Source organism: Mya arenaria, chromosome 7 (genome assembly GCF_026914265.1).
Source record: "Mya arenaria isolate MELC-2E11 chromosome 7, ASM2691426v1".
NCBI lineage: Eukaryota > Metazoa > Mollusca > Bivalvia > Myida > Myidae > Mya > Mya arenaria.
This window is the reverse complement of record NC_069128.1, coordinates 29,237,023-29,308,959: the sequence shown is the minus strand read 5'-3', so window position 1 is coordinate 29,308,959 and position 71,937 is coordinate 29,237,023. Positions and strand designations below refer to the sequence as shown.

General features: G+C 33.3%; 3 protein-coding genes and 1 pseudogene across 4 annotated transcripts in view; 3 read left to right on the top strand and 1 right to left on the bottom strand.

The window, feature by feature from the left end:
* The window catches only part of LOC128240261 (uncharacterized), a 21,655-nt gene extending 17,316 nt beyond the window's left edge, over window positions 1–4,339 (top strand). The window contains exons 19-24 of one of the 2 annotated variants that reach the window (XM_052956815.1): window positions 221–407; window positions 743–862; window positions 1,515–1,669; window positions 2,234–2,341; window positions 3,332–3,445; window positions 4,251–4,339. In XM_052956815.1, coding sequence (XP_052812775.1) covers window positions 221–407; window positions 743–862; window positions 1,515–1,669; window positions 2,234–2,341; window positions 3,332–3,370 — 609 coding nt within the window. In that variant the 3' untranslated portion in view covers window positions 3,371–3,445; window positions 4,251–4,339. Of the gene's footprint in view, window positions 1–220; window positions 408–742; window positions 863–1,514; window positions 1,670–2,233; window positions 2,364–3,331; window positions 3,446–4,250 lie in introns of those variants that run through there. The other variant, XM_052956816.1, reaches the window with a different exon arrangement.
* Window positions 1–7,364, top strand: part of LOC128240260 (uncharacterized) — a 66,691-nt gene extending 59,327 nt beyond the window's left edge. Inside the window, exon 25 of the mRNA XM_052956814.1 lies at window positions 6,402–7,364. Coding sequence (XP_052812774.1) covers window positions 6,402–6,534 — 133 coding nt within the window. The 3' untranslated portion in view covers window positions 6,535–7,364. The remainder of the gene's footprint in view (window positions 1–6,401) is intronic.
* A 9,228-nt stretch (window positions 7,365–16,592) lies between these two features.
* LOC128240263 (uncharacterized) lies at window positions 16,593–34,776 on the bottom strand. The gene is made up of 11 exons (XM_052956817.1): window positions 34,686–34,776; window positions 26,620–26,816; window positions 25,702–25,828; window positions 25,197–25,419; window positions 23,608–24,173; window positions 23,098–23,206; window positions 22,473–22,696; window positions 20,577–20,694; window positions 20,186–20,371; window positions 19,808–19,841; window positions 16,593–19,166 (listed from the first exon to the last, which is right to left on the bottom strand). Exons 1-11 carry the CDS (start codon window positions 34,760–34,762, stop codon window positions 18,877–18,879), a joined length of 2,151 nt encoding a protein of 716 aa, XP_052812777.1. The 5' UTR covers window positions 34,763–34,776; the 3' UTR covers window positions 16,593–18,876.
* Window positions 34,777–66,761: 31,985 nt separating this feature from the next.
* Window positions 66,762–71,937, top strand: part of LOC128240262 (uncharacterized) — a 16,395-nt pseudogene continuing 11,219 nt past the window's right edge.

Below are 71,937 nucleotides of genomic sequence, written 5' to 3'. Positions count from 1 at the left end.
CTATTGTTTAAACGAATTTTTGAAAAAGTACTACGTGTTTAGTTTTTTTAATAGCATTTGCAAAAAAAAAACATGTGGGCCAATTATCACGTTTACACTAGTAGACACTTTCTTGGCTTTTGCGATATAAATTCGACCTTACACGAAAACGGCTTATTGTTGTTGTTGTTGTTGTTGCTGTCGATGGTCATGATTCTAATTTTGAAATATCTTATTTCAGAGCGCTCGGCCTTGTACAAACCCTATGTACATCTACGGTGACATGGACTTCTCGGACCTTGATTCTTGGCAACTAGCTCGAATTGACGTCAGCTTGCAAAGCATAATGAAGTCAGGGTCGTTTGCTGACATTTACACGGCTACCATCGCAAACAACGGCAACACAGCGGTGGCGAAGGTTCTTAAAAGTAAGTAAACGTTGTTCATGCTTGCAAGATCATGTATGAGACGTTAAGCTATGATTCAAACATACCTGGTAACTCCCCTATTACCTTTATAAAACAGTTAAATTTTACAGAATTGTAAAACTATTGTCATAGTAATATTAACAGTCTGTATACCAATACACAACTTAAGGCAAACCCTGATAATTGTTTGTAACAATGCCATCTTTAGGAGCTTTGTTATAGGGTATTTGTCAATAATATGTATAATAATAAATCTTGCTTATTCTTCCTTATTACTACCTGCAATAAAATGTATTTATTAAAGTTCCATGGTTCACAAAAATATTGCCTTTTAGAGGGATTTACAAAACAAGACGAACATCTAATGAAAGCCAAAATCAATTTCTATTCTACCGTTGTTGGAAAGCATGAAAATGTAATCAGTCTTATCGGAGCTGTTGTCGACGACACAGTCAGTAAGTATCTTTGAATAGCGCTAAATTCATATTTATAAGGCATGTACTCCATTTCTACAAACCTAAAGTGTTTGTTCATGAACGGAATGCATGTATCAGAAAAAAACTAACGGATGATTTCTGTACTACAATTCTATGTTAAATATTTTTCTTACAAACAACATTTGCAAAATTGCACAAATCATTAAGGTCAATAACAAATCTCAATTCAGCCGAGCTGTAAATGAGTATTCGCAATTTAGCCGAGCTGTCAATGAGCAATCTCATTTCAGCCGAGCTGTCAATGAGCATTATCAATTCAGCCGAGCTGTCAATGAGCAATCTAATTTCAGCCGAGCTGTCAATAAGCATTTTTAATTCAGCCGAGCTGTCAATGAGCATTTTCAGTTAATCCAAGCTGTCAATGAACATTCGTTATAAAGCCAAGCTGTCAATAAGCCTATTGGAGGTACGTTCATTGTTGGCTCCGTACGTGTGACAGTGCTTTACATTGGTCCACGTAAAAGAACCAGGGCAACTCTAACACGGTTAAAATCTGTTTGTGCATTATTCTCCAGAATCCTAATAGGACTAACAATGCCTTGTTTCAGCATGTATTTTCTTTGCTCCCAATGGAGCTTGAAAAGTTATCCAAACAACATTTCCTTTTTAGTGGGACCGTTCATCATATTTGAATATTGCACCAATGGACAACCAAGTGACTATCTTCAGACAATGAAATCCAACATGACCCCGGAGAAACACGAACATCTATACAGGTTTGGCCTGGGTGTAGCCCGTGGCATGGAATACTTGGCCAGAAAAGAGGTATATTGAATGTAAATAAAATGTTGATATACAGGGGGAATATATGACAGAGTTTACTGAAAGATATAGGTGGCATGGAATACTTTGCTGGAAAAGAGGTATATTGAACTGTAATTTAAATGTTTAAATGAAATTGAATACATTAGCTCATTTCGACATGACCGTTAAAGCCATTATTGCAATTCGTCGAATGTTTGTTTTGGTGAGTCAATTGGATAATGATGTGCGTATATATGTTAACAAGGTATAATCTCATACAGAAGGAATTAAGTTTGGCAAGTTTTTTACCGTTATGTATATTTATATCATAATATACCTGCAAATATTGCATTAGTCAGCACAACCCAGAGAATAGGTTTTGAAGTTTCATGGTAAATAAAATGATAATATACAATGGAATGTATTTGCATACCTTGATATGACCGGCCGTTTCATGGCCTCTTCAATGGACACTAGTACTGGTTTCCAACCAGGACTCAGATTCAAAGGGAATTATATTAGCTATATGTATTAGATGTCGTCACAGGGAAAACATCATGTCAAGATTCATTGGTAAATTTGTAGATTGTCCATCGGCGACTAGCAGCACGAAACATTCTACTGGACAACGCTCGAGAAGTTAAGATTGCTGGTTTCGGACCCTTGCAAGTGGACGAAGACAATGGAAAACGTGTAACTACAAATAGTTTGAACCGTAACATGCAAACATTTGTTTTATAGTTCATTGTTTTAGTTTTTGAAATCATATCAACTATGTTTTACACATACACAAAGTACAAGTAAATTTAAAAGTACACCTGATCTTAAATACACCTCTCACAATTGCGGTTTCTATTTTTACAATAATCTATATCCTCGTATCGGTTGCTTATGCTGTGTTTTCTCTTTGTTCAGAGTTTATTAAAACGTAAAATATATTGATTTGAAACACTTCGTTGGCACTCAATGTGACTGGTGTATAGATCTGTCTTTAAGCTCACACTATTCTGCGAGATTCATGTCTGAATAATGGATGTTCATGCTTACGATTTTTTGTGTACAATATTGATCGACTTTTATGTCATACTATTAAATACTTCTGTTTCGGTCAATATCAGTTGACGGGTCAGCAAAACTATATATTTACAGAAGCAGCAGTCTCTATAATTGATATATATATATATAACACCAATTAATTTGCAAAAAAGATAATTGATGCAGTTATATACTGTCTGACATTTAAACATCGGTTAATGTGAACATTGATAGAAGAAAGTACATGACAAAGCAAATGAGGCGACATTGTCACTTCTCAAAGAATATTTCACTTTTTGACACCTCTAAACCAATCAAATTTGCGTTTACATTGGAGGTTTGTTAATATGCTGACTTTGATTTTGTTATGTACATACTATAATCTAGGCTTCACTGATTTCTTTAATGTTTTCTATTTTGGCTGGTATTTATTAGTGGCCTCAATCTAAGAATGCCGAAGCAAATCGTTTTACCTTGTATGAAAAACGGAGCTGTCACTGAATGTAAATGATGCATGAAAATACGATTACATACGTTCCATATTAAATACATCCATGACCTTTTATTATTCATTCTTATTATGTAGTTGTATTCAACTTCTTCCCTTCCATTTTTTCGGAATAAAACGACATCATAGCATAATTCCAGGAGCATAACCAATCAAGTGGATGGCTCCCGAGTGTTTGAAGACAACAAAGGGTGCGACAGAAAAGAGTGATGCTTGGTCGTACGGCGTCGTGTTATGGGAAATATTTTCTCTCGGTGGGTATATTAATGATGATGTATCATACGAATGGGAATTCGAAATCAGTTACTTTCTTTGGCAATCGTAGTATATTGAGCATTTGCAAATCAATCCAGGCATGAAGTTGTTTATATTCATAGTAAACACCTTTGAACAAGTGATACACTCTAGTCATCATATCTGCGCAGAAATGGACTACTGTCACTTCATGACTCCACATGTTTAAATCGTTTTTATATCGTTAATGACATAAACTAAAGCAGAGACAGAAGTCGGTTTCTCATGTGACATTGAACTTTGGAAGGGAGAGTGTCAAGATCAGACTGATTTCCTAAACTAGTATTAGGTGAAATATTTCTTAATTACTCCAAACAGTCCGCTTAACAATAGTAATGGTAATAATTTAATTTTTTGTTATTTGGTCTTCGTCTATGTGTTTTGAACATAACTGACGCCATGAAAATAATCGCCTTAAGATATATAATTCACATTTAAATATATACCTAATGTCATAACTCCCACGTGACATCATTTATAGATAGTGTTTTAAATGGTGCGTGATAAAAGCAAAGTTTGTGGTATGTTGCGTTATAACTTATAAAATATACTTAAATGATAGAAATAAGTATTACATTTATGGTCATTCAAAACGCAGTTGATTTAACTTGATAATTCAAACATGTATTAAATAATCATTCATTTGGTATCCTCTGCGTTATTCAAATAATGTTGATGGTCATTTAAGCAAGTGTTTTAGATTTTGAAAGGTTTACAATTAAATACGGTGATTGTTCGATAATCTTTGAATGTGGTATTTGACAGGTGATGCTCCCTATGAAAATATGGCAGGAAAAGAAATCCCAGCAAGACTGAAATCTGGTTACAGACTTCCTAAGCCAGAACAGTGTGATGATAAGTGAGTTTAGCTTAGCATTTTAGATGACACTGTATGAGAACAGTGCGATAACAAGTGAGTTTAGCTTAGCATTTTATATGCCCCTGTATGAGAACAGTGCGATGACAAGTGAGTTTAGCTTAGCAATTATATGCCCCTGTATGAGAACAGTGCGATAACAAGTGAGTTTAGCTTAGCATTTTATATGCCCCTGTATGAGAACAGTGCGATAACAAGTGAGTTTAGCTTAGCAATTATATGCCCCTGTATGAGAACAGTGCGATAACAAGTGAGTTTAGCTTAGCATTTATATGCCCCTGTATGAGAACAGTGCGATAACAAGTGAGTTTAGCTTAGCAATTATATGCCCCTGTATAAGAACAGTGCGATAACAAGTGAGTTTAGCTTAGCATTTTATATGCCCCTGTATGAGAACAGTGCGATAACAAGTGAGTTTAGCTTAGCATTTTATATGCCCCTGTATGAGAACAGTGTGATGACAAGTGAGTTTAACTTAGCAATTATATGCCCCTGTATGAGAACAGTGTGATGACAAGTGAGTTTAGCTTAGCAATTTATATGCCCCTGTATGAGAACAGTGTGATGACAAGTGAGTTTAACTTAGCAATTATATGCCCCTGTATGAGAACAGTGCGATAACAAGTGAGTTTAGCTTAGCATTTTATATGCCCCTGTATGAGAACAGTGTGATGACAAGTGAGTTTAGCTTGGCATTTTATATGCCCCTGTATACGAACAGTGTAATGACAAGTGAGTTTAGCTTAGCATTTTATATGCCCCTGTATGAGAACAGTGTGATGACAAGTGAGTTTAGCTTAGCATTTTATATGCCACTGTATGAGAACATTGCGATAACAAGTGAGTTTAGCTTAGCATTTTATATGCCACTGTATGAGAACAGTGCGATAACAAGTGAGCCTGGATTAACATTAAACATGCACCAGGCCCCAAATTCTCGAAATTTCTTCAGCTGAAAAGGCTGAAGTAGCTTATTTTAATCAGTACAAATACATACTTAAATTAGATTTTGATAAATTAAAAAAGGTTAATTGTGATTATCATAAAGATAATTCTTATCTAAAATAGAAAAAAAACTTTTAAAGAAGTAAATATTAAGCAAATTATTGAAAAGCAAAAATAGTGAACTTAGCTTAATACTGTTATAAGGTACTTAAGATCAGTGCGATAATAAGTCAGTTTGGCTTAACATTATACATGTAACTGTATAAAAACAGTGCGATTACAAGTTAGTCTGGCCTGGCATTATACATGTAACGGTAAAAGAGCATTGCGATTCCAATGAGTCTGGTTTAACATTAAAACCTGCACCAGTATAAAAACAGTGCGATTACAAGTTAGTCTGGCCTGGCAATATACATGTAACGGTAAAAGAGCATTGCGATTACAAGTGAGTCTGGTTTAACATTAAAACCTGCACCAGTATAATAATATTGGGATTTCAAGTCTGACTTAACATTAAACCTGCACTGGTATAAGAGCATTTAAATAACAAGTGAGTCTTGCTTTACATTACACTTACAGCGGTATAAGAACATTAGGATTATAAGTAAATCTGGCTAAACATTAAACTTGCACCGATATAACAATAGATTATGAATTACTTTTAAGTATCACAAACGGGTAAGTAACTTTCCTTTTTTCTAAACATGATGTCTTTCATACGAGTATGTTCATAATTTTGATTGTTTATAAACGACCTTGAATGTGTTTAACCAACTCGTCAATTAAAGTTTTATTCCGATCAAAGATCACGAAGGAAACTTATATATAAATAACAACATAGCAATGTGTTTGTAGGCTAGCATAACGGTATGACGCAATTTTGTTAATCAGTTATTAATACAGTACTGAAATATTGCTGATACATTTTGGGTGTTATAAGTATTAAACTTGAAGGTGGTATGATATAGTGATGCAATGTTGTTTCTCAGATAGTATTTCTATTCCAAATTCCAGCTACTTACAGGTGGTACGACGTTATGACGCGATGTTGTTTCCCAGGTATTATTTCTTCACTAAATTCCAAATACTTGTAGGTGGTATGACGTAATGACGCGATGCTGGCAAGCCAACCCAGATCAACGCCCGACATTCAAAGCCATAAGAGGAGAACTGGACGAGATGTTTGTGGCCGCGCCTCAAGACGACTATTACTACTATAGGAAATAGTTTTTGACGATTGAACGAGCGACAGATTGTATATATCTAACACCAATGTATCAGTTGTGAGCTTGTTGACACTTATATTATAGTATAACTTCAATATTTTCTATTGTATCATATGACCGAAAATGAGTCGTGTGTATGTATTCACGTTAACAAAGAAATCTAAAAAAAAATACAGAACAGTTGAAGTGAATAAGCCTTTTTTAACATAAAAATGGCTGTGATGGCCATCTTCCTAGGCATGATACCCTACCAAAAGTAAATGTGTAACTTTTTTCTTCAAAGGACTCATTTTCCAAGTCATATAATTTTTGATACTCCATTTCTGATGTTGACATGCAATCCTATTAAATTATAATAATTTACAATTGGGACGTTGAGTTGATTGTAAATATCTGACAGTATTTTTGGAAAACATTGAAATTATAGTAACCATATATATCATGTATTATCATGGTTTCATATTTAAGTAAAATCGCTTATGAAATTGTCAAACAATTCTAGAAATTACTGTTTGACCAAACAATTTTTGAAAAATTGTATATATGTCGGTACTTTCATAGATATTGTGTTATAGACATTGCAATTATTAAAGCAAGTACTATTTTGTATATCATATTTCATAATGGTTTCATATTTAATTAATAGTATATATGAAGTTGTCAAACTATTGTAATATTATTGATATTTGTCCATACAAATATTGAAACATATACATGTAAATAAATGATAATTTCAATCACTTCATATACATAGTGAACCTTAAAACTGAATTTAGCTACAATTTAATTGTATAGACAACAAGAAATTGAAAGTAAATTTTAATGTTTTAAAAATTTTAGCATGGCAAACATATATTGTTAATGTCTTTATATTTGTAACAGCATTTTATTGTTCAACATCTTAAAATTAATTTACAGGGCTGAAAGGTTCATCATCAAAAGTTTTTTCTTGTTTATATTGTTCTGCGTCTTCATCGTCCTACTCTGTGTTTGGAAAAGTATCAATGGCGTCCGTGTTGACCTAATCTGTGGCTGTGTACAGCATGAAATGAGATTTTTTATGAAACAACCTTATCATTTAAACACGATCGAAATTTGTATGGGCATCATTCGAACAGGAATTCCTTGCTTGTGGATTTAGTACACAACATAAAAAAGGAATCATAAGATTGACCTTCACAAATGTGAAGTTTGATTTCATAAATATGTCGGTCTTAAACTATTAAAATTTATCTCAAGGATCAGTCTTAGTAGGCTGGGTCAATAAGGAGCATGTAAAAGTTTCTGTTGACCAAACATTGTAAACGAAATAGACTTACTGTCTTCTATAATGCAGAACGGATTCTGAATAAATGATTTTAGAAAGCCTATTAATGCTTTCTAAGGAGTCTTTTGTGTTGAAATGTTAAGTATCTAATAGGTTGTCTCCTGCAACGGTCTGTGCAGGAGTCTTCGACAATAACAAAGTTCAAGGAAGTTCTTGTTTAGCGTTTCTCAACATTTATTCACTAACATTCTTTAAGTACACAAAATGGATAGTCAACAAATATTAAGTAAAATTGTTCTCTTATGAGGTCCTAACAATACGACTGCCAATTCGAGACTGATGAAAACAAGTAAAAAGTAAAACAACAACGATACAGAACAAAGATGGAATTTTCACCGTGCAAATTACTGCAACATCATATCTTAGGACATTTTAAAGAGGTATGCATATAGAACAACAGGTGTCAATTGATACACAATCCATCTCTGAATTTTGAAAAGGATTACAGAACGATGGCTTTGATATTACAAAAACAGGTAGTGGGGATCAAATGAAGCAAAATATTAACCCGCAAGATAAGTACAAACTGTAATAAGTTATTAAACAAACATCTGAATGAAAACAGTCTAGTCACAAAAAGATATTTGTTTAATCAAAAATAAAATTGGTATGTTGCATTTTCTTCAAATGTCCAAAATTAAACAATATCTTGTAAAACGGTTTCTGTCAGAAAGGAGCATCATAAAAAATATAATAATCGGGGTTATTTAACGATTTGCGCATGCGTATTAGATAGTTTAAATGCAAATTGCGCCAACACTAAGAACGTTTTTGCTTCTTTTGGTTTTCTGAACTATTAAATCGGCCCGCGCTACGATCGGCATGCAGACTGATTGCTTTCGAAGACAAAAAAAAATATTCAATTACTATTGCATTTGTTCTGGACGAAAGACCCCTCGAATGCGCAAAATGCTTGGAAATTAAATCATAATACCATATATGAAATGTTTGTAATTTTCTTTGAATGACATGCATTATAGGTAAATAGCAAACCTTAGTATAGGCAGTAGATGTACCAAAGTTCTACCTTTCGTCTCATTGGTCAAAACTAAAACTGAATATCGGAATACTTGTCAGTCCAAGTGGAGGATATTTACTTTATAAACATAAATCAATTTAATAAATGCTTGTCGTTAAACATCTTAAACCTTATATCTATATATGAGGTTTCCATCTGCTTAGTCGATGATTATGAACTTCCTAGATGTTTATTTTATCTATTTATGATACATTGTCCTTTCTTGCGTGATGAAATAAATAAAACACATCTAGGTCCGTAAACACTTTCATTTGGAACCATGCTGTTTATGTTCTACACACAATTCAATCTATACCGGTTAAAATTACGGAAAACAAAAGAAGCATAATAAGTATCCACGTATTGTACAGAATTTATTGTTTTCCGCCTTCAAGCCTTCGCAGTAATATTCGGTAATCCAGTAATAGTATATTTTTCTGCATCGGACCCATCCCCTATTAAACACAAACACGGTGGAATTCGATGTTAAATATAATGTTTACTATCCTATGTAACATTGTTTTAGGTCTTCTTGGCAACGCTGCGGTTACCTGTGGTGAAATCAATAATACATAAGCTTCATTAAAGTCACCGGCAAGTGTCAATTGGACATACTGATAAAATCTGGAACAGTCAATCGCTTTAGCATCTGTTTAGGATGCCCCGAAAACTTGAATAATAAAAAGTGAGGATACAGCACTGTCGTTAAGCTTACAACGCACTTGATGCTATGGAAGATCAACACATTTCGATCCAGGTCAATAGCCAATGGCTAAATGAAATATTGTCTTGAAAAGAGTTTAATTACCTTGTTTACAACTATTCAGTTTAAGGGGATTGCCAAACTAAATATAACATTACTGAAACTCTTGACTGACAAGCCCAAAAATCATTTCATTGTTGTCATCTGAGGTTGAAACTACCACATGATGTCATCAAACTATAAGTGGGAACGCTTTCTACATAGGCAACTGCAATGACAAGTCAATTTTGAAGCATGAAACAATAAAGAGGTTGATCATGAGTTTACTTCTGGTTTGTATTCTAGGAAATTCTGCAAAGTGGTTAAAAGCTAATAAGTTATTAAATGGGTTTAAATTTATGGGTTAGCGAACCCAGTTCTATGTCCGAAAATACAAGTTTAATTGTAAGTAAATATTTATTTATTAGAAGACGAAAACACTTGACAAATAATGAATTAATATAAACAAAAAAAATATATGTAGGCGTTTTTTTATGCGGATTTTTTATTTGAGTTTCTTTAGTTAACATAAGCCATTTTTTCTAGTGAAGAAACCGTTTAATTGAGGAAATTCAAATCAAACATCAGGCATTTAATGTGAACAATTTATTGATGATTGCGAAGCCACAAACATAAAGTCATAGCAAACACTGCTGTCAATACAATTAAATGCTATTTAACGGGAAATACAAACAGTTATCGACTTAAACGAAGGGAAACAATATGTTAGAGTAGTTATCAGTTCCGGCGCCAGTACATCATATATCAGTTGGAGATTTTATCAAACTGTATATAAAGAAGCCGAAACTACAAAATATATCACATCCTCTGGAGTCCGTCAGTGGTGATTTATTTAATTCAAAAGGGAAAGTCGAAATTACATTTCAGATGAAAATATTACAACTCACACAAAGCTTTTTGTGATAAAAGAAATAAACAGAAACAGTATTCTAGGAGATGATTGGTTAAATATAAATAATGTAGGAATGTATTTCTATTAAGGATGTATCCATGTTCCGCAGATATCAAATTAAAGATAAACATTAAATTCAATTTATGAGTACTCTCTTAAAAGTATGAGTTGAGTTCATTTGTTTCGAGTAATTGACAAACCAGTATGGAAATTGAAAAAACTGTCATTTATTCACATTAAATGACGTATATCGTTACAAACGAACAATATACATGGCCGAAACAAAGTTGGAGGTAAATAAAACGCCCTCCAATAGAACATATCAAATAATACAAAATGCATTATGTAACTCAGACAAATGGTAGGATAACAGTATAGCAAATGTATGATAACATTATAGCAAAAAGTAAAAAGATAATAAAAATATAATATTAACACAAACAGGCATGGCGTTTAAGCGAAAATGGAAAGGACCTTATTAGGTATATTAAGTAAAACGCACTGGCCTATATATTGGGTGAGGTAGGGTGGGATAAAAAGCTTATGAAAATACTGCGTGATTCAGGTTCGCATAAGTTATCTGTGAAATTATTGCGTTGTGTTATCCGCAAGATGAGACAGTTAAATTATACTATCAATATTGTAAACTCTGTACTAATAATTTACTTACAAACGAACAATATACATGGCCGAAACAAAGATGGAGGTTAATAAAACGCCATAAGAAACCCCAACCAAACATTAAATTCAATTTGCCGATTCACTCATTAAACAACGCCAGCTCCTAAGACTTCACTTCACTCACTGCTAGTTATTACCTAGATAAGGAAAGAAGCGATAACCGCTAGAGGATAATTATAACCATTAAATGACCATCATATCTCTTATTTACCAAGTCTAGAGGTAAACTACTCAGATATTGTATGACGTCCTTTACAATGACACACTTAACGAACTGGTATATATTTAAATTATTGAAAAGGATGTCAAGTTGTTGGAAATATGGTCTTTGACTGATAATAGTTATATACCCGCTGTGCCTTCCAGTTCGGATACAATTTTAAGTAAAATGACCAAACAGTACAATAAAAATAAGTGAGTATTAAGCTGATAGTGCTTTGCATGATCATAATAACAAATGGATAAGATAAATACTAGACTCATCTTACTCTTTTAGCGAAGTTTGTAATTAAGTATTATAATAACGAAATTATGAAAAATATAAGAATAATATTATGGAAATTAGATGTGTAGCGAAAGGTGAAAATGATAAGTAATACGTTGACAACTGTAAGTCTCTCCCATCTTCCATTAGTACAGTGGCCTTGTAATATTTAGAAGTGTAGTTGTTGCTGTAGTTGTTTTGTCGATGAGGTAAGTTGTGTAGTTGTTGCTGTACTTCGTAGTGTAGTTGTTGCTGTACTACGTTATGTAGTTGTTGCTGTACTAGGTAGTGTAGTTGTTGCTGTACTACGTTGTGTAGTTGTTGCAGTACTACGTTGTGTTGTTGTTGCTGTACTAGGTAGTGTAGTTGTTGCTGTACTACGTAGTGTAGTTGTTGCTGTACTACGTAGTGTAGTTGTTGCTGTAATGAGTAGTGTAGTTGTGTGAATATGGTGATAGATTGTGGTGGTGTTTATGTTGATATTGGCTTTGTTGTTGCCACCATTTTGTCGTTGTTCGAAATAATACTTTTCGCAATTATTTTTTCGTAAGATAGAAGACATATCAACTATAATCGACATATGATAATGTTAATTAACGCATTCAAGTTTTGGTACTATATTTGCGTGTTATAGACTAAACAATCGACTTAGATTTAATTGGTCGAAATTGCCGAACGAGGCCGAACGAGGCATTCGTTATGAGTTTCCGGAAACGTAGTGGTTATTGATGAAGACATTATTCAGTACAATCAAACATTGACTTCAACTTTATTCGAAGTTGGTCTTTTTAAGAGGCACCCATCATAATTATCAATTTGTAAGTCATATAAAGATGAGCATTTCGAGTTCACATTGTAAGACGGTACTTGACGATTTGTCACTGAATAACCTATGAATATTTAAAAGTGTGTTATACTATCAATTTAGGTTATTATTCTTCTAACAATATCATACTTGCGAATTAGCACGCCGAGGCAGTACTAATGAAAAGCTTATAAAAGTCTATAGTGTGTTATGAAATGATTAATCAAAGTCAGTTGTTAGTCGTTTAATGATGAGCAGCGCGAATTATCGATGTAGAACAATTTTTAACATTTTCTTACTGAATAGCACAATAGTTGGTCTTGATATTGTCAGGACAGTGTCCGGGCAGAGATTTGGATGGTCACCTGACTGTAGGCAGGGATTGCCATAATCATAGGGACAACCTTTTGACGTTACTATTTTCCGATAATATCAGCAACATCTACTTTGCTTAAATTCCCAAGTGCATATTGCTACTTACAACTTCGCTGTTTTAAATGTTAAAAATTATCATTATTTTATACTCTTGGAAGATCTAACCATTTTACATTTGTATGCCAACTAGAGGAACCGTGCGCATGTGGATTGACCATACAGCCGGGAAAACTAGTTGATGTTATCACTGTAAACAGTGCTCTAAACAAACTTTTTTTGGCAAAACATACCATATATTCCAAGATTTCTTTTGCAAGCGTCATTATAGCCATCTTTATCGTCTTTCTTCAGTTAGATCCCTTTCGTGACAAAGTTAATCCTTTGACATGTTTTCAACAAAATAAGCCTAGAAAAAGGATCCCATTGGATATAATAACTTAATAAGTGCTACCTTTTCGTATTTCTCCTTTGACTTTGTTTTAAATTAAAACAATAATTCGCAAACGGTATGATTAGAATAAGCATTAAAACTCTGAATTGCAAAACCAGACAATAAATCACATATATTTTCTAATGACGTAAGAGTGATTTCCCTAATTGGTGGATGCTGGTCAGTTACATGGAAAGTAAAATGTTAAATTAATTGTGTAGTGACTTATGTGTGTGCATAGTAAAACATAATGTCACTTTTTTGTGTGGATTATATTTTATTTGAAGTTTGAAGCATTAACGATAATTTTTGTGTCATAAAAAAGACTAGATTCGTGTTCAAGCGGGCAAAGAAAAAAACTTTTAATCTGCATCTCCAGCTTCAATGAAAATTTCCCTGCAAGCCCGGCATATTTACTGCCGATTAAAATAAAATTTAATATTTAGCCTCCTTACTCCGGAAGGACGTAAACCTCATAGTGATCGTTCAGAAGGAGGGAACCGTACCGCGCGTAGTGCCGACCTTCCGCGTTGACAGACGTCCATGAGCTCGTGACTGCTAACCAGAAATATGCCCGTGTTTCCGAGTCATTGGCCTTGGCTCAGAGGTGAGTGACTTTGACTTTGAACCGGACCTTTCTACGACGGACATTTTATCGAAATTCGACGCAACGTTAAGAAACATGAATAGTAAGCCCGATTTCATGGTAAAATATGTCGATAAGCTTATTAAACAGAAAAACATATCAAAATGCAAAGCTGCCTAATGAGGTTAAAACATTTATTCATCAAATGTTTCTGTTGAGGAAATATCTGCAGATCTTAGATCTAACCGCATTGAAATACTGGTAGAAAACAACAACCTAAGGACGTTCAATTAAGTCAAAAGCGGAACCAGAGTACACCGCCTGCAAACTTATTAGGGAAGACCTCTGCATTGACGATTCTCATGTATGTTTTCAATACATATACCGCGTACCCGGAAAACATTCCCCCAGGCCAGTAATCGTTCAGTTTCCAAACTACAACGACAGGTAAAACGTTTATGTACGCGTTCCAGACAAAATGGAAATCTACAAACTTAATTGTTCGCACATCAGAAGACCTGCCTGGATTTTAAAAGCAAGAACCGACCTATACCCATTCTTTGACGAATGCATTTATAATGGAAATAATACATTCTCTAAACTAGATGAACTGGTTGTTGATGACAAAATGTACATATACTGTTAAGTCAGTAAAAGAGCTGTACTAACAATCAAACAGGATTCCGGCCATAGCCCAAAATAATGTTAATACCATTTTCAAAATATGTTCATTTAATATACAAAGATAAAGGAAAAACTCAGACAATGTTTAATTATATGTTTTTTGTAAACAATCTGATTAAATAAGAATATGTGAATACCTTGCAAACAACATAAAACAACTTTAAAAAAAAGTTCCAGGAAACACAAACTTTATTTGTCCAAGAATTTCCAAATGTGTGCGTGGTTCCGTCTAAGTTTGGGTCTAGGAGTAAACTGAGTTTGTGTTGAACTTATGATAGATAAACAGATATCTTTGCTACAAGGGTATGTTGCACTTTCTCTTGTTTTGATGCTCCTGAACACTTACCTATTTACGGCGGCGACGTTACTATCGACATAGATATTCCGTTCGAATTATTCACATGTATTATCTGTGAACTTGGTGAACCCTCAATCATAGTGACCAGCGACATTAACGCCCGCACACAAACTATGCGGGATATCACCCCAGATGACAATATCGACTACGTTTACAACGGTTGCGTCGACTATCCCAGTGATTCATTTAGCAGTCAGCGACGATATCGGGATGGCAAGTGTAACAAATCTTAGACATCCCTTGTTAAAATATGGTGTCCATAAGATATTCATATTTTAATTGTTCGACTAGGGAGCTTTACCTGCACGTAAACAGGGAATAAGGGGTTGAGGACTACTTTATAACACCGACAGACTAAGTTCAATACATCACAGGATTTAGAGTTGAGGACCTTTAGTTCTCGGAACTATTTTCACTAATTTGCGGACTCGAAACTTGTAATGGAAATTGATATAACTGGCGAAGATTTAGCTAGGAATTATACTTGTATTTTAAAGGGCTTATGGGAAATTAAAATCAAAAGTTGGAAAGGAAGGTTTGCATTTGCCGTAAGGTTTGACGGTCAGTCATGGAAGTGTGACTCCGAAATCGCATGCGCAAAATATTTAAAGTAAAAAAGTTTGCAAATGTTCAGTCTTAATACGTATCTAACAATAACGGTTTGACGAATACGTGCACAGCGAAACAAATACTACACAAAAGTAAAATGAGTAATAGTCTTGTAACAAATCGGGAAAAAAACGTACTTTTTTCAGGAACTGAATAAAAAATTCAGTCAAGAACCCTTACTGTAACCCTCTTATGCATGTTATAATGTTTGCTATGTTATTATCAACGCATGCCACTCAAAGAACATTTCATATATGCTATTAAGATTATATGTCCATGCATTTTGCGCATCCGAAGGATATCTTGTCAAGAGTGTATGTAATATTTATTGTTTATTTTTGGTAAAAAAAACATAACACAGAGTGTATTTGTTGGCTATGAATGTCGTTACATTTAAAGCCTAATAAATCTTATTTTTGTTATGTTAGTGTTGGTCTTCTAAACCAAGAAATCGGCAGGCCGAGCGAAAGGCGGCGTCGATTTAATGGTTTAGAAACCCAAAATAAACAATAACTATATATTTGTGTCAGTGCCAACTGCCTATACTAGGAAGCGCGCATGCGCGAAACGTTAAAACCCCCACTTAATAATACCAATTAATTACCAAATAAAAACGTGGAGGTTGTTATATTAATAGGCTTTCTAAGATCATTCAATCAGAGTTCGTCCAGCCACCCATAGGAAGAGGTATTATCATAGACACTAAGTCTATTTCGTGTATAATATTTGGTCAACAGACACTACAATGTACATCTCATTGAATCATTAAAGCCTTTTTCTTGTACCAAAATCATTTTGCAATCAAACTCCATGGGGATTAAATGCATCTGTGAAAGTCAATATTATTTGACTACACATCTGGTTGTGTACAAATTGCAAGGATAAATTCTTGTTTGACAGATCTTTGTTCTGATTTCTGATATTATCTCATTTTCATGTGAGAGAAAGTCACAAATGGGCGATAACAACAATTCGGACGCCATTGATTCCCCTGCAAACACAAAGCAAGAAGTTGAAGATGCCGAACAATAAAACAAACAAAAACAGTTTTAATGATCAACCTTTCAGCAGTTTAATTTATTTTTAAAATACTAAACAATTAAATGCATTAACATGTATAACAACATAAACACTCATGTATACTTTGAATAAAATTGTTGTTTAATTAGAATGTACTGTTACAGTACATATGGTGTTTGCATGTACATTAAGTAGGTTGAATTCAGTTCGGAAATACTCAGATGTCAGAAATACATGTATACTATCTTTTCAATATTTGTCTGTTCAAATATTACCTTCTGTTATTGTTTTGAAACAATGATAGAAATTTGATATACAAAGTAGGATAAGTCTAGTACAATTAATATTTACCACCCGATCTATTTAAACATCATTTCAGAATTATACAATCCTTTGAACAGTTATATGGTCAAGCATTGCTTTCTAAAATTGTTTGATAACTCCATCAATGATATTAATTTAACATGAAACCAAGATAGTATATGATATACAAAGTATTACATATCAACTATAATTTCAATTTATACCACCCGATGTATGTAAGAAGACAAAGTGATATAAACAATGTAAAATATATTTGTATGGTTAAATATTACGTACTGTTATTGTTTCGCAACTTCATTAGTAGTATTACTTAAATATTAAACAATGACAATATAAGATATACAAAGTAGGACAGATATGTTATTAATTGTAATGTCTACCACCCGATGTATAATAATTACTGTCAGATATACAAGAGTTTCAACAGTTGTATGACAATATTGATAATATATGATATACGAAAAAGTACATGTCTACTATAATTATAATGTCTACCACCCGATGAGTTTGATATAAACAATATTTTATACAATTGAATGGTCAATATTTAATTCTCATCATGAAAAATGGAACAACAGCAAACAAAATTCACAAAGAACACAGTGCATATATACTATATAACAAAAGTAGGTGTGTTTATCAAGGAATGTTAGGTACCGCCTTTCAACGGTCAGTAAAATGTAACTTTACTGGTGAGATAAACCAGTTTGCGTACACAACCTCACCCTTATTCCAACAATCCTGAATAAAGTACAAACCTAAATGTAATTCTTATCAAAGTATGCATTAACTTGAGGAAACTTAATAATAAAGCAAATTATGATAAACTTATAGTTGAACCCCAATTACGTCAATGATTAGGGATCCCAACTCTATCTGCAAACAAAGGAATACAATTCAGAGTTACTTATGCAAAAACTTTTCAAAGATACGATGCAGTTATTGTTTGAAACTATGAACATCACGCACAGTCTGCCTTAATAAATAAAAAATTTAAAACTGTGTGATCATAGAGTTTCAAAATAAAAAGCATCATCATACTAAAACTGAGAACAAACAAAGAAAACATAATTAAATATAAAAAACACGACATGTATTTGCTTACCTTTTCTATCAAATGATTAGTAAAATTTTAAAAGAAAAAGACGTCACACGCTTGAACATTCCTAGCAAGTCAAAAACAGTTTTAAAGATAACACGAATCTGCAAAATTTCCATAAAATCAAAGCACTGAAAATTTAGTTATGTAAGGACGCTATATTCCACCTTATATTTTGCGAGAGGAATTTATCATCATAAACAAGAAGGCAAGTACTCATCAATGTATTGCCGTTATATCCACGGTTTAAATAAAATCAAAGCAATTCATTGGGTGTCTAGATGCTGAAAACATTTCAATTTATGAATTTTCATTAAAACATCACCATAAAATCGGTATAAGCAATATTATTAGCTATCAACAATACTATGATAGTATATAGTATACTAAGTATAACATGTCTTTTATAATTTCAATGTCTCCAAAATACTGTCAGATATATACAAAATGTTCAACAGTTGTATTGTCAACTGTTACTTTTTGTTATTGCTTGACAACGTCATAAATGATATTACTTAACTATGGAAACATTATAATTAATAAAATTTATATAACACAACATTGGTGGTCATATGACATTATAAGTTCAGGCATTTTGCCCCAGAAGGTGTATATTGTCCGAGTCGTATATCCATTTTATTAACTTTCATTTTTTCGGCGATATAAATTTATCTGCAGAAAAACAGACCTAACATTTAACGTTGTTTAAAACTTCCATCTTTGAAGAAATATATTAAGCGACTGACGAAAAAACAAATTGCCTATCATTCAGGTTGCTGTCTAGATTCCTAATATTTAATTAGACAGTACTCAATTTCATCGATGACCATACAAGCATAACTATGTTTTTTATGATTTAAAAAGTGTCGTATGCTGACATGTTAACGTCTACCTTGCATTATTACCAGTTTGAAAAATGTATGGTAGAGAAGCCAGTTCGGTCCCCTCGAGTCCAACATTCAGAGACACGCTATACTCTTTGTCTGGATCCAAGCCGACAATGTCAACTGAAGTCTGCTCGCTGTTAACTTGTATCTCTCTTGTTTGTCCGTTGCCAAGGAAGACCACTAACGTTATGTCCACCCTCCAGTAGCAAGAAGGTGTTTCAGGAATATCCCAAGTGAGACGGACACCACTCGACAATCTCTCTTCAATCCGTATGTTCGTCGGTTCGAAATCTGAAATATTTGATCAAGTAAAATTAGCAGATTCTTAATTTTATTCTCAATTAGTAGTAGTAGAAGTAGTAGTAGTAGTACTAGTAGTACTAGTAGTAGTAGTAGTAGTAGTAGTAGTAGTAGAATTATAAGTAGTAGTAGTAGTTGTAGTAGTAGTAGTAGTAGTAGTAGTAGTAGTAGTAGTAGTAGTAGTAGTAGTAGTAGTAGTAGTAGTAGTAGTAGTAGCAGTTGTAGTAGTAGTAGTAGTAGTAGTAGTAGCAGTAGCAGTAGCAGTAGCAGTAGCAGTAGCAGTAGTAGTAGTAGAAGTAGAAGTTGTAGTAGTAGTAGTAGTAGTAGTAGTAGTAGTAGTAGTAGTAGTAGTAGTAGTAGTAGTAGTAGTAGTAGTGATAGTAGTAGTAGTAGTAGTAATAATAAACGTAGTAGTGGTAGTGGTAGAAGTAGTGCAAGTTGTTGATGATGTAGTAGAAGTAGTAGTAGTGGTAATAGTGGTCGTATTACTATTGGTGGTAGTAAAAATGTAGTGGAAGTATTATGGTATAACTTATTTATATGTATTATTGATATAGAAAAAGGTAGGCAAAATTAACTTGCTGGAAGGCTGAAAACAGTATTTGTTTCTTTTCAAAAAGTGTTTAACTTACATTCAAGTCCATATAATCTATTCAAGTTTGTAATCTGCAAAGAAATAATAATATAGAATCAATTCATTATATTTTAATTCCTTAAGCGGTTTCATAGGCATTTAAATACTAAATTATTTTTTTTTTATTATAACTTACTGTTTCTGATAACATAGTATATTATTGAAAGGCTATCACACTTTAAATTGAATCACAACGCACAATGCCTAACATGTGCAAAACAATTCAATTTGTAAACTAAATGCATGTTCAAAAACATTTCGAATTGCTGTATGTAAGTGAGCACTTAATGTTGTCATTTAAAGTTTAGCATGTAACCTTGTAATATTAACTCTTCTTTCTAAAAAATGTATTTTTTTTCTAAAATTCGGTAATTACCGTCAAGTTGAATGTTCTTGAAAGCAAAGCCTGGTTGTACGTGGTAACTTGTAATGTGCCCGATTTGTTGAGGTCTTCCTTTGGGACGAGAAACCAGCAGTTGTCAAGGTCAATCGTTTGTTGAATGCGGTAACACACCTCCAGAACACAGTTGCACGATGGGTCTTTGTCACAGATTCCTGCAGTCTGTAAAGTAACAGCAACACAATCAGTTCACATTTGTTAACATAGATTTTATAGTAGGTGTTATTTAAACATAATAATGTCTTTAGGTCGTCTTTAGTTCACTTTTGACTAAGTTAACAATTTTAATGAAGCCGATAGTTGTTATGTTTCTCTGCATCCGATCGGGACATGAACTATTAATTCGGCACTAGCTAAAATAACTTACGTCGTTTCTATTCGCTGAGACAGAGTGTATTTTCTTCGGTGTAGAACTGTTTCCGACATAAAGAGTCATTTGCAACTTATGAACACCACTTGCGTCGTCAGATGCTTGAAATGTTACTCTTAAAAATATTGAAATACTTAAATAATTGATTATCGAACATCCAATGTGAATATTTAGTTATTCTGGCCCTTGTATTATCAGGTAAAACAATACATTAGCTTCGTTTATGGCGGAGGCTTCGTCAGTGGTATTCGGATCGAGCAAAGTATTTCAAACTTGCTTTATATATGGGACTTATACCTTTAACGTTGCACATGTTAAGCTTAATTATTTGTTGCGATACAGTTCCTGATTAGTAGGGATTGAACATCGGACAAAAGTCATTATCGATCATCGAAAATAATCAAACGAGCCATTTCGATCATTCATCGATTATATAATCGAAACTGAACAAGTGAATGAATTAAAAAATGTAACCAAGGACATACTGATTTGTACATAGTTGAATAAAAAGTGATATGTTATATCTTCTCTTTGTGTTATGTATGTTTAAATATATTTGATAAACCATGAAATCTTTAATAAGAAAATCACCACATTTAGCAAAAAAAACATTTATCTAGAAAAAAGACTCTTTTCAATGTCAATACTCTTTACCGGAAAACAAGTTATCAAAATCAAAAGTATCAACCATAAACTGACTACATGGAGTCTAAACTCTTGACATACAAGAGTCAATTCAACATTACGATTGCTTACTTTAGCAATCATAATCATGTGTATAACACATAATGATTCTGATATAAACCATTCAGAACAAGATATTAGAACTTAGGTCAATAACCAAAGCTGAACATGTTTACTTTCAAAGAAATCAGGCAAACTTACTAAAACAGCCTTTATCATAATAAATTTTATAACAAATGGCAAATAAAAACAAGGTGAAACTGCTTTAATTTCAACAGCACCTACCAAATACCAGTTTAACTTTAAACAATTTTCCAACTTTAAAATCTATAGATCATTTCACATCTGTCATTAATTATTACAGTCATGCAGGCACCAATACTGAGCCATGTTGGTTTTCTTAACCCGAATTACTTCCAGAAAATCGACCGTGTATTGCCAGGGGAATCAGAAAGATCACGCCCTTCGTTAATTGCTGCCATTTAGAAATGAAATTGCGAAAGTTAACTCCCAAATTGGAGCACTTCGGCCATTTTCCATCAAAAACAAAACTCGGATGTATGCCGGTTCATTAGTAAAAGTAGTTCGTTATATTATTATTAATAATAATAATAATAATAATAATAATAATAATAATAATAATAATAATAATTGATTGTAGTGTTTTAACGTGAGTTTGTATTACTAATTTTAAATTGATTCCCAGTGAAGGTGTTATCGCTTACTTATTCAGATCCCTTAGAGTAAAATCCTTAGGCTTAAATGCTTAATTGAAATAAGTATGCGATCCAATTGCAGCATAGTTAAATGTAAAGAACTCTGACATTTTAAACCGTGCATATACTTCCGAGGGTGTCTTCAATCGAAAATTACCGAGGTGCTCCGATTGTTAACTCCCCTTATTTATATCTGCCGTATATGTTAGTACCGTTACCTGTTAATATATAGAATACACGTACATGTCCAAACACAAAACAACGGTTACTTCCCTTTGCTATACATAGCGACAAGCGATTAAGGATTTATATAATACATTATCGCCGACTTCGGACGTAAATAATCGACTTTCGATTATATTCGATCATCATTTAATCCCTACTGATTAGCTGATTAAATTGAAAGACAACTATGTTGATATACTCAAGATTACTTTGTTTAAAATTGTTGTGTGTTTACGTATCAATTGAAAAAATCAGTTAAAATACTTACCTCGATGTAAACGTATATGTCCCCATTTGAACGTTTTCCTCTAAAAGCTCATCTGAGATTCTCGGTGGTGTGTTGTCAAAATGAACTTCAGTGTAATCAACAGCCGTATTGTTCATGACGTCAGTCGCACGCAGCCAAACCCTAACGTGATTCCCATCGTCGAGTTGCTCCCAGAAAACATAACTCTCCTCCAATGGTATTTGCTCCCATTTCGATACTGGAATCTAAATGGCTACTCGTTTGATGATTTTGTTATTTGTAATGAATATTTCAGACAATTTCACCTGCAAAAGCCTTATTGTGGTGTTTGTTACATACGGATAATGATCCCTCTAATCAAAGAGTATTCAAGAAAATATCACCAGAATCTTGAAGTTCGTAAATTATTAAGTCAACGTCACAAGTAAAATATACCATTTATATTTAAAATCAAATATACTTAGTCTGAACTAACCAATGACTAAATATTTAGAAAACATATATTATATAAACCATTTAGAAATGTCGCTGAGAAAAAGCGATCGTACGATACGTCCGTTGACAAGATGATGCTTATCTCAAGAAAAACTAAGAAAACTATGTATATGTATAAAACTAATCCTCGTACACAAAAACTATAACAAACCTGTCTGTCGTTTGTAAAGACACGATTTAGTTCAAATTTGACCAGTCCATGTTTATTAGGTATCGCCTTTAATGTTCTATCGCCCTCGTTGTCATCGATAGCAACGTATCTGAAACAGATATCACGAGAAAGTGTAATCTTTTATGCAACCGATCACTATTTGAGGCACACTCTTATGGCGATTTACAAGTGACAGTAGTGCTAGTTTTTTTCCAAGAAGACTGAATTTTGAATTGTATTAGCTTGCACAGATTAACTAAGTATGCAATGAGGAAAGTATAATAATTATTGTGATGTTGTTTTATGCAGTATAAGGCTGCACTTTTACACTCAACATATATCATTAAAATAGTTAGTTTTTTTTCTAAAATGGGTGTTTTTTTTCTTTAGACTATTAGATAGGTCTTCAAATCTCAGATTAAAGTTAAACAAAGAAACGATTTTGTTTGGCTTATACAAATTCTTTTTTCTAAAATGTTCCGTTTCGTTTGTTAATATTGATGAATTTACTTTGTGCTTCTCAGAACTCCATCATCTTCAAAGTCTTGGAATTGTGTCGGGAAAGGTAGTACTTTATTTAGCAATTTTCCATCGTTGTGTAATTTATTTATAAAGTGATTTTCCCAGTTGATTTCAATCCGTGATTTTGAATCCGTTTCAGATGTTTGCCACATAAAACCAGTTTCCTTAACAGCACTGACAATATATAAGCCTCCGTCTCCAACAACTATCTGTTCAACATCTTCAGCGTCTGGCAATTTCGTAAGAAGACCAGGTTTCGTAATTGTTATTTCAGACGAGTCGTCAAACAAGACCAGGCGCCTTGAAGTCTTTGAATTGTTAGACGTATCGGTGGCTGTCAGTAACACGGAAAACATCCCCGACCTCGGAGGAGTAAATGTCGGAAATTCGACGTTGTTGGTATTATTTTCAGTGTAGGTGAAAACTGGAGACAGTGGATTTAGTTCAATGAGCTCATCATGAATGTTTGGCTCAAGGAGATATGCCTCAAGTCTGTATTCAAAAAGTCCAGAAAGATCGTCGAACCATCCAGACCATTTAGGAGTAATGGGATTCTGATATATGGTTCAATGGATTATTATAAACTCCCTTTATATAATAGGCGACAAGCAGGAATAGGTTTTTATGTAATATTTTAGTATTCTTTTAAATTGTCATTATTTTTACCATGGCATTTACGGCAAACTATGACGGCATATTTACTATGTAGTATATTTATGCTTGTCGCGAATAATATACGAGGAATCACAAACTCATGTTAATTGCTATACAGATCATTTCATAAGGTATATTGTGTTGATGTAATATACTTACGGAAATTTCTACATTCGATGACGTCATACTTTAAACCTCAAATGCAATTCTGATATGGATAGTTACTTCCCAATAATATGTGATATTTTTTAAGAACTTTATAAAATCTGAAATTTCTTTTATGTGTTATTAAAAAATAATATGTATAGACGGGCAGAAATAGAACCGATTACGATAGTTTGAAAGTTGCGTAATGTGTGTTGTTTTGATTTATAACGTCTCTTGTTACATATTTGATTGACCTTTATACTGGTGCATTTAAACATGGTCTTTTTTAGGTTTAAGGCTTATGTGCTTGCCTCTGTGTTTTCTTAAGGCATACACGGTTATTACTCCGATCACTGTATAAAAGGTTTAGGACAGAGGATTAATTCGAATCGAGTGGATTATTCAGATTCGGATTCTGAAGAAAAAAACACGAGAGTCGAATACGACATTTCTGGATCAAAACACAGTGCTAATAACCCTTCAATGATATACATTACTTTCTTAAATCACTTAAATGACCAATTATTTCATAATATATGTTTTTAAAGACTCACTGTTTGTTATTTGACGTCATATAATTCAGTGCTATTTGTTATTATGTGACGTTAGCAGAGAGGAATATGGCCGTGTGGCACTTGGATGAAATAAGGACTACCGCTTTGTGTGATATGTATTGCGTGTGGATTTATGATGGAAATATACTAAATAGTATATATACCGACATTTAGGCATCTAAAAATCTATTAAAGGCAACAAAGTCATGCAATTGGCATTACCTTAGTAAAATCTTCATCGACTGTGATTGGTTCTTCTCCGGGTATACACGTTCTTCCAGAGTCTTGTTCGGAACAATGCTTTGGAGCTACAAAGTCAAATTTAAACTCCACCGTTTCCGACACTGTATGGCCATTATATACATCGGTTCTGTAAAATCTATTTGTGTTGATGTTGTGCAAGTACCGGAACCCACCACTTTTCACGTTAAAAGTCACTGTAAAGCTGCGGAAATATCAACAAAGTTAGCATTTGTATTACTGTATCAAACGTCAGTATGAACATGTATTCAACTATAACTATTAAATTTATTTTCAAGCTTGACAAGTGTGTTTTTGACTTTTGTTTCTCAATATCTGCATTTTATATATCAACGGGCCAAAGTGGATTTTGCATTTTCCTTAGTATATTAGTAAATAAATTATAATATACTTGTAGCTCTCAATTGTTAGAAAATGAGTCAATAAAATCGAAAGTCAGACATAAGCCTTACAGAAAAATACTTACTTGTCTCCATGTTCAATACTGAATATGTAGTCTCTTTGTGTAAGGGTGAAGTTCAAATCAAACAATGGGTTTATGTTTGAGACTTGACTGCATGTGAATGTGTGATCGTAAGCGAGGAATGAGATGCCTAAAAGTAAAATTACGTAAAAGTTTTAGAGTATAAAACTATCGGACATAATCATTGTCCAAACATACTGTGTTACTTATGGTGGCTGTTTTCTGCATTATGCAATTGTTATCGCGGCGAAAAGGCGAAACTGAGTAAATCCGCCACATGGAGGGGCAAAAATGCGAAAACGCTACAAGTGGCTTGACGAAAATTGGTATGGCATACAAATGAAGCGGTATGATTCCGTTTGTTAAATGTAAAATTGCGCTCAGTGGCAATGCAAAAAATATAGCCAATATCGCCCGGTAAAATTGCGAAATAAAAATACAGCGCATTTTTACGCCGCCACTTTCATTTTTTGGCATTTTCACTTCGTGAATTGGTGCGATTAAGCCCCAAAACCTGGTGCATTTCCGCATGTTCGCCTTTCGGTAGGCATGCAAATGCAGCGGAATGATTTAATTTAATACCGCGAATACCGCCACATTGGGGGGGGGGGGGCAAGATGCAAAAATGCGCCAAGTGTCAGAGGTAAAAAGCATAAATACCGCAAGTGGCGGGGATAATATGCGGCAAGTCGCCAAGCGAAAATGGGAAATACTAATGCAAAACATTTCGCCGCCTCTTTGCGTATTTTTGTATCCGCCAATCGGTTCATTTTCGCCCCTCCACTCGGCACCTGTTCGCTTTTCGGAACGCATGGAAATACAACGAAATAACTTGTCTTGATACCGCGAAAACCCGCCACATTAAGGGGCTTAATATTAAATATGTTTATCACTTGCAACATTAATAAATGGTTTCCATACCACTTTGGTCCTTGTTTTCTTTACTATGAATGATATGGGCGTTGCTATCAACGATTCCAAAACCTGATTTGGAAACATAATTTTCCAAGGGGAAGGTCGTTTCCGTCGGTTCAAATATGGCTTGAAGTTTGAAATTGAAATAATTGAAGTTTTCCTGATTACTCCATATTGGCGCATTGGTTGTAGCACACGGCGCACTGCGAAATAAAGATAACATAACATTGGTTGTAACACACGGCGCACTGCGAAAAAAGGGTAACATAAAATTGGTTGTAGCACAAGGCGCACTGCGTAATAAAGATAACATACCATTGGTTGTAGAACACGGCGTACTGCGAAATAAAGATAACATAACATTGGTTGTAGCACAAGGCACACTGCGTAATAAAGATAACATAACATTGGTTGTAGCACAAGGCGCACTGCGTAATAAAGATAACAAAACATTGGCTGTAGCACACGGCGCACTGCGAAATAAAGATAACATAATATTGGTTGTAGCACACGGCGCACTGCGAAATAAAGATAACATAACATTGGTTGTAGCACACGGCGCACTGCGAAATAAAGATAACATAACATATATTGTAGCACACGGCGCACTGCGAAATAAAGATAACATAACATTGGTTGTAGCACATGGCGCTCTGAGTAATAAAGATAACATAGCATTGGTTGTAGCACACGGCGCACTGCGAAATAAAGTTAACAAAACATTGGTTGTAGCACATGGCACACTGTGTAATAAAGGTAACATAACATTAGATGTAGCACGCGGCGCACTGCAAAATAAAGATAAAATAACATTGGTTGTAGCACATGGCACACTGCGCAATTAGGGTAACATAACATTGGCTGTCGCATACGGCGTACTGCGAAATAAAGATAACATTCCATTGGCTGTAGCACACGGCGCACTGCGAAATAAAGATAACATAATATTGGTTGTAACACACGGCGCACTACGAAATAAGGGTAACATAACATTGGTTGTAGCACACGGCGCACTGCGTAATAAAGATAACATAACATTGGTTGTAGCACACGGCGCACTGCGTAATAAAGATAACATAACATTGGTTGTAGCACACGGCGCACTGTGTAATAAACGTAACATAACATTGGTTGTAGCACACGGCGCAATGCGTAATAAAGGTATTAAACATTGGCTGTAGCACACGGCGCACTGCGTAATAAAGGTAACAAAACATTGGCTGTAGCACACGGCGCTATGCGTAATTAAGGTAATATAACATCAGCTGTAGCACAAGGCGTGCTGCGTAATAAAGGTAATATAACATCAGTTGAAGCACACGGCGCACTGCGTAATAAAGGTAATATAACATCAGTTGAAGCACAAGGCGCACTGCGTAATAAAGGTAATATAACATCAGTTGAAGTACACGACGCACTGCGTAATAAAGGTAATATAACATCAGTTGAAGCACACGGCGCACTGCGTAATAAAGGTAATATAACATTGGTTGAAGCACACGGCGCACTGCGCAATAAAGGTAATATAACATTGGTTGTAGCACACGGCGCACTGCGTAATAAAGGTAATATAGCATCAGTTCAAGCACACGGCGTGCTGCGTAATAAAGGTAATATAACATCAGTTGAAACACACGGCGCACTGCGTAATAAAGGTAATATAACATCAGTTGAAGCACACGGCGCACTGCGTAATAAAGGTAATATAACATCAGCTGTAGCACACGGCGCACTGCGTAATAAAGGTAATATAACATCAGTTGTAGCAGACGGCGCACTGCGTAATAAAGGTAATATAACATCAGTTGTAGCACACGGCGCACTGCGTAATAAAGGTAATATAACATCAGTTGAAGCACACGCCGCACTGCGTAATAAAGGTAATATAGCATTGGGTGAAACACACGGCGCACTGCGTAATAAAGGTAATATAACATTGGTTGTAGCACACGGCGCACTGCGTAATAAAGGTAGTATAACATCAGCTGTAGCACACGGCGCACTGCGTAATAAAGGTAATATAACATCAGTTGAAGCACACGGCGCACTGCGTAATAAAGGAAGTATAACATCAGTTGTAGCAGACGGCGCAATGCGTAATAAAGGTAATATAACATTGCATGTAACAGACGGCGCACTGTGTAATAAAGGTAATATAACATTGGATGTAGCACACGCGCACTGCGAAATAAAGGTAATATAACATCAGTTGTAGCACACGGCGCAATGCGTAATAAAGGTAATATAACATTGGATGTAGCAGACGGCGCACTGTGTAATAAAGGTAATATAACATCAGTTGTAGCACACGGCGCACTGTGTAATAAAGGTAATATAACATTGGTTGTAGCACACGGCGCACTGTGTAATAAAGGTAATATAACATTGCATGTAGCAGACGGCGCACTGTGTGATAAAGGTAATATAACATTGGATGAAACACACGGCGCACTGCGTAATAAAGGTAATATAACATTGGATGTAGCACACGGCGCACTGTTTAATAAAGGTAATATGACATTGGTTGTAGCGCACGGCGCACTGCGTAATAAAGGTAATATAACATTGGTTGTAGCACACGGCGCACTGTGTAATAAAGGTAATATAACATTGGTTGTAGCACACGGCGCACTGCGTAATAAAGGTAATATAGCATTGGATATAGCACACGGCGCACTGCGTAATAAAGGTAATATAACATCAGTTGAAGCACACGGCGCACTGCGTAATAAAGGTAATATAACATCAGTTGAAGCAGACGGCGCACTGCGTAATAAAGGTAATATAACATTGGATGTAGCACACGGCGCACTGCGTAATAAAGGTAATATAACATCAGTTGAAGCAGACGTCGCACTGCGTAATAAAGGTAATATAACATTGGTTGTAGCACACGGCGCACTGCGTAATAAAGGTAATATAACATCAGTTGAAGCAGACGGCGCACTGCGTAATAAAGGTAATATAACATTGGTTGTAGCACACGGCGTGCTGCGTAATAAAGGTAATATAACATTGGTTGTAGCACACGGCGCACTGCGTAATAAAGGTAATATAACATCAGTTGAAGCAGACGGCGCACTGCGTAATAAAGGTAATATAGCATCAGTTGAAGCACACGGCGCACTGCGTAATAAAGGTATTATAACATCAGCTGTAGCACACGGCGCACTGCGTAATAAAGGTAATATAACATCAGTTGAAGCACACGGCGCACTGCGTAATAAAGGTAATATAACATCAGTTGTAGCAGACGGCGCACTGCGTAATAAAGGTAATATAGCATTGGTTGTAGCACACGGCGCACTGCGTAATAAAGGTAATATAACATCAGTTGAAGCAGACGGCGCACTGCGTAATAAAGGTAATTTAGCATTGGTTGTAGCACACGGCGCACTGCGTAATAAAGGTAATATAACATCAGTTGTAGCAGACGGCGCACTGCGTAATAAAGGTAATTTAGCATTAGTTTTAGCACACGGCGCACTGCGTAATAAAGGTAATATAGCACTGGTTGAAGCACACGGCGCACTGCGTAATAAAGGTAATAAAACATTGGTTGTAGCACACGGCGCACTGCGTAATAAAGGTAATATAACATCAGTTGTAGCAGACGGCGCACTGCGTAATAAAGGTAATATAACATTGGTTGTAGCACACGGCGCACTGCGTAATAAAGGTAATATAACATCAGTTGTAGCAGACGGCGCACTGCGTAATAAAGGTAATATAGCATTGGTTGAAGCACACGGCGCACTGTGTAATAAAGGTAATATAACATTGGTTGTAGCACACGGCGCACTGCGTAATAAAGGTAATATAGCATTGGATATAGCACACGGCGCACTGCGTAATAAAGGTAATATAGCATTGGTTGTAGCACACGGCGCACTGCGTAATAAAGGTAATATAACATCAGTTGAAGCACACGGCGCACTGTGTAATAAAGGTAATATAGCATCAGTTGAAGCACACGGCGCACACGGCGCACTGCGTAATAAAGGTAATATAACATCAGTTGAAGCACACGGCGCACTGCGTAATATAGGTAATATAACATCATTTGAAGCACACGGCGCACTGCGTAATAAAGGTAATATAGCATCAGTTGAAGCCCACGGCGCACTGCGTAATAAAGGTAATATAACATCAGTTGAAGCACACGGCGCACTGTGTAATAAAGGTAATATAGCATCAGTTGAAGCACACGGCGCACTGTGTAATAAAGGTAATATAACATCAGTTGAAGCACAAGGCGCACTGCGTAATAAAGGTAATATAGCATCAGTTGAAGCACACGGCGCACTGCGTAATAAAGGTAATATAACATCAGTTGAAGCACACGGCGCACTGCGTAATAAAGGTAATATAGCATCAGTTGAAGCACACGGCGCACTGCGTAATAAAGGTAATATAACATCAGTTGAAGCACACGGCGCACTGCGTAATAAAGGTAATATAACATTGGTTGAAGCACACGGCGCACTGCTTAATAAAGGTATTATAACATTGGTTGTAGCACACGGCGCACTGCGTAATAAAGGTAATATAACATCAGCTGTAGCACACGGCGCACTGCGTAATAAAGGTAATATAACATTGGTTGTAGCACACGGCGCACTGCGTAATAAAGGTAATATAGCATCAGTTGAAGCACACGGCGCACTACGTAATAAAGGTAATATAGCATCAGTTGAAGCACACGGCGCACTGCGTAATAAAGGTAATATAGCATCAGTTGAAGCACACGGCGCAATGCGTAATAAAGGTAATATAACATCAGTTGAAGCACACGGCGCACTGCGTAATAAAGGTAATATAACATTGGTTGTAGCACACGGCGCACTGCGTAATAAAGGTAATATAACATCAGTTGAAGCACACGGCGCACTGCGTAATAAAGGTAATATAACATCAGTTGAAGCACATGGCGCACTGCGTAATAAAGGTAATATAACATTGGTTGTAGCACACGGCGCACTGCGTAATAAAGGTAATATAACATTGGTTGAAGCACACATGCGCACTGCGTAATAAAGGTAATATAACATCAGCTGTAGCACACGGCGCACTGCGTAATAAAGGTAATATAACATTGGTTGAAGCACACGGCGCACTGCGTAATAAAGGTAATATAACATCAGTTGTAGCACACGGCGCACTGCGTAATAAAGGTAATATAACATTGGTTGTAGCGAAAGGTGTACTGTGTATAAAAGGTAACATAACATTGGCTGAACCACACAGCGCGCTGCGTGATAAAGTTAACATAACATTGGATGTAGTACACGGCACACTGTGTATTGAATGTATAATAACATTGGATGTAGCACACGGCACACTGAGTGATTAAGGTAACATAAAATTGGTTGCAGCACACGGCGCGCAGCGGAAATAAGGTAAAATAATAGTGGTTGTAGCACACGGCGTCATTCGTTATATAGGTAAAATAACATCAGTTGTAGCACACGGTGCGCAGCGTAATAATGGTAACATAACATTGGTTGTATTACACGGCGCAATGCGTTATATAGGTAACATAACATTGGTTGTAGAACACGGCACACTGCGTTATAGAGGTTACATAACATCAGTTGTAACACACGGCGCAATGCGTTATATAGGATACATAACATCAGTTGTAGCACACGACGCAATGTGTTATATAGGTTACATAACATCAGTTGTATTACACGGCGTAATGCGTTATAAAGGTTACATAACATCAGTTGTAACACACGGCGCAATGCGTTATATAGGATACATAACATCAGTTGTAACACACGACGCAATGTGTTATATAGGTTACATAACATCAGTTGTATTACACGGCGTAATGCGTTATAAAGGTTACATAACATCAGTTGTAACACACGACGCAATGTGTTATATAGGTTACATAACATCTGTTGTAACACACGGCGCAATGCGTTATATAGGTTACATAACATCAGCTGTAGTACACGGCGCAATGCTTTATTTATATAGGTTACATAACATCAGTTGTAGTACACGGCGTAATGCGTTATAAAGGTTACATAACATCAGTTGTAACACACGACGCAATGTGTTATATAGGTTACATAACATCAGTTGTATTACACGGCGTAATGCGTTATAAAGGTTACATAACATCAGTTGTAACACACGACGCAATGTGTTATATAGGTTACATAACATCTGTTGTAACACACGGCGCAATGCGTTATATAGGTTACATAACATCAGCTGTAGCACACGGCGCAATGCGTTATATAGGTTACATAACATCAGCTGTAGTACACGACGCAATGCGTTATAGATGTTTCATTACATTTGTTGTAGAACACGGCGCACTGCGTTATAGAGTTTACGTAACATCAGTTGTAACACACGGCGCAATGCGTTATATAGGTTACATAACATCAGCTGTAGCACACGACGCAATGCGTTATATAAGTTACATAACATCAGCTGTAACACACGGCGCAATGCGTTATATAGGTTAAATAAGATTGGTTGAAGCACACGGCGCAATGCGTTATATAGGTTACATAAGATTGGTTGTAGCACACGGCGCAATGCGTTATATAGGTTACATAACATTGGTTGTAGCACACGACGCAATGCGTTATATAGGTTACATAACATCAGCTGTAGCACACGGCGCAATGCGTTATATAGGTTACATAAGATTGGCTGTAGCACACGGCGCAATGAGTTATATAGGTTACATAACATTGGTTGTAGCACACGGCGCAATGCGTTATATAGGTTACATAAGATTGGTTGTAGCACACGACGCAATGCGTTATATAGGTTACATAACATCAGCTGTAGCACACGACGCAATGCGTTATATAGGTTACATAAGATTGGCTGTAGCACACGACGCAATGAGTTATATAGGTTACATAAGATTGGTTGTAGCACACGGCGCAATGAGTTATATAGGTTACATAAGATTGGCTGTAGCACACGGCGCAATGCGTTATATAGGTTACATAACATTGGTTGTAGCACACGACGCAATGCGTTATATAGGTTACATAACATCAGCTGTAGCACACGACGCAATGCGTTATATAGGTTACATAAGATTGGTTGTAGCACACGGCGCAATGAGTTATATAGGTTACATAACATTGGTTGTCGCACACGGCGCATTGCGTTAAATAGGATACATAACATCAGTTGTAACTCACGGCGCACTGTTTAATAAAGGTAACATAGCATTGGTTGTAGCACACGGCGCAATGCGTAATAAAGGTATTAAACATTGATTGTAGCACACGGCGCACTGTGAAATAAAGATAACAAAACATTGGCTGTAGCACACGGCGCCCTGCATAATAAATGTAACAAAACATTGGAATGTTTGATGAATTATATTAATGTAATTAACATGTTTTGCTAAGTTTTATGAAGGCACTAAATGTCAACCATTAGTTAGATTGACGAATACTAATTCTCTGGAATGTTTGAGGAAACCCGGTCGAAATGTTCGAAATTTCATTAAATCTAAACAAAATTAGATCATGGACATACTACTGTTTTCAAATAAAATAAGCAAATGTGCTCGTACATCAGTTAAACAAAGCTCGATCTTTCGCACAGCTGTGACAGTCCACTTGTACCGCCTCAGCGGAGGCTTCGGGCAGTCAATTCGACCTCTTCTAAGAATTTCGTTTGTAAACGCGCGGTTTTTTGAGAGCGATAGTAAAGGCTACGGTTTAATTAGCCGGTTGACGCGAAACCAATGCTTTGCGGGATAATGAGCCTGTCTCTTCAAAGGTAAATGCAATGAGATACGCAAAATAATACGCCATTGATGTGACGGCGGCAGTCGGTGTATTTCGTTGATGTTTGAAATCAAATTGCATGTCATAGATGTAGCACTTCATTCAAAAATCACTTAATGGTTTGTGCGCAAAAGCCAATATAAACACCACGATACAAACAGTAACCTCAAACCGTACGGTGCATGTTAATTATTTAAAAATAAACACTGAAAACAGTTTATCTATATATATATATATATATATATAAATAGTCTTAAAACGTAAACATGTTAAAAACAACACCTAACATACTTCATGTAGAAGAGGTTCTTCAAATCGGTTCGTCTGTCATCCTTCAAAGTTACATCGCAGGAAAGCAATTTTGGCATGTTTGTTCCGTTCGTAACTGCAGCAACGTGGAAGTTTTTTGGTCGTAATGGCAGTTTATTCATAGTTTTGCCATTATAGTGTTAGTTATGCAGTCATCACATGTATTACTACTAAGCAATATTCATCATATGTATTACTATTAAGCAATATTCATCACGTGTATTACTACTAAGCAATATTCATACTATGTATTACAACTAAGCAATATGCATTATATGCATTTCTACTAAGCAATATTCATCATATGTATAGCTACTAAGCAACATTCATCATATGTATAGCTACTAAGCAATATTCATCTCATGTATTACTACTAAGCAATACTCATCACGTGTATTACTACTAAGCAATAGTCATACTATGTATTACAACTAAGCAAAAGTCATACTATGTATTAGAACTAAGCAATAGTCATACTATGTATTACTACTAAGTCATAGTAATACTATGTATTACAACTAAGCAATAGTCATACTATGTATTACAACTAAGCAATAGTCATACTATGTATTACTACTAAGTCATAGTAATACTATGTATTACAACTAAGCAATAGTCATACTATGTATTACAACTAAGCAATAGTCATACTATGTATTACTACTAAGTCATAGTAATACTATGTATTACAACTAAGCAATGGTCATACTATGTATTACAACTAAGCAATAGTCATACTATGTATTAGAACTAAGCAATAGTCATACTATGTCTTACTACTAAGTCATAGAAATACTATGTATTACAACTAAACAATAGTCATACTACGTATTACTACTAAGCAATAGTCAAGAAATGGTCATACTATGTTAGCAACTGAGCAATAGTCATACTATGTATTACTACTAAGCAATAGTTATACTATGTATTACAATAAAGGAATGGTCATAGTATGTATTACAACTTAGCAATGGTCATCCTATGTATTACAACTGAGCAATAGTCATACTATGTATTACAACTAAGCAATAGTCATACTATGTATTACAACTTAGCAATGGTCATACTATGTATTACAACTTAGCAATGATCATACTATGTATTACAACTAAGCAACAGTCATACTATGTATTACAACTTAGCAATGGTCATACTATGTATTACAACTTAGCAATGGTCATACTATGTATTACAACTGAGCAATAGTCATACTATGTATTACAACTAAGCAATAGTCATACTATGTATTACAACTTAGCAATGGTCATACTATGTATTACAACTTAGCAATGGTCATACTATGTATTACAACTAAGCAATAGTCATACTATGTATTACAACTAAGCAATAGTCATACTATGTATTACAACTAAGCAATAGTCATACTATGTATTACAACTAAGCAATAGTCATACTATGTATTACAACTAAGCAATAGTCATACTATGTATTACAACTTAGCAATGGTCATACTATGTATTACAACTTAGCAATGGTCATACTATGTATTACAACTGAGCAATAGTCATACTATGTATTACAACTTAGCAATAGTCATACTATGTATTACTAATAAGCAATGGTCATACTATGTATTACAACTAAGCAATAGTCATACTATGTATTACAACTGAGCAATAGTCATACTATGTATTACAACTGAGCAATAGTCATACTATGTATTACAACTTAGCAATGGTCATACTATGTATTACAACTTAGCAATGGTCACATACGTATTTCAACTTAGCAATAGTCATACTATGTATTACAACTGAGCAAAAGTCATACTATGTATTACAACTGAGCAATAGTCATACTATGTATTACAACTTAGCAATAGTCATACTATGTATTACTACTAAGCAATGGTCATACTATGTATTACAACTAAGCAATAGTCATACTGCTTATAACAACTTAGCAATAGTCATACTATGTATTACAACTTAGCAATGGTCATACTATGTATTACAACTAAGCAATAGTCATACTGCGTATTACAACTAAGCAATAGTCATACTGCGTATTACAACTAAGCAATAGTCATACTATGTATTACTACTAAGCAATAGTCATACTATGTATTACAACTAAGAAATAGTCATAATTTGTATTACTACTAAGCAATAGTTAAGCAATGGTCATACTATGTAAAACAACTGAGCAATAGTCATGCTATGTATTATTACTAAGTAATAATCATACTATGTATTACAACTAAGCAATAGTCATACTATGTATAACAACTGAGAAATAGTCATACTATGTATTACAACTAAGCAATGGTCATACTATGCAAAACAACTGAGTAATAATCATGTTATGTATTACAATTAAGCAATGGTCATACTATGCATTACTACTAAGTAATATTCATACTATGTATTACAACTAAGCAATAGTCATACTACGTATTACAACTAAGCAATAGTCATACTATGTATTACTACTAAGCAATAGTCATACTATGTAATACAACTAAGCAATGGTCATACTATGAATTAAAACTAAGCAACAGTCATACTGTGTATTACAACTAAGCAATGGTCATACTATGTATTACAACTTAGCAATGGTCATACTATGTATTACAACTAAGCAATAGTCATACTAAGTATTACTACTAAGCAATAGTCATACTATGTATTACTACTAAGCAATAGTCATACTATGTATTACAACTAAGCAATAGTCATACTATGTATTACTACTAAGCAATGGTCATACTATGTATTACAAGTAAGCAATGGTCATACTATGTATTACAACTTTGCAATGGTCATACTATGTATTACAACTGAGCAATAGTCGTACTATGTATTACAACTTAGCAATAGTCATACTACGTATTACAACTAAGCAATAGTCTTACTACGTATTACTACTAAGCAATAGTCATACTATATATTACAACTAAGCAATAGTAATACTATGTATTACTACTAAGCAATAGTCATACTATGTATTACTACTAAGCAATAGTCATACTATGTATTACAACTAAGCAATAGTCATACTATGTATTACTACTAAGCAATGGTCATACTATGTATTACAAGTAAGCAATGGTCATACTATGTATTTACAACTTAGCAATGGTCATACTATGTATTACAACTGAGCAATAGTCATACTATGTTTTACAACTTAGCAATGGTCATACTATGTATTACTACTAAGCAATGGTCATACTATGTATCTACAACTAAGCAATGGTCATACTATGTTTTACAACTTAGCAATAGTCGTACTACGTATTACAACTAAGCAATAGTCATACTATGTATTGCTACTAAGCAATAGTCATACTATGTTTTACAACTGAGCAATAGTCATACTATGTATTACTACTAAGCAATGGTCATACTATGTATCTACAACTAAGCAATGGTCATACTATGTTTTACAACTTAGCAATGGTCATACTATGTATTACAACTGAGCAATAGTCGTACTACGTATTACAACTAAGCAATAGTCATACTATGTATTGCTACTAAGCAATAGTCATACTATGTATTACTACTAAGCAATAGTCATACTATGTATTACTACTAAGCAATAGTCAAGCAATGGTCATACTATGTGTAACAACTGAGCAATAGTCATACTATGTATTACAACTAAGCAATGGTCATACTATGTAAAACAACTGAGTAATAGTCATGCTATGTATTACAATGAAGCAATGGTCATACTATGCATTACTACTAAGTAATAGCCATACTATGTATTACAACTAAGCAATAGTCATACTATGTATTACAACTAAGCAATGGTCATACTATGTATTACAACTAAGCAATAGTCATACTATGTAATACAACTAAGCAATGGTCATACTATGAATTACAACTAAGCAACAGTCATACTATGTATTACAACTAAGCAATGGTCATACTATGTATTACAACTTAGCAATGGTCATACTATGTATTACTACTAAGCAATGGTCATACTATGTATTACAACTGAGCAATAGTCATACTATGTTTTACAACTGAGCAATAGTCATACTATGTATTACTACTAAGCAATGGTCATACTATGTATCTACAACTAAGCAATGGTCATACTATGTTTTACAACTTAGCAATGGTCATACTATGTATTACAACTGAGCAATAGTCGTACTACGTATTACAACTAAGCAATAGTCATACTATGTATTGCTACTAAGCAATAGTCATACTATGTATTACTACTAAGCAATAGTCATACTATGTATTACTACTAAGCAATAGTCAAGCAATGGTCATACTATGTGTAACAACTGAGCAATAGTCATACTATGTATTACAACTAAGCAATGGTCATACTATGTAAAACAACTGAGTAATAGTCATGCTATGTATTACAATGAAGCAATGGTCATACTATGCATTACTACTAAGTAATAGCCATACTATGTATTACAACTAAGCAATAGTCATACTATGTATTACAACTAAGCAATGGTCATACTATGTATTACAACTAAGCAATAGTCATACTATGTAATACAACTAAGCAATGGTCATACTATGAATTACAACTAAGCAACAGTCATACTATGTATTACAACTAAGCAATGGTCATACTATGTATTACAACTTAGCAATGGTCATACTATGTATTATAACTAAGCAATTGTCATACTATGTATTACAACTGAGCAATAGTCATACTATGTATTATAACTAAGCAATAGTCATACTGTGTATTACAATTAAGCAATAGTCATACTACGTATTACAACTGAGCAATATGCATTATATGCATTTCTACTAAGCAATATTCATCATATGTATGACTATTTAGTAATATGAATCAATTGTATAGCTACTAAGCAATACCAATCATATTTCATACTACTTATATATACATACAATGTATATATTTATACTATATATAACTACCAAGCAGTAGTTGCACTATGTACTACTACTAAGCACACTACAGAAACACATTAGAATATACTGTAAAAATTACAAACCCTTAGTTGTGTTACTATATAAAGTAACACAACTAAGCAATGATCATACTATGTATTACAACTAAGCAATAGTCATACTATGTATTACAACTTAGCAATAGTCATACTATGTATTTCAACTTAGCAATGGTCATACTATGTATTACAATTAAGCAATAGTCATACTATGTATTACAACTTAGCAATAGTCATACTATGTATTACAACTTAGCAATGGTCATACTATGTATTACAACTTAGCAATAGTCATACTATGTATTACAACTTAGCAATAGTCATACTATGTATTACAACTTAGCAATAGTCATACTATGTATTACAACTTAGCAATGGTCATACTATGTATTACAACTTAGCAATGATCATACTATGTATTACAACTAAGCAACAGTCATACTATGTATTACAACTTAGCAATGGTCATACTATGTATTACAACTTAGCAATGGTCATACTATGTATTACAACTGAGCAATGGTCATACTATGTATTACAACTAAGCAATAGTCATACTATGTATTACAACTGAGCAATAGTCATACTATGTATTACAACTGAGCAAAAGTCCTACTATGTATTACAACTGAGCAATAGTCATACTATGTATTACAACTTAGCAATAGTCATACTATGTATTACTACTTAGCAATGGTCATACTATGTATTACAACTAAGCAATAGTCATACTGCGTATAACAACTTAGCAATAGTCATACTATGTATTACAACTTAGCAATGGTCATACTATGTATTACAACTAAGCAATAGTCATACTGCGTATTACAACTAAGCAATAGTCATACTATGTATTACAACTAAGAAATAGTCATACTGCGTATAACAACTTAGCAATGGTCATACTATGTATTACAACTAAGCAATAGTCATACTGCGTATTACAACTTAGCAATAGTCATACTATGTATTACAACTTATCAATAGTCATACTATGTATTACAACTAAGCAATAGTCATACTGCGTATAACAACTAAGCAATAGTCATACTATGTATTACAACTAAGCAATAGTCATACTGCGTATTACAACTAAGCAATAGTCATACTATGTATTACAACTTAGCAATAGTCATACTATGTATTACAACTTAGCAATGGTCATACTGTGTATTACAACTCAGCAATAGTCATACTTTGTATTACAACTAAGCAATAGTCATACTGCGTATTACAACTAAGCAATAGTCATACTATGTATTACAACTAAGCAATAGTCATACCATGTATTACAACAAAGCAATGGTCATACTATGTATTACAATTTAGCAATGGTCATACTATGTATTACTACTAAGCAATAGTCATACTATATATTACAACTAAGCAATAGTCATACTACGTATTACTACTAAGCAATAGTCATACTATGTATTACAACTTAGCAATAGTCATACTATGTATTACAACTAAGCAATAGTCATACTATGTATCACAACTAAGCAAAGTCATACTGCGTATAACAACTTAGCAATGGTCATACTATGTATTACAACTAAGCAATAGTCATACTATGTATTACAACTAAGCAATAGTCATACTATGTATTACAACTAAGCAATAGTCATACTATGTATTACAACTTAGCAATAGTCATACTATGTATTACAACTAAGCAATAGTCATACTGCGTATTACAACTAAGCAATAGTCATACTATGTATTACAACTTAGCAATAGTCATACTATGTATTACAACTTAGCAATTGTCATACTGCGTATTACAACTAAACAATAGTCATACTATGTATTACAACTTAGCAATAGTCATACTATGTATTACAACTAAGCAATGGTCATTCTATGTATTATAACTGAGCAATGGTCATACTATGTATTACTACTAAGCAATAGTCATACTATGTATTACAACAAAGCAATAGTCATTCTATGTATTACAACTTAGCAATAGTCATACTATGTATTACAACTAAGCAATGGTCATTCTATGTATTATAACTGAGCAATGGTCATACTATGTATTACTACTAAGCAATAGTCATACTATGTATTACAACAAAGCAATAGTCATACTACGTATTACTACTAAGCAATAGTCATACTATGTATTACAACTTAGCAATAGTCATACTATGTATTACAACTAAGCAATAGTCATACTATGTATTACAACTAAGCAATAGTCATACAATGTATTACAACTAAGCAATAGTCATACTATGTATTACAACTTAGCAATAGTCATACTATGTATTACAATTTAGCAATAGTCATACTATGTATTACTACTAAGCAATAGTCATACAATGTATTAGAACTAAGCAATAGTCATACTATGTATTACAACTTAGCAATGGTCATACTATGTATTACAACTTAGCAATAGTCATACTATGTATTACAACTTAGCAATGGTCATACTATGTATTACAACTAAGAAATAGTCATACTATGTATTACTACTAAGCAATGGTCATACTATGTATTACTAATAAGCAATGGTCATACTATGTATTACAACTTAGCAATAGTCATACTATGTATTACAACTAAGCAATAGTCATACGATGTATTACAACTTAGCAATAGTCATACTATGTATTACAACTTAGCAATGGTCATACTATGTATTACAACTTAGCAATGGTCATACTATGTATTACAACTTAGCAATAGTCATACTATGTATTACAACTGAGCAATAGTCATACTATGTATTACTACTAAGCAATAGTCATACTATGTATTACAGCTTAGCAATGGTCATACTATGTATTACAACTTAGAAATGGTCATACTATGTATTACAACTTAGCAATAGTCATACCATGTATTACAACTTAGCAATAGTGTTACTATGTATTACTACTAAGCAATAGTCATACTATGTATTACAACTTAGCAAAAGTCATACTATGTATTACAACTAAGCAATAGTCATACTATGTATTACTACTAAGCAATAGTCATACTATGTATTACAACTTAGCAATACTATGTATTACAACTTAGCAATGGTCAACCTATGAATTACAACTTAGCAATAGTCATACTATGTCTTACAACTTAAGAATAGTCATACTATGTATTACAACTTAGCAATAGTCATACTATGTATTACAACTTAGCAATAGTCATACTATGTATTACAACTAAGCAATAGTCATACTATGTATTACAACTTAGCAATAGTCATACTATGTATTACAACTGAGCAATAGTCATACTATGTATTACAACTAAGCAATAGTCATACTATGTAGTACTACTAAGCAATAGTCATACTATGTATTTATTACAACTAAGCAATAGTCATACTATGTATTACTACTAAGCAATAGTCATACTTTGTATTACAACCTAGCAATAGTCATACTATGTATTACAACTAAGCAATAGTCATACTATGTATTACAACTAAGCAATAGTCATACGATGTATTACAACTTAGCAATACTATGTATTACAACTTAGCAATAGTCATACTATGTATTACTACTAAGCAATGATCATACTATGTATTACAACTAAGCAATAGTCATACTATGTATTACAACTTAGCAATGGTCATACTATGTATTACAACTGAGCAATAGTCAGACTATGTATTACAACTAAGCAATAGTCATACTATGTATTACAACTTAGCAATAGTCTTACTATGTATTAAAACTTAGCAATAGTCATACTATGTATTACAACTTAGCAATAGTCATACTATGTATTACAACTAAGCAATAGTCATACTACGTATTACTACTAAGCAATAGTCATACTATGTATTACAACTTAGCAATAGTCATACTATGTATTACAACTTAGCAATAGTCATACTATGTATTACAACTTAGCAATAGTCATACTATGTATTACAACTTAGCAATAGTCATACTATGTATTACAACTGAGCAATAGTCATACTATGTATTACAACTTAGCAATAGTCATACTATGTATTACAACTTAGCAATAGTCATACTATGTATTACAACTAAGCAATAGTCATACTATGTATTACAACTTAGCAATAGTCATACTACGTATTACAACTAAGCAATAGTCATACTATGTATTACAACTTAGCAATAGTCATACTATGTATTACACTTTAGCAATGGTCATACTATGTATTACAACTTAGCAATAGTCATACTGCGTATTACAACTAAGCAAAAGTCATACTATGTATTACAACTTAGCAATGGTCATACTATATATTACAACTTAGCAATGGTCATACTAGGTATTACAACTTAGCAATAGTCATACTATGTATTACTACTAAGCAATAGTCATACTATGTATTACAACTTAGCAATATTCATACTATGTATTACTACTAAGCAATAGTCATACTATGTATTACAACTTAGCAATAGTCATACTATGTATTACAACTTAGCAATAGTCTAACTATGTATTACAACTAAGCAATAGTCATACTATGTACTACAACTAAGCAATAGTCATACTATGTATTACAACTTAGCAATAGTCATTCTATGTATTACAACTTAGCAATAGTCATACTATGTATTACAACTTAGCAATTGTCATACTATGTATTACGACTTAGCAATGGTCATACTATGTATTACAACTTAGCAATAGTCATACTATGTATTACAACCTAACAATAGTCATACTATGTATTACAACTTAGCAATAGTCTAACTATGTATTACAACTTAGCAATAGTCATACTATGTATTACAACTAAGCAATAGTCATACGATGTATTACAACTAAACAATAGTCATACTATGTATTACAACTTAGCAATAGTCATACTATGTATTACAACTTAGCAATGGTCATACTATGTATTACAACTAAGCAATAGTCATACTATGTATTACAACTTAACAATAGTCATACTATGTATTACAACTTAGCAATAGTCATACTATGTATTACAACTTAGCAATAGTCATACTATGTATTACAACTTAGCAATAGTCATACTATGTATTACAACTAAGCAATAGTCATACTATGTATTACAACTTAGCAATAGTCATACTATGTATTACAACTTAGCAATGGTCATACTATGTATTACAACTAAGCAATAGTCATACTATGTATTACAACTTAGCAATGGTCATACTATGTATTACAACTTAGCAATAGTCATACTATGTATTACAACTAAGCAATAGTCATACTATGTATTACAACTAAGCAATAGTCATACCATGTATTACAACTAAGCAATGGTCATACTATGTATTACAACTGAGCAATAGTCATACTATGTATTACAACTGAGCAATAGTCATACTATGTATTACAACTTAGCAATAGTCATACTATGTATTACAACTAAGCAATAGTCATACTATGTATGACAACTTAGCAATGGCCATACTATGTATTACAACTGAGCAATGGTCATACTATGTATTACTACTAAGCAATAGTCATACTATGTATTACAACTAAGCAATAGTCATACTATGTATTACAACTGAGCAATAGTCATACTATGTATTACAACTTAGCAATGGCCATACTATGTATTACAACTAAGCAATAGTCATACTATGTATTACAACTTAGCAATAGTCATACTATGTATAACAACTGATCAATGGTCATACTATGTATTACAACTGAGCAATGGTCATACTATGTATTACAACTAGGCAATAGTCATACTATGTATTACAACTGAGCAATAGTCATACTATGTATTACAACTAAGCAATAGTCATACTATGTATTACAACTAAGCAATGATCATACTATGTATTACAACTTAGCAATGGCCATACTATGTATTACAATTGAGCAATAGTCATACTATGTATTACAATTTAGCAATAGTCATACTATGTATTACAACTTAGCAATAGTCATACTATGTATTACAACTGAGCAATAGTCATACTATGTATTACAACTAAGCAATAGTCATACTATGTATTACAACTTAGCAATGGTCATACTATGTATTACAGCTAAGTAATAGTCATACTATGTATTACAACTTAGCAATGGTCATACTATGTATTACAACTTAGCAATGGTCATACTATGTATTACAACTAAGCAATAGTCATACTATGTATTACAACTTAGCAATAGTCATACTATGTATTACAACTTAGCAATGGTCATACTATGTATTACAACTAAGCAATAGTCATACTATGTATTACAACTTAGCAATGGTCATACTATGTATTACAACTTAGCAATGGTCATACTATGTATTACAACTTAGCAATAGTCATACTATGTATTACAACTTAGCAATAGTCATACTATGTATTACAACTTAGCAATGGTCATACTATGTATTACAACTAAGCAATAGTCATACTATGTATTACAACTTAGCAATGGTCATACTATGTATTACAACTAAGCAATAGTCATACTATGTATTACAACTTAGCAATGGTCATACTATGTATTACAACTAAGCAATAGTCATACTATGTATTACAACTTAGCAATAGTCATACTATTACAACTTAGCAATAGTCATACTATGTATTACTACTAAGCAATAGTCCTACTATGTATTACAACTTAGCAATGGTCATACTATGTATTAGAACTAAGCAATAGTCATACTACGTATTACAACTAAGCAATAGTCATACTATGTATTACAACTTAGCAATAGTCATACTATGTATTACAACTTAGCAATAGTCATACTATGTATTACTACTAAGCAATAGTCATACTATGTAATACAACTAAGCAATGGTCATACTATGAATTAAAACTAAGCAACAGTCATACTGTGTATTACAACTAAGCAATGGTCATACTATGATACACTTAGCAATGGTCATACTATGATGTACACTAAGCAATAGTCATACTAAGTATACTACTAAGCAATAGGTCATACTATGTATTACCTAAGCAATAGTCATACTATGTATTACAACTAAGCAATAGTCATACTATGTATTACTACTAAGCAATGCTGCGTGACATTTTATATTTGAAGATCCATGGTTTGTTATTTGAATACATTAAATATGATATACACTGTTGTCGATCTAGGATCAATTCAAAACACATTCACATTCATCTGCTTATACATAAACTTTTATTCATTAAACTATTTATTGTATTACGTATTTGTTGTGCTGTTTTCTGTCGTTGTCCTTTCATTGCAGTTCCTATTCTGTCATCATTTTGATGCTATCCGCTACTAAAATACATACTCAATGGCAATACCAACAGTCTTTAAATTGTCGTTGTAGCAAAGGGATAAATACCCTAACTAGCCCATCAAAAACACATTTCTCAAAAAAGCGAGATCATGAAATAATTTAATTTTTGCCATTGAATTTGTGTCATTTTTGGTTTCATCTATCGTAGATGAATTTCTTAAACACTTCAAATTAATAGTTTGTTCTTCGGATTGTTGCCAAAACAATTTGGAGCGAGCGAGAGAGCGAAAAAAGAAAAAAAATACAATTTTGTCAGTTTTTATGAAACTGGACGCGAGCGATGAGCTAAAATATTGTTTTCTTCTTATACTCTATATAAATATTGCAGAATATAATTGCTCTTAAACCCATTGGAACTCAATCTTGAACTGAATCTCTATTGGGCAATGGGAAAATGTTCGAATACATATTATTTATTCATCCGTTTTTAGTAAGCCCAATACATATGAATAAACCAAACTTCTAAGATAATTATAACATATTTTTAGTATGATCATCATTCATAATTAAAATAGCAATGCTTTTCAAAAAATGTTTGAGACAACCTATTTACATTTTAACATTATTTGCAACAGTATTTAGGCATTCATTAAGATTTATTTTGGATGTTTAAAAAATCCAATCTAGGAGTCAAAATACATAAACCTGACTTAATTTCGTTTTGAGAATAACAGTAAATACAGTGGCATGTGCTTTCCAAAATGAAAAATATAAGGGCATGTACAAACTACTATAAAGGTCAGGGCGTGGGTTTATTTATCCAAAATGCTGTAAAAGAAAACATTAATTAAGGTAATTAATTTAAGCTAGGCTTACCTTTTATTTTGGTCTATCGGGACCAGTACACCATTCTGTACTGATTGCTATATGTGACCAGATATTTGTTCGCAACTGTTGGTTTTGTCAGTATTTTTGGTCAAAAATGACTTGGAAACCTCATTTTTGACCAAACAATGAAACACATGCATAATTCTTTTGAGTAAAACTGTTTTGTACAGCATCGACGTCATAAGGTCACATTTTAATCGCGAGTATCATGACTTGAATAAAAAAATAGTCATTTTTCATCATTCCAATTTCCATCCACGAATTACGCAATATTATAGCTACCAGTATCAGGTATGCATATTGTTATGAACACTGTTGCATAATTAATGATTATGATGTGCATGGAATGATGTACAATTTCATCGAGTATGGTCACAACACATCTATTGTAAAATAACATTAAATTTCCAAAATTCGAGCCACGGTGTTTTTACCGGAAGATCTATGGATAAACTCGGCTGCAATATAACAGTTTTATATGAAATACCATAAGTCCTGCTTACCCCCGCCGAAGCCTATGCTAAACCGTTCGACATTACAGCATAAAACTCCACGTAACGGTTACTTCCCTTCACAAACTTCACAGACAAATACTAGAACTGCGTAGGAAAATTATATTTGATTATATTTCAACTTTCAAAAAAGCTAATTATCTCAAAATATGCAGTTTGCGATGATTATAGATAGGTGCGGTCGCACCAATAAGATTATTTATTTTTTACATTTAAAAAAAAAGTAGGTGCGTAAATCCGCGGCTCGAAACGTCAATATGGTGCGGCCTTATATTAAATATGAACTACAATGAACTTCATCGTGATTTAAATTCGATAACTAACAATAAAATCATGTAGTTTCATTTCACTTACGTTATTTCCTTCCATTTTACATGGAAGTATAGTACTTTATGTGTTGTCATTTTGATGACATATTTATTAATATTGTCAACTCTGGTGATATGAAAAATGACGCTTTTTATGCGACCATTAGACATATGACGTGTTATATAAGCCATCTATCGGCAATTGATTGTCATGCCTGAATAATTTGCGTTATTTGAATAGCTAAGTTTGTCTACGAAAGTTCGTTTAAAACTGCCAGTTGATTGATCATTCTATTGATCTCGAAATTCAAGTTTTCCGAACGAAGCCGAAAAACAGAAATAAAATATGTGAACCTGAAATTAATTATTTGTCCAAAGCTGTTTCAAAGAACAATCTTAAAACAATTTAAAACAAACGTACGTATAATATTCAATGCATATCTATGTAACATTAATAAAACCGTTTTGACGAATAATTTCAGTGTAAATTGTAAAAAAAAATTAAACCATGAAATGGCAGGAATGAGCCACAATTCTAAGTGTTATTGCTTAGTAAAAAATAGTTTTTAAACTGGTGTTTTGTTGAAAGAGATTTGAATACGATCTTAAATTTAGACAGGATAAACAAATAAACAGCAAAGATCTAAGGATCGACTCGGCTGCCATATAAAAATGTTATATGACATACCATAAGTCCTGCTTACCCCCACCGAAGCTTTCGGTTGAAGGATATGTATTTTGCGTTGTTCGTCCGTCAGTACGTCTGGCTTTTTGTCCGGAGCCATTACTAGAAATAATAAAATTATGTGACGTAGGCATTACCGTAGTATGGTGGTGCACGTGCAATATTCGTCTAGATCGAGTCGATTCCACAACAAAAACTGCTCTTCGATTAATAAAAGATCTGTGTTTTGACAGAACAGAAGATAATTTTTATTTTAATAATAATTATGTATATTTCTTTTCGGTTTATAACGATGAGCTATATATGCTAAAGTTAAATAAAATAAAAGTTCTGTTTTGTTATCTATCATTTGTATCAATCATACAAGTCACCATTTGAATTCAAGTTTGCTGCTTTAGGGTCATCGGAGTGAAACCAGTGTCAATGTTCCGCTCAAACAATAGATTGTTGTGACGCGAAGTATATATCAAACATTAACTCTCATCATATAATTTTATCGTATTCATTTTATGATGCACGACAAAATGATTGTATATTGTGGATTACATTACGATAAACCAATGAAATATGTACACAGCAGCAAGTATTCGGCACCTTTAGAAAATGTCAATATTTTAAGAATACAAGCTTTCAAAATGTTAGTTTCATGATGAAAAGCCAAATTGTATAATATCAAACTTGGTTGACCTTCATTTGCTTTTGATATAAACCAATATAGTATATATCTTAGCCAAAATAACATCCTCTGGCACGTCGGGTCAAAAACTTCATTTTGTATACGCATCTTTGTCACCGAACAAATTGATCGAGTGGTAAATGACGTTTTGGATTAAGGTATTTGAAATATATGTTTTGTTAATGATACTTTGTACAATTCATTATCATCTTAAACACATAATACACTACTTCCGCCTTTAAGTCATTGCCAGCTAGTCTATTAAGTTGAAGGAACATAACGTATTTAATTGGTAAACTTATCAAATTCAGGTGTCATTTGTGTCATTTATAGAAACGTTTTTTTTCCAGCCAGACAACAGTTTGGCGACAATAAGAACGCATCTTAAAGAGCAAATATCAGAAAAGCGAGAACCTTTAGAAGCAAATATCAGATAAGCGATCTGCTTTAGAAGCAAATATCAGAAAAGCGAGCAGCTTAAAAAGCAAACATCAAAAAAGCAAGCAGCTTTAGAAGCAAATATCAGAAAAGCGAGCAACTTTGGAAGCAAATATCAGAAAAGCGCGAAGTTTGAAAAGCAATATCAGAAAAGCGCGAAGCGTTAGAAGCAATTATCAGAAAAGCGAGCAGCTTTAGAAGTAAACATCAGAAAAGCTAGCAGCTTTAGAAGCAAATAAAGCAATTATAAGAAATGCGCGCACATTTAGAAACAATTATCAGAAAAGCGCGCACCTTACGAAGCAAATATCAGAAAAGCGAGTATCCTTTAGAAGCAAATATAAAAAAGCGAGCAGCTTTAGAAGCAAACATCAGAAAAGCGCGCACCTTGAGAAGCAAATATCAGAAAAGCGAGTACCCTTTAGAAGCAAATATCAGAGAAGCGAGCAGATTTAGAAGCAAATATCAGAAAAGCGCGAAGCTTGAAAAGCAAATTATAGAAAAGCGTGCATTTAGAAGCAAATATCAGAAACGCGCGCATCTTAAGAAGCGACCATCATTAAAGCGCGCACATTAAGAAGCACCTATCAGAAAAGCGCGAAGCTTTAGAAGCAACTATTAGAAAAGCACATACCATTAGAAGCAACTATCAGAAAAGCGAACTCTTGATGAAACACATATCATAAAATATAGTACTGCACCCGATACGTCGAATATAAAACGACGTCAAAAGATAAACGTAAAATAATAGGAAAATAATAAGGGGATTAACGTTTACTCGATAATATAACTATTTTTGACAAAATCATTTATTTCTTTTAATGATTGTCTGAATATTGCTAATAACGTATAAATGACATGATTTTCTTTTAAAAGCTATATATTTGTCAACAGCTTCTTACGTCTGTATAAGGAATTTTTCGGAAGAAAAAATCGTTCTGTATCTATTACTTAATTACATTCATACAGAGCGCAATAATTTAAATGATATTCATAACCTTAATATACAGGCCTTTTCTGCCGTTTATTGATTAAAATAAATCAAATAACATATTTGTTATTCAATATTCACTGAAATACTGAAACGATTTTATGTTCCGGGTTTATTCCCAAAAAACATTGAGCTATCGAATAAAATATTATCTAACGTTTAAATTGATTATTAGATGTTTTCATATTCTGCATGTCAATATTTGAAAGGATTAATTAAGTTGAAATCAGTTTGAAGTAACTTGAACCTTGCACATTCGGAATGTTAAGCATTTAAGTTTAATGGCATTTACATGCGTATTTGCAATAACAACCTTTTTAGTACTGGATCAGTGAATAATAAACACGCATTATCAAAATACTTCCATCGTCCTCAATGTCTGATCATTATCAGACTACTTGAATCTAGCCCAATGTGACATCATTATATCAAAACTAATTCTATTATTTACAATGTCTGCTCATTGTTAGACTATCCCTATCATTCTCGATGTCTGCTCATTATAAAACTACTTCTATCATTCTCGATGTCTGCTCGTTATAGGACTACTTGCATCATTCTTGACGTCTGCTTATTATAGGACTACTTCTATCATTCTTGATGTCTGCTCATTTAAAGACTACTTCTATCATTCTTGATGTCTGCTTATTATAAGACTACTTCTATCATTCTTGATGTCTTCTCATTATAAGACTACTTCTATCATTATCGATGTCTGCTCATTATAAGACTACTTACATCATTCTTGATGTCTGCTCATTAAAGGACTACTTATATCATTCTTGATATCTGCTAATGATAGGACTACTTCTATCATTATCGATGTCTGCTCATTAAAGGACTACTTATATCATTCTTGATATCTGATCATTATAAGACTTCTTCTATCATTTTCGATGTCTGATCATTATAAGACTACTTTTATCATTCTTGATGTCTGATTATTATAAGACTACTTCTATCATTCTTGATGTCTGCTTATTATAGGACTACTTCTATCATTCTTGATGTCTGATCATTATAAGACTTCTTCTATCATTTTCGATGTCTGATCATTATAAGACTACTTCTATCATTCTTGATGTCTGCTCATTAAAAGACTACTTCTATCATTCTTGATGTCTGCTCATTTAAAGACTACTTCTATCATTCTTGATGTCTGCTCATTTAAAGACTACTTCTATCATTCTTGATGTCTGCTTATTATAAGACTACTTCTATCATTCTTGATGTCTTCTCATTATAAGCCTACTTCTATCATTATCGATGTCTGCTCATTATAAGACTACTTATATCATTCTTGATGTCTGATCATTATAAGACTTCTTCTATCATTTTCGATGTCTGATCATTATAAGACTACTTCTATCATTCTTGATGTCTGATTATTATAAGACTACTTCTATCATTCTTGATGTCTGCTTATTATAGGACTACTTCTATCATTCTTGATGTCTGATCATTATAAGACTTCTTCTATCATTTTCGATGTCTGATCATTATAAGACTACTTCTATCATTCTTGATGTCTGATTATTATAAGACTACTTCTATCATTCTTGATGTCTGCTTATTATAGGACTACTTCTATCATTCTTGATGTCTGATCATTATAAGACTTCTTCTATCATTTTCGATGTCTGATCATTATAAGACTACTTCTATCATTATTGATGTCTGATTATTATAAGACTACTTCTATCATTCTTGATGTCTTCTCATTATAAGACTACTTCTATCATTATCGATGTCTGCTCATTATAAGACTACTTACATCATACTTGATGTCTGCTCATTAAAGGACTACTTCTATTATTCTTGATGTCTGCTCATTATAAGACTACTTCTATCATTCTCGATGTCTGATCATTATAAGACTATTTCCATCATTCTTGATGTCTGCTGATTATAAGAATACTTATATCATTCTCGATGTCTGCTTATTATAAGACTACTTCTATCATTCTCGATGTCTGATCATTTTAAGATAAGACTACTTCTATCATTAAAAATGTGAGATCATTATAGGACTACTTCTATCATTATTGATGTCTGATCATTATAAGACTACTTATATCATTCTCGATGTCTGCTCATTATAAGACTACTTCTATCATTATCAATGACTGATCATTATAGGACTACTTCTATCATTATTGATGTCTGATCATTATAAGACAACTAATATCATTCTTGATGTCTGATCATTATAAGACTACTTCTATCATTCTTGATGTCTGATCATTATAAGACTACTTCTATCATTCTTGATGTCTGATCATTATAAGACTACTTATATCATTCTTGATGTCTGATCATTATAGGACTACTTCTATCATTCTTGATTTCTGCTCATTATAAGACTACTTATATCATTCTGGATGTCTGATCATGATAAGTCTACTTCTATCATTCTCGATGTCTACTCATAATAAGACTACTTATATCATTCTGGATGTCTGATCATTATAAGACTACTTCTATCATTCTTGATTTCTGCTCATTATAAGACTACTTATATCATTCTGGATGTCTGATCATGATAAGTCTACTTCTATCATTCTCGATGTCTACTCATAATAAGACTACTTATATCATTCTCGATATCTGATTATTATAACACTATTTATATGATTCTCGATGTCTGATTATTATAAGACTACGTCTATCATTCTCGATGTCTGATCATTATAAGACTACTTCTATCATTATCAATGTTTGATTGAATTAATATAGGACTTCTTCTATCATTCAAAATGTGAGATCATTATAAAACTACTTTCATTCCAAACGTCTGATTATTATAAGAATACTCCAATCATTCCATTTTTCTTTGTCGTAAGATGACTACTTTAATCCTTCTCAATGTCTGAAAATTGTAAGACTACTTTTATTACTCTAAATGTCATATCATTTAAGACTACTTTATTTCTTCTTAATGTCCGATCCTTATAACACTAGTTCAATCATTTTCAATGGCTGATCATTATAAGTCTACTTATATCTTTCCCGAAGTTAGATCATTATAAGACTACTTTAATCCTTTACTATGTTTACTCATTATAAGACTACCTTAATCCTTTACAATGTTTACTCATTATAAGACTACCTTAATCCTTTACAATGTTTACTCATTATAAGACTACCTTAATCCTTTACAATGTTTACTCATTATAAGACTACCTTAATCCTTTACAATGTTTACTCATTATAAGACTACCTTAATCCTTTACTATGTTTATTCCTTATAAGACTACTTTAATCCTTTACTATGTTTACTCATTATAAGACTACTTAAATCCTTTACTATGTTTATTCATTATATGACTACTTTAAATCTTTACTATGTTTATTCATTATATAAATACTTTAATCCTTTACAATGTTTATTCATTATAAGACTACCTTAATCCTTTAATATGTTTATTTATTATAAGACTACCTTAATCCTTTACAATGTTTACTCATTATAAGAGTACCTTAATCCTTTATTATGTTTATTCATTATATGACTACTTTAATCCTTTACTTTGTTTATTCATTATATGACTACTTTAATCCTTTACTATGTTTATTCATTATAAGACTACTTTAATCCTTTACAATGTTTACTCATTATAAGACTACCTTAATCCTTTACAATATTACTCATTATAAGACTACTTTAATCCTTTACTATGTTTATTCATTATAAGACTACCTTAATCCTTTACTATGTTTACTCATTATAAGACTACCTTAATCCTTTACTATGTTTACTCATTATAAGACTACCTTAATCCTTTACAATGTTTACTCATTATAAGACTACCTTAATCCTTTACAATGTTTACTCATTATAAGACTACTTTAATCCTTTACTATGTTTATTCATTATAAGACTACCTTAATCCTTTACTATGTTTATTCATTATATGACTACCTTAATCCTTTACAATGTTTACTCATTATAAGACTACCTTAATCCTTTACTATGTTTATTCATTATAAGACTACCTTAATCCTTTACTATGTGTACTCATTATAAGACTACCTTAATCCTTTACTATGTATATTCATTATAAGACTACCTTAATCCTTTACTATCTTTATTCATTATAAGACTACCTTAATCCTTTACTATGTTTACTCATTATAAGACTACCTTAATCCTTTACTATGTTTATTCATTATATGACTACTTTAATCCTTTACTATGTTTACTCATTATAAGACTACCTTAATCCTTTACAATGTTTACTCATTATAAGACTACCTTAATCCTTTACTATGTTTATTCATTATAAGACTACCTTAATCCTTTACTATGTTTACTCATTATACGACTACCTTAATCCTTTACTATGTTTATTCATTATATGACTACTTTAATCCTTTACTATGTTTACTCATTATATGACTACCTTAATCCTTTACTATGTTTATTCATTATATGACTACCTTAATCCTTTACAATGTTTACTCATTATAAGACTACCTTAATCCTTTACTATGTTTATTCATTATAAGACTACCTTAATCCTTTACTATGTTTACTCATTATAAGACTACCTTAATCCTTTACTATGTATATTCATTATAAGACTACCTTAATCCTTTACTATCTTTATTCATTATAAGACTACCTTAATCCTTTACTATGTTTACTCATTATAAGACTACCTTAATCCTTTACTATGTTTATTCATTATATGACTACTTTAATCCTTTACAATGTTTACTCATTATAAGACTACCTTAATCCTTTACTATGTTTATTCATTATATGACTACCTTAATCCTTTACTATGTTTATTCATTATAAGACTACCTTAATCCTTTACTATGTTTACTCATTATACGACTACCTTAATCCTTTACTATGTTTATTCATTATATGACTACTTTAATCCTTTACTATGATTACTCATTATATGACTACCTTAATCCTTTACTATGTTTATTCATTATATGACTACCTTAATCCTTTACTATGTTTACTCATTATAAGACTACCTTAATCCTTTACAATGTTTACTCATTATAAGACTACCTTAATCCTTTACTATGTTTACTCATTATAAGACTACCTTAATCCTTAACTATGTTTATTCATTATATGACTACCTTAATCCTTTACAATGTTTACTCATTATAAGACTACCTTAATCCTTTACTATGTTTATTCATTATAAGACTACCTTAATCCTTTACTATGTTTATTCATTATAAGACTACCTTAATCCTTTACAATGTTTATTCATTATAAGACTACCTTAATCCTTTACTATGTTTATTCATTATAAGACTACTTTAATCCTTTACTATGTTTACTGATTATAAGACTACCTTAATCCTTTACTTTGTTTATTCATTATATGACTAGTTTAATCCTTCACTATGTTTTCTCATTATAAGACTACCTTAATCCTTAACTATGTATATTCATTATATGACTACCTTAATCCTTTACAATGTTTACTCATTATAAGACTACCTTAATCCTTTACTATGTTTATTCATTATATGACTACCTTAATCCTTTACAATGTTTACTTATTATAAGACTACTTTAATCTTTAATCCTTTACAATGTTTACTCATGATAAGACTACTTTAATCCATCTTAGTGTCCGATCATTATAAGACTACTTTAATCCTTCTTAATGTCCAATCATTATAAGACTACTTTAATCCTTCTTAATGTCTGGTCATTATACTTTGTTGTGTACTTGTTACAGTTTTTGGTACTCAAAATTGTGAATTTTGGATGCTTTCTAAACCAGTAATATAGTTGTTATATGTTGCTTATTTCATTGCTGAAAAGAAATATATAATAAAAAAATGAGTTTTACAATAAATTTAGAAAAAAAGGTTGTTGGTCTTGAACGTTTTTAAATAAGTTACTTCACGTCCGATATCAGTTAAAATAAAGAGCAAATATTCGAACAGTAAAACCTTTATATGTTTTGGTCATCTCGTTTACATATAACAAGGTCTCATACCAACCTTTTCTAAGTACGCCTCATTCCGGGCGAATCCACTAATAAAGCGACTTGAATTGCGATTACACAAGAAACAAGCAAACAATATAAAAAATATCTTTCATATAGTTAGTCAATATAAATTTAAAAACAAATCCATACCTAGGTTTTTTATCGGGGAGAGCTCCAAAGTTCTCTGACTCATCGACACCCAATGCTAAAGTGCTCTAAGTAAAGACGCTAAAGTCATGTATCGATTGGTAAAGTAGATCGTGAACATTTCAAATTAACGATGAAAGGTCAAAGTAATATAAAATTTTGAGCAATTTGTTATTTAACATATTTACAACGTGAACATCTTTATAAAAACACATAATGTACAATCACATAGGGATCCTAAAGAATTATGATCCCAAAATTACACTTGAACAAAGGAATAATTGAATAATGACATACTTTAGTCTGGCTGATGCTGAAGGTCTACATGGAACTAGTGTATTATAAGGCTATACATTTTGCATTGGAATGATTAATGACATGGTTTATAGCATAATGGTTTGCAAGTTGAAAACCGCTCAAACATTTTGCATCATACAATATAAACACTTCAGAATGTTCAAATCGATATCTGCATTATGATTAGGGTATCGTAATATGATATATTTTTCTTCCGGCTGTTCGAATTCCTGCAGTTTTGCTATTCAACTTAAGCAGACTATTTGTATAGGACGATCTTTTAGAAAGAAGTTTTTTTTTAATTTTAAAAGCGTATTTGGTGTCCTTTGCGTTAAGAAAAACTTAAATTCCAAGGGTCGTCCAAAAAAGACCAATTTGAAGATATTTTAATGTATTTATTTATAAACAAGTAATTCGCTTTCTTGAACTAAACAGAAAATTAGTTCAAAGAATTATATTTAACAATTACAGGTAGGCAACACAGTGTTGGACCACACTAAAACATGTGCGACAATAACTAATTGTACAGCTGACTCATAAACCAACACGTTTAATACACTGAACGAAATATACCTTACTGAACTTCATACAATTCTAATACAATGAAGCCGTCATGGGCTGAAACTAGTTTAAGTTGGTAACACGTTAGTAAACTGTTTAATCTAGTTGAGGTGGTTTACAGCCTAAGAACTGTCAGTTAACCGAGACTTAACTGCGGGTTGAATCTAGTTGAGGTGGGTAACCGCCTTGGAACAGTCAGTTAACCGAGACTTCACTGCGGGTTGAATCTAGTTGAGGTGGGTAACCGCCTTGGAACAGTCAGTTTACCGAGACTTCACTGCGGGTTGAATCTAGTTGAGGTGGGTAACCGCATTAGAACTCTCAGCTAACCGACACTTCACTGCGGGTTGAATCTAGTTGAGGTGGTTCACCGCCTAAGAACTGTCAGTTAACCGAGACTTCACTGCGGGTTGAATCTAGTTGAGATGGGTAACCGCATTAGAACTGTCAGTTAACCGAGACTTTACTTCGGGTTCAATCTAGTTGAGGTGCGTAACCACCTTTGAACAGTCAGTTAACCGAGACTTCACTGCGGGTTGAATCTAGTTGAGGTGCGTTATCAACCTTAGAATTAACAGTTAAACGAGACTTCACTGCGGGTTGAATCTAGTTGAGGTGGGTGACCGCCTTAGAATTGTCAGTTAACCGAGACTTAACTGCGGGTTCAATCTAGTTGAGGTGCGTAACCACCTTTGAACAGTCAGTTAACCGAGACTTCACTGCGGGTTGAATTTAATATAGGTAGGGAACTGCCTTGAAGCGGTCAGTTAATCTGGACTGCAGGGCAGGTTGAATCTAGTTTAGGTAGGTGACCGCCTTGTAGCGGTCAGTTAATCAACACTTCACTGCGAGTTGAATCTAGTTTAGGTGGCAAACCACCTTGAAATGGTCAGTAAACCGGGACTTCGCTGAATCTAATTTAGGGGAACACTCAACCTCAACTTTTATCAATTATCATTAAATTAAACATACATGCCTAATATGAGCCAGCATCAACCTGATAAACAATTTTGGATACGACGATGTCATTTGAGTATTGTTAAACGGTGGATGTTATAGTTTGCTTACGTGAAACTTTAACATGTACATGTACAAGAACAAGCAGAAACATATTTATTTAGTGATTAAATGACTAAATATTTTCATGACCTATCAAAATCAACACCATTTTTATCCAGGAAACGGAATCGAGAGTGAGTATATGATTAATACGCTTTCGTTACCATCGAGGTACAAGAACTATGTATCAACTAAAACTATTTTGTTTCTTGAACTTGATACAAGTATTAATAAAGCACTTCAAATTAAAACGAAGTACACTTTCTAACCTTATTGATTATTTAAAAGTTGTTTAGACAATGTGATCATTTACATATATTTCTCAAATGGTTAAATGAGCACTTTGCACACATAGAAGTATTATCATCAACTTATTTTGAAACGCCTCATAAGTCAAATACGCATTGTCTATACATGAGGACCCATTATTCCATGTGAATAAAAAAGGATGAAGCCTTTCTCAAGCTTTTTTATATTATCCATGATATTTACGGAAATTACCGTTGCAAGAAACGCACTCAAGCCGATGTTATAATGAATCACTGATGTAGATACTAAATATAAATTATGACATTCGGAAAATGTAATGTCATCCATACGATTTAAAGCATACGTATTAAAAAAGTGTACGACCAGTTTAAGAATTCTGAACGCCCCCCTTATGACTTGATAATCAACTGATCAAACCGATCAAACAGTCTCTGCGATTTGATTTCGATTGAACATTCAATGCCAGGATTAAATCATGAACGCTCTAATCTTCGCTTTATTTTTCTGTATATTTGTTTCAAGGTTGGATTTTGCGACAGCGGTTTCGGGGCCGTATGTTTATTTTTAATTTTCTATGTTTCATTATTTCGTTAAATGAGTAAAAATATACTTGTTATAGCTACATGCTAATATTTTTTGTTTAATACAAAACACCGGTTTGCTCATGAAACGTTTTGTTAAATACATACACAAACGCTTTGTAAATGAACCGTTTTTTATAAAAAAACAATCGGTTCCTCATGAACCTTTTTGATAAAAGAAAAATAAGATAAAAATACCGAATACTCAACGCAGTTATTTTGTATAAACTAGCAGTATCGAAAACTAACTGGTTTTAGCCAGGTGAAACTTGGCGCTTTGTACCATCATTAACGACTGCGAATACTGTTGGTTTATTTGTTTCGATAGTGTCGCAGTATTCTACAATGATAATAGTTTGCATAAGTGTGGTTTGAAAAACGATTATTCCTTTTGCTAATGCTTAAGTGAAAAGAAACAAAATCAAATTAAAACTATCAAATTAAGAACATTTCAGCAATTTATGGGACCCAGTGTATCTAACAAGACCTACAATGCATAACCATCATACATCTCAATGTAATAAAATAAAATAAAATAAATTGTTAATGTTACTCACAATCAAAAACATAACCTTTGTAAACCTTTTTAGATGTCTTCTTCACTATGTTATAATGTAAATGTCTATAAAATACTCGTAAAGACGGATTTTTTGGCAATTTTGCCTAAATAAATGAATTCTCTTATATCGTATTTCTTACATTTCAAGAAAAAAAAGGTACAAAGCCGATCATATGAAGGTATTATCAAAACTAATGTCAACACTTGTTCCTCCCGTCCATACTCTGGATTTCAACGTCTTTGTCTAACAGCCTCTATCAAATTTATCACTAGAAATAAACTATTCTTCGTCCAAACAAAACGTCTAGAAATAAGCAATAAGGTGGTATTCAACGCCATGGTAGAATAATGCTTCATTCAGCCTAGGAGACCTCCGATGTTTTGTTGTCGCGATTAAAAGATTAAAATATTCACAATGCTGACATAATGAAGACTTATTGACCTACCTGTGCTAGTTTTGTTTAAAACAATCTGAAATCCGACAGAAACCGTATGTAAACGTTTCAATTTCTATTTTGATATTACAATCGTTATGGAATACCGACTCGAAATTTAAAACCGTTTTCACGAGCTTCGGATTTCCATTCTCGTCTATTAATGGAATCAATCCATTTTAGCGTAATATTATCATTCCTACAATAACGATTATTAGGCATAATCAATAACCTATACCATGAATTTATTATTCTGTATTAACAAAGAGGTAAACAAAATGATTGGCACGAAGATATCCGATCTGAAAAGGTGTCTTAAAGCATTGTAAAGAGGTTAATACTTAATAGTATATAAGACATTATGTAAGAACTAGTTATTGCCCCTTTGCGAGTTACATTTTAATATGTTTAGGACAATGTTTAAGGCCCTGAATTAGTCAAAAATGTTGCCTACGTCAATGCAAATAAAAGCATGACAGTAGTATATTCATGAAATAGGCTTAAGGACATTAAAACTGATTGAAATTCTCAAGTGCTGAACCCAAATCTGCTTTTAAAAGATACATACTACCTCAACGGTTTGATATTTGTTTTGTATTGTTATCTAATGGGTAAAATTCATATATCGTGGAAAAGTCTTGCTCGATATATATCTTTGTATTTCAATGACGATATCCTTGATTAAGTACATTAAATGCATTAAATTACAGTTTGATTGTAGTGAATCCACAATTAATAATCTAGCATTTGCTTTTGATTGAAAATCGATTGAAGCCATTGAGAAGGTATAGGATTTGATACAGGCAATATTTACAAAGTATCTTGTATTTACTATTTAATAGTTAGATGACATGAAGTAAATTCTTAATGAATTAAAATAGGCGGAGTGAGCGTAAAGAAGAAGCCATAATTATTATTCATTGGAAAATTACTTCAGGTTATCTGAATGACTTAGAATACAACCTCATTGGCTGATACATTGAAAATGCAAAATATGACGCAGAGAATGTGTATCGAATGAGTGGCAGTAGGCGGAGCTTTATACACCCGCGAAAGTTGAAATTCTTAAGATTAAGTCTAATACTTAATGGTGGCATATCTGCAATTTCATTGGATTAAATTGTAGGTTATATTCTAAGGCAAATATTGTAAAAAGAGCACTAGGGTGCTAAGGAGTTAAAGGCACGCTGGATATAAAGCGAAATGCAATAACGTTATTCTCTTGATGTCCAACGGAGTACATTTATACGCAATGCATCAATCAATTCATTTCAGTCCACATACAGTATATGTATTAGTGGGTGTATCTCATGGATGCGTTGCATGTCAATAAACTTCGATTGAATTTATATAGGTAACCAGATCAGCGATGTTTTTGTAGAAACGTTTTTGAGCCATAATTGAACTTGAATTGCTACGCTTTATAACTTCAGGTATCAATGTCGCACCAGTGTTTTGTTAAAGTGTAGAAAATGCACTGTCTATTCAATCATAGTTTAACATGTATGTTTGAAAGGAAAATGTATGTAAGGAAAAAAAAAACAATAATCAAACCTTATACTGGCTTTTAGCTGCACTCTCAATTATTAACAGTTTTGCCATTTTTTTTGTCTAATATGTATTCATTCTTATATGAATGATATAATTTCCTTACAGACACGCGTGCTCTAAAAGTGTACACAGATCAAGGAATAGATACACGTCATGTGGATTTTTGTGAGTATAAAATCGTTATTAGAGAGATTATATATCATACGTGTGTCACGTCTATGGAATAGACGTTTTAGATTTAAATGCTGACACATGCGTTAGGTTGAGTGATCAGAGATTTGTCTAAACAACCAGTGGGTATGCACTTACCTCTCAATGACTGTGCTCTCTTACACCAACATTTTTTCAATCAGGATATTATGATAGTTGTTTATGGTTTGTGGTCTGGTAGCTTGTGGTGTCTCGCATGATGTTTGTTTGGCCTGGATACTTGTGTTTTAAACATGATATTTAATAATATTGATTTTCATATTACGGATAATAATGTTTTATAGTTGAGTCAACATTGTATAAATACCTGTATGACGCCGGTATTTTTTATATTAGTACGTATGTGACTTGAAATGATAATATCTGTAACCGTGGTTTTGTTGATTAGTGGATGGGGACGATGCCGTAGAACTGTTTACTACTGGGGCACCGACACGTTTTGTTGTGAAGGCTGGAAGGCGGACAACGCTGGATCCTGTAGAATACGTGGGTATTTCATACGCCTCTTGTGCCCGTTTCATAAAAGGATCTTAGTCGTTCCCATGTGTAAATCTGCATTAACTTCACGGAAAGCAATGTTGTTTATGTTTGTTTCGTTTCTTTATAATATTTTGGACCTTAAACTTGTAAATTTTCAGTTCTCAATAACATATAGCAAAATTACGACAATATCAAACTCAGATAGTTTCTCTTTACGGTAAGATAATAAAAGGACCCCTTCTGTTTTCTTTATCAAATCACGTAGACAATGGGTGGGTTCTGATATGTTCTATAATTTGGTGAGTGTTCGCGTTCACTGTGTGTTTTTTTTTCATTTCAAATCTATTTATATCATATTTCACATCAGAAAAAGCTATAGTTTATGATTAAAGCTTACATACAGGAATAAACTCGTATACACTCACTATATTAATCACGTTTACAGCAATATGCAGAACACCATGCTATAACGGAGGGACGTGTATTGCCCCAGACAGATGTCAATGTCTTCCTTCTCATGATGATGGGAGATACTGCACCAATGGTAAGAACTATGACTGAACGCTAATAAATGTTGGGACAAGGACGAGGTTGTTACCCATATTCTAGTTTCAATCCCCAGTGATTTCCTGTTTGAATGATCGTTCCAAGACCGTCACCTCAACATTTATTTATACAGATAGTTTATAGCATGTGTGATATGTCTGTGAATGTTTTATGCGTTGTGTTTCTCCTGTTTAGTGTCTGCTAGGCGTTCGCTCAGTGCCTCTCAGCATGATTTTCATTATTTTGCTTGGGTTCTTGTATTTTCATTTATGATATGCCTATTAATTTCTATATCTAACATTGAAAATACAGCACGCCGTTTTGAAAAATCACCATACTGTCGTTATCTGGTTCCGTATCATGCTAGTATGGTGTGTAGTCTATAGGAACTACGTTTGCGTCTTTAGGCTAAAACTAACAGGTAAAAGCTGTCAAATTTTAGATACATAACGTTACCTTAATTTACTCATGCCACCAGTAGCTATTCGGGAACACTGTATTCAAAGTAACATGAGGATACACACGAAGCAGAGAACACTTCCGATCTATCTAGTAAACATGTTGTTTGCCAATTCCTGGGAGCAGGATTTGTTATTGGTCCCAGACAATTTATATAATAGATGGCAAGCTTATCATAAACATGAGCAGCTCGCCTACACAATAATGCCGAATTCACGTCATCGAAATTTATAGCGATTGACACCTTTTGTACTTTGACATTTAAGAATTGTTTTCGTGTTTGTAATTAGTTTATTTTGATCATATGTAAAACATTTTCTTCTTATTTTGCTCAATATGAAGTGAATTCTGTAGCTTCTCACTTGTTTCGCTGGAGTAGCGTTCCTTGAGATCAATACACATATTCATACGCGTAAGCGTATATTTGGACATTTAGCAGATAGCGGTAAATTAAAATCAAATTGAAACAAAAAAAACAAAAAGGAATACATAGGAAGGTATATAAAAAATGGAATATTATGATAGGACGTTTTTCTGGTGACCAGCATTACGTCTCGTTCGGTGAGTAAATACGTATCCGTCTCCACCTGCGGTCTCGGCGGATACGTCTTTTCACACTGAACTCGACGTGATACAGGTCACCAGAAAAGCTTTCTATCGTAATATCCCATATGTACATTTTTATTTCATGAACAATTTGAATGATTGCTATATATCAATAATTCTTATTTAAAACGGTATTAATTATTTGTATTATGTTTTTCATGCGTTTTGAAAAACACACACTTGGAAACCTTACTGGATAATATCCGTACAAAAAGCAATTTTTATTGTCTTTCGATTGACTCGTGTTTAAGATGGCCTATTTTTAAGTAAGTGTTGAGTTGTTTGTAGATCTATTCACACTGCGTAGATATTGAAGTTGTTTTTAGGTATACGTATATGTCTGGATACCAAAGTTGCTAAGCAACGAGTGAGGTATATTCCACTTTAAAGGCCGAAGGCACTTGTCCCGAATTTGGAATGAGACATATTATATATGTTAAATGTATGTATTGATAAAAAAGAATGAACTGTTTGATATGTTTATAGACGTTTGGACATGTTCATAGTTCGAATCCTTATATAATGACGTCTGGGTTAAACATATCCTAAAGTGTTTAATTAAACATTTTAATCACAGATGTAGAATAAACGGTAATTTGGATACATCATACTTAAACATAATTATGCGGGTTTTTTTGGTTTATTTTCTACTGATTATGTTCGTTCCCACTTCCTAAAATGCAAACGATCACGTATTAATGCTTGTGTTTTAAAATGATCCAGAAGGCAAAACACAGGACTTTGTAACGTAGAAATTGGTAATAACCAGAGGGGTGCATTACGAACAAGCTAAGACAAACAATTATTGTTGTACATTTTAAAATGCTATGAATCTGTCAGTGAGTAGAAGGTTATATCTACAACCCATCTAATAAGGCTGAACACACGTTGATTTTTCAACTTTATGTATACAATATCGTTTGTTTTGTGAAATGGCACACGGAGTAATAAAACATACAATGTATAAGCTAGGTTATTTATTTTATTTTAAGTCCAATGCTCACATCTACACCCGTGTTTCCCTGGCTTGTGCACATCGTCAAGCCGCTGTAGTTGTATGGATGGATGGCAAGGGTCAAACTGCCTGACATGTACGTATTAAGCAATCAATGTAAATAGTTACCCTGCAATGATATAGTGTTCAATACCACCAATAACCTTTTAAATGGACACAATGGTTGATCCAAAAACAATGTGTTTTAATTCTAATAATAACAGATAAAACATATTAGCGATAAAAAAATTCAAAACAACTCGTTTATAAAGGCTTCTCTGTTGGAACTATACACAAATAATATGTTGTTGTTTTTTGTTTTGATGAATAATTTACAGACGACTAATGGGTTAAACATAATAATACGATACATTTGAAACAAAAACTATTACATCAACCTATATTGTGCCCCAAGTGTGTCAATTTACTAATATTTTGAGAATTTGTTGTGAATGGCTTAAATGAATAGTTAAATGTAAGGACATATCAACTTATTTTGATAAGAGCTAACTTAATAATATTATAACTATTATCCGCGGTAGACTCATGGTGCTAAGTAGTTATACAATGAATGAAGCAGTTTACATAGTATTATTAAGCAACACAACTATTTTCGCAGCGAATTCAGTTTATAGCAATGATTTCCATTTGACAAAATTATGCCAAAATAATATAAAAATAACCTTACAATATGACAGGTAATCACTGTTACTTTTTTTGTTGCTGCAGTTACGAAGGGAAAGAACATGCCAAAGTTGCTTTCCTGCGATGTTACTTTGAAAGATGACAGAAGAACCGATTTAAAGAACCTTTTCTACATGAAGTATGTTTGGAGCCGTTTTGTTACATGTTTTACGTTTTAAGAGTGTGTATATACATCTTTCATTTCCCAATACTTCTAGTTGACATTCAACATGCAACGATTAGAGTGGTAACTACTTGCGTTTTGGTGTTATAACTGTTTGCAAATATACTAAGCATTTCAATGCTTTTAAGCATTAACTGGGCATATTCAATCTTTTAAACATTAACTGTGCATTTCACGGCTTTTAAGTATTAACTAAGCATTTCAAGGCTTTAAAGCATTAACTGAGCATTTCAATCATTTTAAGCATTACATTAGTATTTCAAGTCTTTTAAAGCATTAACTGAATATTTCAATGCTTTAAGCATTAACTAAGCATTTGAAGGCTTTTAAGCATTAACTGAGCATTTGAAGGCTTTAAAGCATTAATTGAGCATTGCAATGCTTTTAAGCATTAACTGTGCATTTCACGGCTTTAAAGCATAAACTGAGTATTTCAATGCTTTAAAGCATTAACTGAGCATTTCAATCATTTTAAGCATTACATTAGTATTTCAAGTCTTTTAAAGCATTAACTGAATATTTCAATGCTTTAAGCATTAACTAAGCATTTGAAGGCTTTTAAGCATTAACTGAGCATTTGAAGGCTTTAAAGCATTAATTGAGCATTGCAATGCTTTTAAGCATTTACTGTGCATTTCAAGGCTTTAAAGCATTAACTGAGCATTTCAAAGCTTTAAAGCATTGAATGAATGTGGCTTTTGCAATTTTTAGTGAAATGCAACATTTTAACACACTAAATAGATACCGACTGTCGCCTCCGGCGTCTAGCGTATTATTTTGCGTATCACGTGGAACTTCCGACTGAAGAGGAGTGCTTATTATCCCACAAAGAATCTATGCATTTATATATTGCATAAGTTTCACTTAAAATGCCCAATGAAATCATTACGCTCGCAAGAACCGCGTTGTTATAAATTACCTGTATTTTTGGCTTAAAGCATAGAGCTCTGTTTAACTGAGTATTACTTAGTATGATGTTGATCTAATTGTGTATTTTTATCAAAATGACATGATTATGCGACTGCGCTACCTAAAAATTGCCTGGATGTATATTTGGTAAGTCCAATTACGGTTTACAACACAACACTTCAAGTTCAATGATATAATATTTTTATTACACAGTGGGCCGTCTGGTACAGCCAATGTTATGATGCCTTTATTACACAGTGGGCCGTATGGTACAGCCAATGTTATGAAACCTTTATCACGCAGTGTGCCGTGCGCTGCAACCAAAATTATGATACTTTTATTATGCAGTGCGCCCTGTGCTACAACAAATGCGCCGATCTGGACTAATCAGGAGAATTTCAATTATGTCCAATTCCAACTTAAAGCCATGTTTGAACCGATGTATACGAGCTACCCGTCGGCGAACTATGTTTCCAAATCAGGTTTCGGAATAGTGTCAAGCAACGCCCATATGGTTCATAGTAAAGTCAAGAAGGACCAAAGTGGTAAGGAAACCATTTCTAAATAATTTAAATAATAAATATACTTACATTTACGAGCGGTTGCAAAATGCTAATTACATATTGATTAGGCATTTTTTGCTGTTTGAGATCCAGGTACGTCTGCAATGTGTACTTTATAGATGGCCTATCACATGCACAATTATGTATCCGAGTATCAGATACCAAAGATTAACACAATTTAAGTCAGCTGCAACTTCTACACGTACAAATTGTATTTTGAATACACCATATATAATAACATTTGCGAAATGACAAAAATAAACGAATATGCTAAAACCGGTCTCATGAAGGGCTGAACATGCAGAAATTATTCACGTGGCGGGGCGGAAATGCGAAACTGTAAAAAGTGGTGGGGCAAAATTGAGCCTAGTGGCGAGGCAAACAAAACGCCAAAATGTGCTGCTTTATTGTTTTGGACTTAGGCCTGGCTACTAGCGTATTTAACCCTGCAACTTGCGCTGCATTGTTTTTTTCATTTTAGCCTATTTTTGCTGCGAAAATGTGAAAACACGAAATGGCAGAAAACAACCGCAATAAGTAAAACAGCATGTTTTGACAATGATAGTGTTCGATAATTAAAGACTCTAATCGTTATTTTTCATTTAATCTGACTTAGGCATCCCGTTGATAGCTTACGATCACACGTTCAGCTGCTCTCAAGTCTCAAACACGAATCCGTTGTTTGATTTGAACTGCACCCTTACACAAAGAGACTACATATATAGTATTGAACATGGAGACAAGTAAGTATTCTTGTGTAAAGCATAAAGTTGACTTTCGCTTTAATTAACTTTTTTGACAATTGAGATATACGTGTTACTTATTAAGTATTTAAATGAAGACTACTGAAAAAGCAAACAAATACGTATTTGCCCGTTGCTACATAAAATGTCACAATTAAAAAAAACATTGAGTATAACTCGTGTAAAACTTGAACGTATAGTTATAAATATGTGTAGTTGTACGTAATGTAATGCGTGTTAACATTGACGTTCGATATCATAATAGAAGTGATAACTGCATTTTTATTTCCGCAGCTTTACCGTGACGTTCGACGTGAAAAGTGGTGGGTTCCGGAACCTGCACAACATAAACACAAATAGATTCTACACAACCAAGGTGTATGGTGGCCATACAGTGTCGGATACGGTGGGGTTTAAATTTGACTTTGTAGCTCCAAAGCATTGCTCCGAACAATACTCTGGAAGAACGTGTAGATCAGGAGAAGAGCCAAACACAGTCTACGAAGATCTTACTAAGGTATTTCTAATTGTATGACTTTTCTGCCTTTATTAGTTTTATGACATTTCTTAACGTTGGTATATAATTTCTAGTATATACAGAGCATAAATAAACTCGCAATACATATCGCAAGATATCAAAGTCCATTCCGCTCCACAAACGTCATAACATTCTTAATGAAGCTCAATGTAAGAATGAATTCATAAAACGGTGTGTCATTATGATGGTATCTATTTAAAATCATATGTCTATTTAGTAATTTAAACCAGTTATGTGTATAATAAAAGGGTTATCAGTACTGCGTTTTGATCTGTAATGTCGTGTTCGTCTCCTGTTGATATTAGAAGATTTTGATTTGTCAAGTCGAGCGCCTCGTGAAATAAAGCCGAAACTGAACAATTTTACTCGAGTCGAATACAACACCCAGGAGCAAAGCGCACTATATATAACCCTATTAGACCATGGCGGGTAGAAACTATGTATTTCTTAATAAAACACAGGGGCACAACTAGTAACCTTCATGTATAAAGGCACACTGATCAAGGATAAACAAACTCGAGACAATACATCAAATTCTATTAAACAACACACACTACACAACTATAAACATATTGCCTTTTTATATTTTGAATCCTATAGAGTTTTGAAAGAGATCTCATACTAGAGGGAAGCAACGAGTTGTATCGGAATTGCACTGAAATGTTAAAACATTTGTAATTAAAGTATAAACCAATAGTATGTGCACATTTCAAGTATCTGACGTAAAATCACTAAAGCTTATATGATATGACTTTTCTAGCCATCCATTATTATAACAAAAAAAAAATGCTTTTGTTAGGTTTCATTTTAAAGACACACAATCTTAAGTATGAATATTGATAAAGTTTTCACTGAGAGCTTTTTGGATATATGAATTATATTATTTAAGAAACAAATTAATAAAATTGCTATTTTATCTTAGTAATATTTTGTTTTATTAACTCCCTTTCATACATCATATAATAATAGTAGCGTCATTGTAGTGGTATTGGAATAATAATTTACTCCATGAAAACACCATATAATGATTACATAATATTTTAACATAGAAATAATCGCAATGTTAATATCTAAAATGCATCTTTACATTCAAATGTTGGATGGCTTACCTTAACATGATTGGGTGATACATTGAAATGAATCGCAGATAGGTTTTATATTAAAAATGACATCAACGTTTACGTGGAAATGTAATGTTATATACTGACAATTTAGCAGCAAATTAAATAACCTATTTGTGTTTGTCGCTTGTCCTATGAAGTTGATTTATAATAATCCATGGAACCATATTCCAGAAACCCATAACACCACGATGGTCCGGATGGTTCGACGATCTCTCTGGTCTCCTTGAATACAAACTAGAGGCATTTCTCCTTGAGCCCAATATCCATGACGAGCTAATTGAGCTAAATCCGCTGTCTCCTGTTTTCACCTACACTGAAAACGATACCAACAATGTCGAATTTCCGACATTCACTCCTCCGAGGTCGGGGATGTTTTCCATTTTACTGACAGCCGCCGATATGGCTAACAATACAAAGATTGCAAGACGTCTAGTCTTGTTTGACAACTCGTCTGAAATAACAATTACAAAACCTGGTCTTTTAACGAAAATGCCAGACGCTGAAGATGTTGAACAAATGGTCGTTGGAGACGGGGGGTTATATATTGTCAGTGCTATAAAGGATACTGGATTTTTGTGGCAAACATCTGAAAATAATTTAAAATCACGGATTGAAATCAATTGGGAAAATCACTTCATAAATAAATTACACGACGATGGAAAACTTCTAAATAAAGTATTACCTTACCCGACACAATTCCAAGACTTGGAAGATGATGGAGTTCTCAGAAGCAAAAAGTAAAGTCAATTATTGTTACAAACAAATAGAACATTTAAGATTCTTTATCAGGCCAAATCAAGCCGCTTCTTTGTTAAGTCTTAACCCAATATCTTAATACCTATATACATATCTTCAACAACAACACACACTCTAGATTAAAGTTCATTTATTCAATATTAACCTTAAAAATAAGAAATATAAAATTGGAGTTTATTCGCCCATAAAAATCAAAACCTATCAATCCGCGGACGCCAAAGATACTTACCGTTTAGAATGGCCGGAGTATTACCCTTTGTTTGTCAAGACAGCTGTGCAAGTTGATATAATTCAAGATAAGGCCCGTTTCTTGACCGAAATCTTGTTCTTGTGTCCATTTTGAATCGCCATAAGAGTATGACCTAGGTGGGGCTAAGATACCTAAAGCATAACAATATATCGTGATATCT

Excerpts from the sequence above, each read along its gene's own strand:
- LOC128240263 (XM_052956817.1), bottom strand. The coding sequence starts at position 34,762 with ATGCCAAAATTGCTTTCCTGCGATGTAACTTTGAAGGATGACAGACGA. Across the intron at positions 23,207-23,607 it reads GGAGTTCTGAGAAGCACAAA|ATACGTTGCTATCGATGACA; the intron begins GTAAATTCATCA and ends TATCTGTTTCAG. Across the intron at positions 19,167-19,807 it reads TAGATTATATGGACTTGAAT|ATTTCGAACCGACGAACATA; the intron begins GTAAGTTAAACA and ends CAAATATTTCAG.